The following is a 60,948-nucleotide window of genomic DNA, read 5'->3' as shown; positions in this document are numbered from 1 at the left end:
TTTCAAAAAATCCATAAACTTTCCTCACATTAAGTGAAACAATAGCAGCTCAAGGTTCTTAGGATTGACACCTAAGAAGAAATAAAAGCTGTGACTATAATTTATAGTATTTGGAGAAAAACACTTGTTTTGTGCTCAGAACATAAATAATGAAGAACAAACATGTAAAACTGGATGTCCATTCGATTTTTAGATTTAAACTACAAGGAAAGTTAAGCACAGGCAGCATTTTGGACATTATTTTATTGTTTAGAAACTTCTAACAGAGCTATCATTAGGTACCTTGGACAGGAGACGCCTGGGAGAACCCAATTTGGAAAACAGGCACAGGCAGGCCTGTCTGCTCTTGGAGCAAGTTTCATACAACATCGGAACAGAAGAACCAGCCGGCCTCAAGGTGGGAGGCAGCGTGTGTCCCAGGTCCAGCCCAGTGCTCCCCCAGCTCCACCCACTGTGGATCTGGACAAACACAGAAAACTGCACAGGTGTAGATTCAAAGTGTGACCCCAAATGACAACTTTCTTTGGCAGTGCCCTGACAGGAAAGGCACCAGGATAGAATCTGTAGAAAATCAAATCAATGAAGATCAGCACTTTTATCCGAAATTAACCTCCTAGACTAGCTGACCTTACGTGTGCATTTTTTTAAAAAGCAAACCAAGTGTATACGGCTTGGTTTGCTCCTTAAAAATTATGTAAATGTTGCAAAGATTTTAGGGGTTATTTATAATCTGAAGAGATTTATAAAAACACTATTGGACTTGTTAAAACTACAAATACTAACCCCTCCTCCCCCCATGAAAAAAGCAATTGTTAGAAAAATATAAAAAATATACTAGCTTCCACCGTTTGACCTTTCCTCTCACATAGAATGTATTGAGTGACCATTATCCTTCATAAGCTACAAACAAGAAATCTCACACCTCTGGGACACATCCTGGCTTACACACCATGCAACAAGTGCAAGTGCAATTTTTTTAAACTTTTTTTTAAGGAGAAGAAAAGTTCCAAAGCGTTCCCTTTCGTAATTTGAAATTGAGGCTACTTTCTTCTTAGGGACTGTAATGCTAGTGAGTGATGCAAGTTTGAAGTTTTCTCCTGCATCCCCCTGCACGGACCTAGCATGGACATTATAGCATCGAAGGCTACTTGCAAACCTCACTTTTCTAGCCTCTTCTGAGTTCTCTCTCCAGCTCCGTCAATTCCACTTTGGGACTTACTGGGCCCCCAGACTCCTGAGCTGCTTTGGCTTTCCTAACCACTCCTGGGCAAGGCAGATGGTAAGCGGGGAGGATTCTCGATGAAGGAGAAGAAGGTACCAAGCCTGCTGTTGCCCGCAGCTGCTTTCCTGGGGTCTGAGTCAGGCCCCTCCCGGGTTTGCTAATGCCAGGGAAGTGGTATACCTGGTGGGTGACACCCCCTGGTCTGAGAGGCAGGTGATGCTATAGGGCAGTTACAGACTCTAGGAGGGGAGCCAGCAGCCAACGTGGAAAGAGGCAGACACTCTGTATTAAGTTAAAACACGACGATAAACTTCCCATCAGATCACATGTACTCCTCCACAACAGCTGAGCTACCAGGCACTATAACCAATTAAGAGCTAGGGAATGAACCAAATTCAACAATTCAACAGATGCCACGTCCTTGAGGCCAGCCCTGATGAGGACATTTTCAGCCTTTCACTGTCCTGCCTGCCGCCAGCAGGGGGCGATGTATGTAAAGGCTCAAGCCCCTGGGAGCAAACCACCAGCAGGACAGATCCGTGTAACTGGGACATTGCTGGGCCTGCATCCTGTGTCCCTGAAGTCCAGAGACACCTCTCAGACATGGGTCCCAGCCTAAGCATGTCAGGGGAACCCGACATACCCAAGCCGAGTCCTCAGCACCTCCCGCACAGCTCTGACTTGAGCCTGGCTCAGACCCTCTCACTCCCTGCAGGACCCTGATCTTGGCCTAATCCCCCAGTGCCTGCCACAGTCTAACCTGGCGGGCTGTCCATCCTGTGTGCAGCTGCCCTCACCCTATCTGAGGTGTTGCCTGCCTTCAGCCCAGAAAGGAAGACCCTTTCCAAGGCTCCAATGGACATCCAGGCTCCACTGTTTGACACTGCTGAGGGTTTTATTTCATCACGCTGGTGAGTTTGGGGTTTCCAGTCCTTGCCATGGTAAAGTTATACATGACATGTCCCGCACCTGCTTGTTTCTCCAGAGCCAAAGCATCTCACCCAACACACCCTAGTTGTGTGAAAACTCCAAGTGAACTTACTGAAAGCAACACCGTCAACAGATTCAGAGAGCCCCGGCCGTGTCTGCTAAGTGAGTCCCTCTACTTTGGTTGCATCAAAACACAGGGCCTCTGAGATGTTGCATCTTCACATTTGCGCAGAGAAGTGCTCCCAACATCAAGGCACAGAGAAAGAAGTCTCCTGGGGCAGAATGACGATGAATGCGACCAGCGACCTCTGGGAGGCCTGAGGCAGAGTCACCAGGGAAGGGGGGACGAGTCCAGGCTGACCCAGGTGCCATGAGAAGGAAGGCCCAAGGACGGCTTCCCCCTGGGGTGGCGGGGCCCTCAGGCGTACTCCTCCAGGAACTTTATGTGGAAGTCCTTCACTTTCTGTAGGACTGTCTTCAGTTTTTCCACTGGAGGGAGAATGGTCATTCTGTCAGGAAAGAAAACAGCATCAGATGGGACAAAAGCTGCCCTGGCAAGTGTGGATCCATCCTGCTGGAAAAAGGGAGAGGAAAAGAACCCGCAGCGTGTTCTGGCACTGACAGAGGAGAAGTCGAGCAGGTGTAGGTAAGCTGCGTTAGGAAGGACAGACTGGTCTTGTCCTCTGCCATAGCTCTAGCCCCTGGCCAGCACCTGGCACTTGTTAAACCACTTCTTGACTGCACCATGAATCATTGAGGCAAGCCTGACTAAGTGGGGGAAGCCAACCGCACAGTGTGTCTGTGGGACGCTGTCCATGACATTGGCCTAAGTAAGACTTGGGTTTCTGGGACTTGCTAAGCTCATGACATTTCTTTTTTTAGTGTCTGCTGCAGGAGACAGCTGAGCACACCAGGCAAGGGGAAGATGCTGTTCTCAACAGAAACAGCCTTGCTGGGGAAACCCTTGCAGAGTGCTTCAGCCTGTTCAGCTCTGGGAGTCGGTGCTTTCCCATCTGCACGGGGGGCTCAGTCGAAGCCAAAGAAAAGGCTCTGGAAAAGAGTGTCAAGGTAAGTGGAGTTAGTTCACTGTTTCAGATGCAGCATCTCAGCAGGCTCTGGAGCACATGGCCCACAGTGTGGCCCAGCATCGCTCAAGCACCTACTATGCACCAGGCAGTGTGGAGTCACTTGAGTGCTGAGTGCCGCTATCACAGAGCTCAAAGGGGACAGGGAAATAAGGAAGAAAGCACACCGGGAATATGTCAGATGGGCAAGGTGGGGAGAGACAGAGTGGTCAAGGAAGACCTCTCAGAGGAGGTGGCCTCTGAACCCTCCCTGGGCAGAGCGCAGCAGGTGGGTGGGGTGGGGGTTGTCACAGCAGGGAGGGCAGAGGCACCACATCTCGGTCTCTGGAGCCAGCCTTGTAAAAAGTCCAAGATTCCCAGGACAGACCCAAGGCCAGCCCCGGCACAGAGGAAGCCGTACCTGAAGTGGTAAGTGTCTTTTCTCTGTCCAAAGCCGCTGCCGGGCACAACACAGATGCCAGTCTCCTCAAGGAGTTTCAGGCAGTAGAACATATCCGGGGCCAATTTACGGGCCTACAGGAGCAGGACAGAACTAGGATTCATTCCTTCACAAACACGCCAATAGAAACTCAAAAGCCAAATGCAACCTGAATGGCAGGTTGTCTCTCCTGAGGCGAACACTGGAGCACTGCTGGGAGCTGGTACAGGAGCAAGGTTCCGGAAGATACTTTGGGAGAGCCATGGGCCGAGGTGCTTCTGTGTTTGGCCATTTGCTGTGTGCTACCCCAGGTCAATGAGCAAGTCTAGTGGCTCCTATATGCCAAGCCACCAGCGCCCATCATGGGCCCTGATGTTTGTGCCCACTGGGGCTCTCGGGGCACACTGGAGATGGTGCTTCTCGCACACTGCATAACAATCCTAGGGGAGCCTGGTCAATATCAGCCTTCAGGCTCCAACATCAGGGCTTCTAATTCAGTCGTCTGGGGCCCAGAGTGTGAGCGTTTAACAAGTGTGCAGGGACACTGGGGCTGCTGGGAGGCAGCATTTTCAGAAACACTCCTGTGGCCCCTACTCCTCAAAAGGGGTCTGCAGCACCACCTCAGGCCTTCTTAGAAATGCAGACTCTTGGCCTTCCACTTATAGAGCCAGAACTGGCTTCTAAAGAGCCCCCCAGGTGATTCACGTTTGAGAAACATGGCTCCAGGACATAGAAATGGGTGGCACTTCCCAGCATCTGTTGCATTTCAAATGCACCAGGTCAGGAGCAACAACCCCCTTCAGCACTAACAGAGCCCAGATCAGCCACTGCCCATCATGCCTGCCCACCCCCAGAGCACACTGCTGGGCTGACCCTGAGACGCCCTCTGCCTTTATACCACTTGGCTGAGGAGTCCCCAAAACTCAGACCCATTAGAGGTCAGACTCTGGGGCCAGCACCTCTGCTCCCCAAGGTAAGAAGCAGCTGCCCCCACAGGACCCAGGGAGAGCTGGCCCTGCCGGGCACCGAGCCCAGAGCTCCCCCAGACCTGAGCCCAGCCCAGCAACCCCAGACCTGAGCCCAGCCCGGTCCAGACCTGAGCTGCTTCTACGGCTTTGACGGGGATGAAGATCCGAGGAAAGGCATACATGGCTCCCTGCAGGGGGTTGCAGTGAATTCCTGGAACCTGGTTAAACAGGTGTTCTGTCAGCTTTGCTTTCTTGGCCAGGTTACCCAGGACAGACTCCTTCTCCTGACGAGAGACGGAGAAAGCACAGAGTTAGCATCTCTGCACAACCAGGAGTGATTTCGTCACTGGAAACTGTTCTTCAGACAGCCAAGGTAACTAGGACAACTTGTTGAAAGAAGCTTGAACGGGCAGGAGGAGGTGGTGTAATGCATGTGCTCCTGCAGGAACTTCTTCCCCAGATACCAGCCCAGGAGACAGTCACAAGCCCGGGGCCATGGGGCACTTGAGTACATGGGGTGTTCCAGGCCACGGGGTAGCCCATGCCACAGTTCTCCTCTCACCCAGGACATCATTCCTGAAAACAAGGAAAACTGGTCCCCTGTCCCTAACTTCTGAATGGACCAGGCCATGGGGTTTACACTCCGTTCATTCAGGCTTCTTATGGAGCACTCTGGAATATGCTTGTACTCTTTCTTCTGGTGACAGGACCCACATCTTCACTGTGGGGGACCCCTTTCCCCTCTCATTCTGGGTGGTGGGTGTACAGCACATTTTGGGGGATCCCCTTTTCCCTCTCAGTCCAGGTGGTGGGCATAGAGCACATTTGGGGGACCCCCTTCCCGTTCTCAGTCCCTGTGGCAAGCACAGGGTGCATGACCCAGGCAAAACCAATGACAGCTAGTGGCTGGTTGAGAGCTGGACACGTGTCCAAAGCTGAAATGCATCAGTCCTGGACTTCTGCAGGTAATGCTGGGGAAAGGGGATACAAAGATGTGAACCTTGAACGGCTGGGAGCTTCAACTAGTCAGAGTTGGGTTTTTGTCACTTGCATCCAAAGGGCCCTGAACGTATCACATCGAACTGCGAGGACCCCTGGGGTGGCAAGAGGCAGGCTAGGACCTGGAAGTGTGCCATCCATTCCCCCTTCTCTTAGGTTAGTAACAAATTCCCTCCGAGGTATTATCAGAAGTGCCGGGTGGGAATGGCCCGTCCCTCTAGGTGCTCACCCAATTGCAACATCACATCGAGGAAAAGTTAGTGGTCCTCCAATTCAAAACACAGCCCAGCAATGCAGCTACATCCACGACTTGGTGCATTGGGGTGGAACCACGTGCCCCCTCCAGACCAACGCCAGAGAGGCAGGTGTCTGGCCATCTGGACAGGGCCCGGTGAGCAGCCATCGAAGCCATTCACCTGGTGGCCCTGACTGCAGCAGGAACCGCTGGGACACGGCCAACTCACCCTGATGAACTGCTCAAAGGACTCCTCTCCTGGTACTGGGGGGTTGACAACGATGTCCATGGCGGCCTGCCCAGACACCGGCGGACACAGACGTACGGAGAGCAGCTTCACCAGCTGGCCCTTGATTTCAGGGTGCAGGTTGATCACCTCCATGTAGCCTCCTCTGTAGCCACACCTGGGGTTAAAGAGGGGGAGAGGACCCACCAGTTACAGAGAGACCTCAGCTAAGTGCAATCCGGCCAGCCAGAGTCTTCAGTAACCATCCTCACCCCCAGTTCGGAAGGGCCAGGTGTGGCCCAGTTCTGGCAATGCAAGGTGAGCAGAAGCGATACGTACAAATTCCATATCATTTCCTTATAAGGAAACAGCATGTCCTCTCCTTCCTCTTTTCCTTTTCCCACTTTGCAAGAAATGGAGGCAATTGGAGGAGCAGCCCTAACACTACAGATGGATGCCACGTTGAGATGGCAGAGCCGTCCACAGCCCCAGTTCCTGAATGGCGTTGTGAAGCAGGCCACCTGGACGGCCACTGACCCTTAGACTGCTATGTCAAGGAGAGATACACTTCCAGCCTGTTCGAGCCACTGTAATTTTGGGCCTCTTCATTATAGCAGCTTAGCCTGAAGGCTGACTGACACACATGATTCAGGCCTGGCCAACGAAAGCACTACATTGCCCTGCACAGGCCCAAGGACCTATGCTGGAAGAATTTTTACTGCCTGAAAGCAAAGCCAACCCAATAGACTGCTGAGCTAAGAAAGAATGAGAGAAAGCAAGAAAGCAGAGACCAGGTCCTATTGACATTTTTAAGCCCCTTGATTCAACCATACACCTGGAATTTTTATCGATGCAGATTAAAAAAAAATGCCTGTCATGTAAGCCAGGTCAAGTTGTGTTACAACCAAAAGAATCCTGGTTCATACAGAGTCAAACCACATGAAAAGAAGCTGAGATTGTGTAACAAGTATTTAAAAATCTGCTTTCAGAACCAAATCTGCTCCATTGGCCACACTTTCTTGAGCTCTGCCTCCTTCTCTGGACTCTGCTAAGGTTCAGACTAACCAACAACTGCAGAAACACAGGCAACCCGGGGCAGAAACCCAGCCTTGCCTCCTTTTGCACAACCCACCCACAGCCCAGGGCCTTTACATGGTGAGACACTCAACAAAATGCTTTGGGAATCACACTGCTGGATGGACAGATTCCCAATTCATCCCTCACGCAGAATTTCCAAGGCAGGAAGATAAATTCTGGCACTTCAAAAAGGTTTCCCATAACAAAACTTGAAAGAACGAACATTTTTGCTGATCAGCAGAAAATCAAATTAGGCAGAGCAGTGTCATCCCAGGGAATCAGGATGAGAACAGAACACAGGATACCAACATCCAGGGGGCTGAATGACAAAAAAAAAAAAACAAAAACAAAAAAAAACAAAAAAAACAGTAACAGGGATGGACAGATGGACAGGTGTGTGATAAACACACCTGGGACTACCAGGAGCATCCAGTTCGCCTCTGACCACAGCGGGGGCGGCAGCCTTGGGCCCGCAAGGCGGCCGCTATGGACGCAAGATGGTGATGGAGACCATAGCTGTGGACCCCAGTCCGCCCTTCCTGCAGGCTTCCCCACTACTGGCGGGAGCGGGCTCCTGGCCCGACCAGTGGCGAAGAGGATACCCCAGAGGAGCGGTCACCTCTGCACAGACCCGAGTGGGCGCACGCAGCCCGTTGTCACCAGGTTGGTGGGGCCGGGCGGTAGTGCTTTGGCAGCACCCGCCTGCAGATACCAGTAACGAAAATGTTCAAAAATTGTGGCGATGAATGCACAACTATACGGTGGTACTGTGAACTGATTATACACTTTAGATGACTATATGGTTTTAATATTGATATTATGTGAACATCACATGCCTTGGAAAAGTTTGCATACAGTTGGAATTATCTGTTCCTAGAAGGTCTAAAAACATTCACCTGTGAAACCATCTGGACTTGTCCATCATTTGGGGAGATTCAATGGAAACAAAAGACAATTCTGAATTGTTTAAAAATCTGGAAGAGGATATAGCCTGGAGACCCTGCAAATGCCAAACTGAAGAAAGAGAAGAAATAATCAGGTAGGAATTTTCCATCCCAGACCAGCCAGTCATCTTCCCTGCCCCCCTCACTCGGTCTCCACTTGGAAAGGCCCAGAAACAGTAGACTGGAACCCTCCCACCAGGGACACAGATTTTAAAGTCTCACAGCAGTGAAAAATACCCTCACTATTTGAGACCCAGTGGCAGGGGAGGACATTTCAAGGCCCAGATCTGTGAGGGAAAAAGACACTGAGAAAATGTGGACAAAGAAGCATTTCCAGCGCTGGGTCTAAAAACCCTTCCCCCAATATTGAGGGACGCAGCAGCCAGCGGCTGTTTCCTTGCTGAGCAGACAGCCAGAGTGCTGGGTCACAGCGGGGGTACTTTGCCACATGTAGAGCCCCACATTGAGCCAGATTTTGGCCAACAAAATGAGGGCATAGGAATTCTGTAGTTTCTGGCCAGCTGGATCATACAAAGCCTGTGCTCAGAGGCAAAGCAGCCTCTGAGGACAATTAAGTTGCCAAACTGTACATATTCTCGACAATGTGGAAAGTGAAAGGAAAGAAAATACTTTCTAAAAAAGGCTTCATACCCTTTGATAAAAGCATGGAAGATGGTCTAGTTGCCCTGTATGGAAACCCAGCCCTGTTTTGGCTGAGAAATTGGGAAGATCGAACTGTTAAAGCAGGACCCCAAAACAAACCCAGGTATTGCTATCCAGTGGAAAATAGAGCACCACTGGAAGCTAGCAGATTTGTATTTCCATACAGGCTGAACTGACTGGGGGGCAGAGCCAATCTGACAACTGGCCAGGGAGGGAAAAAAGAAAAGAGAGAGGTCAAAGTCAACCAACATGTAAACTTTAGGCAAAAGAGGGGAAACAACCTCCAGAATAAACCAATCAAGAAAATCGGATGCCTAGACACCAGCAAAAAATCACGAGCCACATCAAGAAATAGGAAGATATGGCCCAGTCATTGGAAGAAACTAACATTTCAACCGAGATTCAGGAGTTGAAACAACTAATTATAGATGTTCAAAATGTTTTAAATGAAATCAGTGAGGTGAGAGAATGTGATAAAAAAGATGAAGGGATGATCATAAGAAAGAATTCAAAAGCTGTAAAAAACAAATGGCAAAATTCATGGGAATGAAAGACACAATACAAGACATCAAAAACACAATGGAGACATAAACCAGCAGACTTGGAGAGGCAGAAGAAAAGATCAGTGAGAAGGAGGACAGGACATCTGAAATTCTGCGCACAAAGGAACATGGGAAAAGAATGGAAAAATATGTGCAGGGTCTCAGGAAACAGAAGTACAACATGAAGCACATGAATATACATGCTATAGGCGTCCCAGATGGAGAAGGGAAAAGCAGCAGAAGGAATAATACAGGAAATAATCAATGAAAGATTCCCAACTGTTAAGAAACATGTAAAATTACAGGTCCAAGAAGCACAGCATACCCCAAACAAAACTGATCCAAACAGACCTAACCTACTCCAAGACACTAATCATGATTTTCAAATGTCAAGGACAAAGAGAATCCTGAAAGCAGCAACTGAAAAGCAATCTATCACATACAAGGGAAGCTTGATATGACTGCACATCTCACAGCAGAAACCATGGAGGTGAGAAGGCAGTGGTATGACATATTTAAGATACTGAAAGAAAAACGGCCAACCAAGAATCCTATATCCAGCAAAACTATCCTTCAGAAATGAGGGAGAGTTTAAAATATTTACAGATACACAGACACTGAGTTTGTGAACAGGAGACCTCCTCTACAGAAAATAAAGGGAGTGCTACAGACAGATAGGAAAAGACAGGAGACAGAGATTTAGAGGAGTGCAGAAATGAAGATATCAGGAGATAGAAAGAGGGTAGAGACCAGGCATTTTATGTTGAAGGAGTATAGAATGTTCTAGAGGATTGATTATTTAGATCTAGAAATGGATAGCAATACTGGGTAATGGTAGCACAATATTGTAAGTACACTGCAAAATGTTGACTGTGAATGTAGTTGAAAGAGAAGGTTAGGGCTCTGCATGACACCAGAAAGAAGATAAAAGACTGGGACTGTATAACTTAGTGAAACCTAGAGTGATCAATGAGTGTGATTAAATGTACAAATGTAAGAATGTTTTTGCACGAGGGAGCGGCAAGAAGGCATGAAGTTGTGAGGTATGTGATGAAGTGAATGGACCCTGAGGACAGTGGGTTGAGTGAAATAAGCCAGAAATGAAACAGAAAACATAATGCCTCACTAATATGGACTGATAATAATGTGTAAACTTGAGAATTGAATCTGGGAGCATGGGTTATAAGGGGAAGGCTTATATAAAGGTTCCTATGTTGTAAGCTCTTATATCACTCACATTTATTCATGAGTTATAACAGTTATTTCTAAATTTTGAGATTCTGAGCTATTTGTATGTGACATGGTCAGTCCCTGGAGTTTCGGGTGTCTGTGTGGCACCTGGGACTCAGAGCCAGAGTTCAGCAGCTGTAAATGTCAGCATTGCCCAACAAATCAACTGTTAAAGAAGCTGAAAAGGAGATCATAATTTGATTGGAGATATGAATGAAATAGACTTGGTTGAGATTGGGGTAGATCAGACTGAAGGACAGAGGATGATAGCTACCGTGTTTTAAAACTTCAGCTTCTTTGTGAGACCAAAGGAAGACATGGTTGTATGGTGCAAAATCTTATATTTGCAGTAGCACACTATATATTTTAACTTGTATGATCAGTTTACTCAAGTGTCATAATTATATGGAACTTTTATTTGGGAGTGAGACCTTGTTGATTTGTACAGGTTAGCATGAAGCACTGATACAACCCAGACTAATTTGGGCAGAGAATAAATAGTATTTGCAAAGCCCCCCTTGAGGAACTGTGGAAAAATTTGGAAATATTAAACTTCCCCAGCTGGGAATTCCTGATATTCTCACAAGTGTTTGGGTCTACCTTGATCTTCGGGCTTGCCTTTATAAGGCTTGGTACTGCAAAGGAGAGGCTAAGCCTACTGATAATTGTGCCTAAGAGTCACCCCCAGAGGGCCTCTTTTGTTGCTCAGATGTGGCCCTCTCTCTCTAAGCCAATTTGGCAGGTAAACTCACTGTCCTCCCCCCTACTTGGAACATGATTCTCAGGGGTATGAATCTTCCTGGAAATGTGGAACATGACTCTCAGGGATGAGCCTAGAACCTGCATTGTGTGACTGACAAAGCCTTCTGGACCAAAAGGGAGAGGAGAATTGAAACAAAATAAAATTTCAATGGCTGAGAGATTTCAAATCGAGTCAAGAGGTCATTCTGCAAATGACTCTTATGCACTATATATCCATTTTTGGTATTTAGTTTATTAGAATAGTTAGAAGGAAGTATCTGCCTCTAGCTAAGCCAACTTGGCAGGTGAAATCACTGCCCTCCCCCCTACATGGGATCAGACACCCAGGGGAGTGAATCTCCCTGGCAATGTGGAATATGACTCCCAGTGAGGAATGTAGACCCGGTATCGTGGGATGGAGAACATCTTCTTGATCAAAAGGGGGATGTGAATGGAAATGAAATAAACTTCAGTGGCAGAGAGAGTCCAAAAGGAGCCAAGAGGTCACTCTGGTGGGCACTCTTAAGCACAATTTAGACAACCCTTTTTAGGTTCTAATGAATTGGGGTAGCTGGTGGTGGATACCTGAAACTATCAAACTACAACCCAGAACCCATGAATCTTGCAGACAATTGTATAAAAATGTAGCTTATGAGGGGTGACAATGGGATTGGGAAAGCCATAAGGACCACACTCCCCTTTGTCTAGTCTATGGATGGATGAGTAGAAAAATAGGGGAAGGAAACAAACAAACAGACAAAGGCACCCAGTGATCTTTTTTACTTTAATTGCTCTTTTTCACTTTAATTATAATTCTTGTTATTTTTGTGTGTGTGGTAATGAAGGTATCAGGGATTGATTTTGGTGATGAATGCACAACTATGTAATGGTACTGTGAACAATCGAATGTATGATTTGTTTTGTATGACTGTGTGGTATGTGAATATATCTCAATAAAATGAATATTAAAAAAAAAAAAAAAAGAAGGAAGTATCTGGAATCCAGTATCCTTGATTCTTGAAGGTCCTTGTATCACTATCTAGCTCATACGGTGTTACTGTGTGATTGTGAAAACCTTATGGCTCACAATCCCTTTACACAGTGTATGGGCAAATCAGTAAAAAATGGGAACAAAAAGTAAATGAATAATATGGAGGAGGGGTGTATAGGATGTTTTGGGTGTTCTTTTTACTTTTATTTTTATTCTTATTTTTATTTTTTGGAGTAAAAAAAGTTGAATTATTGTGGTGATGAATGCACAGTATATGATACTGTAAACAATTGCTTTACACATTGGATGACTGTATGATCTGCAAATATATTTCAAGTAAAAAATTTAAAAAAAACTAAATGTGGGGAGGAATATAGGATGTTTTGAGTATTCTCTTTACTTTTATTTTTATTCTTATTTTCATTTTTATTTTTTGGTGTAATGAAAATATTCAGAAATTGATTTTGTTGCATGCACAAGTATATGATGAAATTGTGAACAATTGTACACTTTGGATGACTGTATGTTATGTGAATATGTTTCAATAAAATTACATTAAAAAAACAAAAACAAAAAACATACTTGGGTTTGAAAAATGAGAAATGAGTTAATAGAGAATGTGTTTGTTTAGAAAAAAAAACTACAAAGCATGTGACAGTCTAGCAAGGAGCCAGCCTGCTACTGGGGGAGTCCAGAGAGACACCTGTCCACATCAAATAAAACCCAGAGCAGTTTGGCAACTATCCCAAGGGAGCAGGCTTCCTTGACTTGGCCAGAATATTTTGTTAAGCTTCACAGTTACACTGGCCTTCAGCCTGACAAGCGTGAACCCTCCCCATCCTGATGCTCACAGAAAAGGCAGGTGTAGATGTTAGGACCTCCCACCTCTTGCTTGAATATCCAGCACATAACAGGACCCCTTGAACCTCTTCTCCATCTATGCTCACTCCCTGTGAGTCACCGAGGCTTAGGATTCTACCTACCAACTCGTACATCTCCCAAAGTTAGGTCTCCAGCTGGATGTCACTTACACATCCCTCTCAGTCTGGATATAGGCATTGCAAGTAAACACATCCAAAACCAAACTCCCGATCTTGCCCCCCACACCTGTTTTACCCATGGCCTTCCTCATCTCAGTTCTGATGGCAACTCTATCCTTCCAGTTGATCCAACACAACACTTGGGATTCATCCTGACTCCCCTCATACCCATATCCATACCATCAGTAATTCCCGTCAGCTCCACTTTTACATATATCCAGGATCCAACTTCTCCTCACCTCCACCCAGGTCCATGATACCACTATCTCGCCGGGAGTAGCAAGATCTGCCTCCTGACTGGAGTCCCTGCTCTTGCCTACCAAACAGAAACCAGAGGGAGATATCAAAACACAAGTCAGAGGAGGCCACTTCTCTGCTCAAAACCCTCCAGTGGTTCCCATCCCACCGTGAGTAAAGGTAAAAACTAACCTGGCTGGCCCCAGGTGACCAAACTTCCAAAGACTTCTATGGTGTCAACTGCTGTCACTTTCCTCCTTGCTCATTCCTTTCCAGCCATAGAGGTCCCCTTGCTGCATTCCAAGCATGCCAGGTGTGTCTCCACCTCAGGGCCTTTGCATGTGTTGTTGTCTCTGCCTGGAAGGCCCCTCTCCAGATATCTGCATAGCTCCCTCCCGGCATGCCTTCCGGTCTTAGCTCAAGTCACTTTCTCAGTAAGGTTGCATTATTTATGCTGTGGTCTCACCCCTGCCTCCTGGCACTCCTGATTACTTTCCCTGATTATTTTACTCCAACTGACTCATGATCTTACTTTTTTGTCTACTGCCTCTCTCTTCACTAGAACGTAAGTTCTATGAGAGCAGGGGTTGCTATTGCTTTCTTCTCTGTTGCATTCTCAGTGCCAAAACCAGTACTGGGTTTGCAGTAGGTGCTCAATAAATATTAGCTGGATGAACAAAAGCAGATGAAGCTGACTCGTTGGTCCCCAGGGTCACCAGTGCTAAGGCAGCCTTGCACACAGAGCTACGCCCGTTGACCTGATGGCATTGGTCTGTCCTTTCAACCCACCTTCCCTGCACCCTCAGAAATCAGTCAGTGTGAGAGCAACAGTGACAGGGCTGGCAGGAAACACAGTGCTGGAAGCTGCTGTGAGGGCCTGTTTTTATTTTCATCATTTGTCCATAATGGTTTCTTTCAAGCATGGCCTTATTTTATTTGAGCCCCAGCATGAGCCCTGTTCTCATACTACCCAGATTCCCTGCTTGAGGAAGTGTGGCCTGTCCTCTCCTCCTTTGTAGATCAGCAGAGCAGTAGTCTGATGTCCAAATGGGCTGACAGTGGGGCAGGGGAGCAGGCAGCAAGGAGACCCTGGCATAGGGGGAAGGAGGGGAAGGAAATGGAAGGAGAGGGAAGCCAACGTACTCGCCCATGTAGCCCTTGGAGGTGGAGTGGAAGGAGGCCAGCTCCACGTTGCTCGAATACTCAGGCCCCATCTCGTAAAGCACCTTCTTAAAGGAGTGGAATCTGCAGTCCGGAGAATACACATTGTCCTGGTAAACCTGCAGGGGAGGACACATGAGGTCCGTCACTGCAAGACCCTTCCCAGGGGCCTGGGCCCACTCGGGCTGCTGCAGGAGTGTGGCCGAGATGTACCAGGCTGCAGGAGAAGGAGGGCACAGGTGCTCAGTGCTAACCCACAGCCAGGCCGTGGGCAGGAGGCCCAGCCCCAAACAGACCAGCCAGCCCCAGCCTCTGATGCCACATCCAGGGATGAGCCAGACCGTGCCTGGTGGTACCTTCCAGGACAAGCAAGGAGGAAAGGACTCGGGTTGGATTCTGAGCTTGATAGTCCCAGGAGCCCACCTGATTTCTCCCACACTCACCCCCACCCATCTCCAGGCTTCCTCTCCACCTTGTCTGACCAAGAATGATATCAAAGAATTATCTTCCCAGGCAAATTTTCTTCCCAGAGTGCAATGTTTATTTCCTTAATAATATTATAACAATTAGCAGTTATTGTGCCTGTTCCCTGACCTCAGTATTTGAAGGGCTAACTGTTCGCTCAGCCCTTTTCTGTTTCCCTTACTGCACGTACTAGGTATGGAATTATTTTGTTTTTCTGTCCACTTCTGTCAGTCTCCCCCACTAGACTTGAAACATGCAAAGAAGCAGCCATCATGGCTTTTTTCTTCCTCTGTCCCAGAGTCTAGCACTCACAGCAGACACACTCGCCACTCTGCCCTGTGAGATGACTTTCCCAACCTCATTTTGGAGATCCGGGGAGCCCAGGCTCGCTGGGTCCTGCAGTTTGGGGGGGAGCCCGGCCAGCTCCATCTCCAACAAGCCAGGCAGAGCTTGTCCTTCTTCCTCCCAGCGGGGAGGCTTTGCTGCCCCTTCTCTCCTTTACAAGTGAAGACTCGAGGCCCATCTGCTACTAATTATGGCAACTGTTTGGTGGATAACTGTGTGTGGGGGTGGAGGAGGGACTAAGCAGCGAAGAGATGAAGCAAGTGTGCTAAAAGTTACAACTAACCAGAAACGATGCAGGAATGAAGATGAAGTGAAAACAGGGTTTGGCAGATCCTCAATGTCTTCCTTGTAAAGAAGGAAAAGGGTGGGCAGGCCTTGGCACCAGTCTGGGGTACAAGAAGCAGCAGCTCATCAGCCTTCAGGGTCTCATGGGTGACATGGGGGTTAAGAGCCCCTCCCCAAGGCGGCTGTGAGAATTAACTGAGACGGTGGGGAGGGAAGCGCCAGTGACCTGAGGAGTGGGCAGCACTCATTTCTGCCTCCCCTGCACCCCTTTCCCTTCCTAGGTAAGAGCCCCTCAGTTTGTCAGTGAACACCCCATCCCTGTTCTCCTTGGAGGTTTGGAGGACAGGGCAAGACCCTGCCCCTTGCTCTAGGCCTCGCCACAATTTGCTTACAGGCACAGCGACAGGTACAGGAAAGGGTGTGTGGCCCATGCTGCACCAGTGAGGCTCAACTCTGGGATTTTAGCTGGAAACATCAGGAGGAGAAACCCTCTTTCTAGGCTGGAAATTCCAGACTGAGAAGGGATCAGGGCTGTGTGTGAGGCCACCACGAGGGGATGGAAAGAAGAGAGAATCTCGAGGATATGGTTTGAGTCCCTGGATCCAGCCCGACATCTGTGACCCCCCCATCTTTTTATTCTTATTTTAAAGCTTAAAGTGATTTGGATTACATTTCTAAGATTATAACCAAGAGTCCAAACCAAAATGGGGATGATTCAGGTCACAGGCTCAAGGGTTATAATACCAAACATCCTCACCCTTGGCCAGAGTTTCTCCTCCAACACCTAGAAAGTTCTCTCTGGCTAGTGAACACAAATCAGGCCCTTTCCCCCAAGTTTACCCCCACCCCTCTCCGAGGGGACAGTGGGGCTGCTCTCACCTCATCAGCCAGGAGAAAGAGCTTCTCTTCCCAGGCAAAGTGAATCACATCTTCTATGCACTTTCTGCTTTGCACTTGACCTAAAAAATCCCCCAACGAAACCAAAATTTAGGTTGTAATCCTGTGTAAACCGTTCCCAGGTCGGAAGCCCACCCACGATCTCTCTGCTGTCCTGCATTCCCTCAAGACCCCAAGAGAACACCTCCCCGTTCCTGCGAATGACGGTGTGACCTCCAGAGGCCTGGGAAGTTGCCTTGTCCCGTCTAACTCATGCCAGGAATGTGGGGGGAGTCCTGTGTTCACATCCAACTTTTTTCTTATTCCTGTCAGAGGGATGTGTGTGTGAAAGGTTGTCTGTCTGTCTGTGCCGGAGGACAAGAAAGCATGGAAGTCTCATACAGAGCAGGAAAATGAAAGAGAAGGAGCTAAGTCAGTCAGCTTGGCCACGCTTACTTCACTCCAGCAGCCAGCGAAGGAAGGAATCACACTGGCGGGCACGGAACTTGGTGCAAGGTACTGCACTTGCTCCTCAAAGAGTCAGACACGAGCTCCCCAAGGCAGGGGCAAGGTCTCTGCTGCCTCTTCGGCTATCCTCAAAGCCAGCACACAGCAGGTGCTCAATAACTATGGGCAGAATAAACGCTAAATGGAAGAGCTTGGGCACCTGCTTGGTGGGTCTCCTGTCAGCAGCTACAGGGGAGCTGTGCATGGCTAAAGTCGACAAGGACCACGCCGCAGCTTTCAAATGCTCCTCCTCCCACTTTGAGGCCAAGTCAACGCAAACAGCAGAAACATTTACCGCCCTTTTTAGACAAATGAGCGCAAACAGCAAGGCATCAGTCCATCAGTTTATAGGAAATGCCACGGATACAGCTCGGGAAAGGAATATTGGAAGAAGGTAGAAGCCGGGTCCTTTCCTGATATTTCCTGACGCTACTATGAGGGTGAGTCGGTGAATACCTGAGGTGCTCACAATATGCTCTGGAAAAGCAACCTACAAGTCAGGCCTGCTGACTTCTTAAAAATGCTACAGTGCTTTACCATATACACATGTATGGCTATAGCTCAGTGTGTGTATGCATATATATATATAGGCACATATGTACAAAGACATTTATATAGAGAGATGCAGAATACTGTGTAGAATATGCTACTTTTTTGTTAAAAAATAAAAGTACCTATATTCCTGTCTATACAAGAATATCAAGACTATCTCTGGAAAAAAAAGATCTTGAAAGAGCACGGTGTAATTCAGCAAGGATCTCGACCTCAAACATCTAATAAGCAAGGAACTATTTCCTTTCCTAAGGGCACCAATGTGGCACCAATGTTCCTCCGGCTGAGCAAGCACTTGTGTCTCTGGGGAGTCGGCCGCATTTCATGTGAGGCAAACTCAGGGTCTGGGATTCCAGGAGGGCGAGACAGCGCCCGGTTTCCACTAGGAACCAGCCACTGTTCTCACACAGACAGGAGCCGGCAATGCAGAGGGCACAGCCTGACTTTAAAGCTCCCTGGTCTTGCCCTCCCATGCTTGCCATCACACAAACTGGACCCTGTTGGAATTCACACAAAGACCTGAGCACCAAGAATATGCCAAAGCACGTGCACCAAGTGCTAACGGAACACAAAGCGGACTGAGCAAGGACCGGGGCCTCAAACACCCTTCAGCTGATAGAGGAAATGAGAGCCAGATGTATGCAAATTATTCCACTCTGGGGATGACGTAAACTGGAGGACAAAGAGCTTATTTCTCTCCAGGGCTGGGGACACAGCAGCACGCGGTACATCCCTACTGAGTGAACGAATGAACAAACATGTAAACTGTGGGGAGGAGAAGGGAAAAGTCCTCCGTGGCTTTAGAGTCAGGGCACAGCTGTGCCAGCTGGGGAGCCATGAGAAGGCCTTGCAGAAGAGGGGGCTTTGTCCCCAGCCCTGAAGGCTGGAGAGGGTTTCCCCCAGGGCCAAGCAGCGGCTGGGCAAAGGGATTTCTCATAAACGGATGGTAGCATCTGTTACTTGTGCCTGCCCAACATCCTTCCCTTCTAGATTGTTCCATGGGGAACCCCCCTCTCTTTGCACTCCAGCAGGTGGTAAGCAACACGGGCCTGGCCAGAGTCCCAGTGGTTGGTTCAGGGATGGGCAAGTGACCAACTTGGGTCAATAAGAGGCTGGCCTGGAACTTCTGATGAAACAGAGAGGCTGTCTGCTGGGATGGCTCAGCGGGTGGGCAGTGGCTGAGCTGCTGAAGGCCACTCCAAGGACAGAGCCCTCCTGGAAAGAAATCCAACCCAGAGGAGAGGAGAGCAGGGCTGAAAGGTACAGACGTTTCTAGGAAGACTGACACTGATATGATCAGACTTGACAGTTCAAGAGCCATCACTTAAGCCTTGAGCTGGGTTTCTGTCCTGAAACCAAAACAGCCCAGCTTAACACCCCAATCCGTTTTGACACCTTTTAGCCAAAGTGGTCACAGTGTGTGGTCTGGTCAAGACACGTGGCCATAATAGGTGGGTTTCTATTTCCCATTGTCAATCTATCAACAGCTGACTAATTTTCACAAGTTAAGACCCCATAGAGCAGAACCAGCTTCTGCCCATTCATAAAGGTTCTCTTTATAAAAATTACTTCAATTAATATACACTCACACGGCCCCTTTGTCTACAACAGGAAAATCTCTGGTGCAGCTATTTCTTCCAGAAACCCAGGTAAAAGGATCTACGTATAGATGAACAAGCTGGGACAGTCATACAACAGAGTATTATTCAGCAATAAAAAGAAATGAGCTATCAAGCCTCAAAAAAATGCAAGAAGCCACTCTGAAAAAGCCACACACTGTACAATTCCAACTTCAAAACATTCTGAAAAAGGGAAAACTACACAGACAATAAACTCTCACTGTCAAGCATTTGGGTGGTGGGGAGAGGGAGGGATGAGCGGGTGGAGCCCAGGGCATTTTTAGGGCAGTGAAACTATTCTAAATGATACTGTCATGGTAGACATATGACATCATGCATCTTTTAAAACCCAACAGTACAAAAGAAAGAGGGAACCCTAACGAACACTGTCAACTTTACAGTTACTAATAATGTATTAATATTGGCTCATCAATCCTAACAAATGCACCACACCAATGCACGACGCTAATAGCAGGGGAAACTGTGTTGGTGTGAGGGAGATGTATATGGGAACTCTGGACTTTCTGCCCTATTTTCCTGTAAACCTATAAATGTTCTAAAAAATAGTCTTTAAAAAAATCTTTGTAAACACCTGGCCAAGAAATGACCTCTTCCCTCATGTAAACTAGGAGTAGTGCCTCTTCCCTAAGATGCTGTAGGACATACTCCTTCCGGGTGTGGTTCTGGGTGTGGCTCTGGGACAAGTAGCATCAGCATCACCTGGGAGCTTGGTAGAAATGCAAATTCTCAAAGGCTACCCCAGAATGATTACAGCAGAACATCTGCTGGGGACCGGCAGGCTGTGTTTTTTTGCCACAAGCTCAAGTTTAAGAACCACTTTTCTGGGGCAGCAGGTCTCATCCTCAGCTGCATAGAACACTGATGCCTGAGTCCCATCCCCAAAGATTCTGGGGTGTAGCCTGGATGCTGCAATTTTTGAAAGCTCCCTTTGTGATTCTAATGTACAGCCAGGATTGAGAACCCAGCTCTGTGGCATTTTCCTACTGCACTACATCCAATTTTTATCCCCTTCCCCCAAGGAGTTGGGGTAAATAAAAAACGCCAGCTGCACCCATTTTCTGCATTCAGGAATTCAAGTGGTGCTTTCAGCTGATTGAAGCATCATTTGATGTTCCCGAGAAGCAGGGTCCACAATCAACTCCAACGCATCTTGGACCTGACCCAATTTATCTCAACAAAAGAGGAGAGAGAAGCCCTTGTTCTCTGCATCCAAACGGCATGGGAGGCATCTGAAGCCAGCAGCCCAGAAAGATCAAACAGGCAGGACTGTGTGTCTTTTAAAAGAAAAATATGCAAAATTGGGAGCGCTTTTCAACCTCTGGAAACAGGGTTTTCTCTGGTTTTGTTTAAGTTTTTAATACAGCACTTCCTTTAAGGTACCCAGCAATTCTGGGTCAAAGAAAAACACACACACCCCCCTCAGCATTCTGAAAAACGGTTTAGAAAAACAGCAAGTAGGCGTGAAGGTAAAATGAGGCCTATGAATTGCTGAGGGGATTAATGGTGTCAGTTTACAAACAACCTTGAGATGACTCTGCAAATTCAAGAACAGGAAAAAAACTGGTCCTAATTATAATACATCCTTGCCCAAGAAAACGCCTGCATTTGCTCACCTCCTACGGGGCCTGCAGCACATTGTGTGGCTTTATGTTAGCAAATCCGGAATCGGATTGAGAAACCGAGAACAGACAGGACCTTGCGTTATTTCTTCAGTGAAAGAGTCCATGTGTGCAGGACACCAGCCACCCGCCCCAAGACACTAGCGAGAAGCTGGTGGGAAGCGCAGCGCAGACCTGTGGGGTTCCCGGGGTTGATGATGCAGAGCACCTTGGGATCGCAGTGGCCTTCGGCCTCCCGCACGGCCCGCCGCAGCTCGTTCACGTCCAGGGCCCAGCAGCTCTCCTCATCCAGGTAGTAGTTCACCTGGATGGCGTCGAGCTCCGAGATGACAGCTGAGTAGAGGGGATACTGCGGGATGGGGATCAGCACGCCGGTCCGCGACTTGCCGCCCCCCGACACCAGGATCTTCAGGATGGTCTGCAAGCAGAAGCAACATCTAGAAGGCCGCTGCCACACCCCAGCCCTCGGAGGCCGACAGGCGGGTCGGAAGGGCCCCCAGCCCAGCCTTCCACCAGCCACCCTTCTACCACTGCTTCCCGGTGGCTGAACTCCGGAGCTTCAATTTTCTCTTCTGTAAAATGTGGCCTGCTGTGAGGAACAGACAAAAGACACTGTGTTCCAGTTCTTAGCACTGTGCATGGCACGTGGATAAGCTCAACATTTGGTAGTAATTTTTTTAAGAAGTATTTGGTGGTCTTCTAAAGGATTAGGTCCATCAACTGGCCTTGCCACAGACCCTACCACATGAAACGGATTCAGAATGTCTGAGTTGAGGCCCAGGAATCTGTCTCGTCAGTAAATATCAGGGCCCAAGTTGGAAAGTCCCCCAAACAAGGGATTGTTGAAATGGGATAAAAACCGAATGCCATCTACTGCCACTAGGGGGTGTTTCGACATATTTGCAAAGTTGAGAGGGCTGAGCGTTAGTGGGATTCCAGAGAAGCCAGGCTGCAGGAATCCTGTGGGTTAGTGGTGCGGGTGGTGATAATTCACTGAATTAATAAGCCAAAGTCCTCTGCAGGGTGAGTCCCAACCTCACACACCGGCTTAGGTCCATTCTCTGGCTCAGCTACTTGCTGCGAGAATGTCACCAGATCGAAAAGGGCGACAATTCTTTTCACAGGAGCTTATAGACACCTCCATCCCTCCTCAGAGGCCTCCACCCACACCCGGGCTTCTCTGGGGATCTGAGGGGCCTTGACAGCAGGACACAATGGAAGAGGCCTGGGCTGAGACTGGAGCCCCAGTGTCAGCATTCCAAGTGCCATGGAGGATGACTTAAAAGCAGGCAGATCACAAACTCTCTGGGCCTCAGTTCATGGGCTCCAGTAAGAGTTTAATGCATCCGAATGCTTAAGGCACTGAGCACACATCAAACGCAAGAGCAATTACAGCTCCTGGAGGCCAGGAGACAAAGATAACCCCATTAAAGAAGAAAGGGGTCAGACAGCACACCAGCCCTCGAGTAGGGAGAGTGAAGGAGATGGTGACACCCCGCCCTGAGCTGGGCCATGGGAGTAGCCTGCCAACAGGGGATGGAGGGGCTACGAGTCACTCAACTCAGGATTTCAGACTCCTCCTGCAAGTACCTATTAATACAGACACCCACCGCTGCTCTCACCAAAACGATCGCTCACATTTGCTACGCCTCCTTCCAGCCAAAGTTAAAATTTAAGAACATGAATCTAATTATGTCACCCTCCTGCTTTAAACCCTTCAGTGGCTCCCTCTTGCTCTTAAGAACAACAACCCAAATCCTTAGTGTGGCCTCCAAGGCCTTGCAGGACTTCGCCCCCATCTGCTTCTCCAGCCCCACATTCGTAACCGTCCTTCATTGCCTGTCCGTGACCGCCCTGACTCGACTCCCAAGCACGTGGCCTCCCTCCAGCTCAGTGCCTCTGCACAGGCTGACCTTCTGCACAGAACACACTCCCTCCTCCGCCTTCCCCAGTTTGTTCCTATGTATCCTTCCAATCTCTGCTCAGCCTTCTCCGGAGAAGTCTCCACCCACCCACCCCCAACGCCGCCCCCAGGGCCAGGTCAGAGTCCCCACAGCTCCCTCCTGAAGCCCTGCAGAAGGGAAACTGCAAGTTTCATCTGATATTAATGCTAGTCTGCTCCAGCACTCATGTGGGAGCAGAAGCCAAATGGGTTTGGTTCCCTAATCTCCCAGCACCTGGCACAGCACATGGCAGTACAGGAACACTGACAGTGCCAGACAGATGGGCACACTGAAGTGCCCCATGACTCCTCTTCAGCTGGACTGCTGAGTGCACTTAGGGGGGAAATCGAGGCTGCAGTGTATTCCAGGTTCACAGCGACTAAACGAGGCAAGGACAACAGGCTAGCAGGGCGGGTGGACCAGAGGGCAGCCAACTTCCCCAGGCCTGCCTCCCTGCTAGGCAGCTCAAAGTCTTGGCCCTATCATGCACTAGATGACAACAAGCCACTCTCCCACGTACAGAAATGCCATCGCTAGCTCCAGTGGTCAGGTAGATGTTGTCTGGGTCCGCAGGCACGCCCCCGTCTCTCCTGGTGATGTAGGCGGCCACATCTTCACGGATACAGTTGACGCCCTGGCTAGCACTGTAAGACCCTGTAAGATAGCAAGCAAGACAACAACTAGAAGCAGGAAGTCTGGCTCTGCAGTCAGTGAGGCGTGTGTAAAATTAACTGGGGTGGGGGGAAGGGAAGAGGCTGGCAGGAGGGGGTTCTCCATTGGGGTCCCACACCCACTGCTTTGGGCTCTGGAATTGTGGCAAGCTGTTTAACCACCTCTCTGGGCTTCATCCACCCATTCACCCATCTTCTCATCCATCAGTCTTTCTCCCCATCCATCTGCCCAACTATCTATTCATCCAGCCAGCCATCTGCTCATCCATCGACCCACCCATCCATCCATCTACCCACTCACCCACCCACCCATTCATCCACCCAATATTTACTGAGTTCCTACTACATGTCAAGCACTGCTGTAGGTCCCAGCTTCTAATCAATCAAATGAGGCCAATTCCCATTTTATGCATTCTCCTGGGGATTTATACATGTTCTACAATATAAGTCATTACAGTTGGGACTTCTCTGCTTTTATCACCGTTGTCTGTACATGGTTCCACTGAGCTTGACAGAATGGGTCTCACATGTGGTGCTCCAAAATGGTACTGCCTGCAGGCATGATGAGCCCCCAGAGCCCCGGCCAACACCAGTCACAGATCCCTGGGACTGCTGGGTATACCCCACATGTCAACACATCCTCAGGCTGCCTGCCACCTGGGGTTAAAAGGCCACCATGTAGATGAAGTTCAAAATCAGGCAAAACTAATCTATGATGTGGAAGTCAGAACAGCTGTTACCTCTGGGGTAAGGGGTGTAGACTGGAAGGCAGGAAGGGAAAACAAAGGAGCCTTCTGGGGAGCTGAAAATGTTCAATATCTTGGTCTGGGTGTTGGTTCAACAGGTGTGTACAGATATAAAAACTACTCAAGCTGCATATTAATATTTCATTATTTTATTGTTTTTATGCCACAATGCAAAGTTTTTTAAAATGTCAGGTTGCCATTTATGTTTTTAAAAGGAATTTGGAAATCAGTACTAGCATGTGAACAAAATTTCTCCGGAAGAAGACCTGAAGTGACAAGATGAATTCTCTGGGGAAGTGAACCAGGAGGCAGGGGGTCACAGGTGGGAGGAAGATATTTCACTGTATACCCTTTTATACCTTTTGAATTTTAAACCTCATTAAAAAAAAAAAAAAAACCGCTTCCAAAGCCTTCTGCAAAACCACCGCCAGGAGGAAGGGTGGGGCTCCAGAAAGTTACCAGATTCTTCTTTGGGGCCCTAGCAAGTATCATTCCAAAGTCCTGACACCCAGAGGCAAGGTTAAATGCAATGCACTAAAGGAACATTAGCCCTGGCTCTGTCTCCACCTCTGTACAGCACTGGGCCCATCCCTTCCCCTCTGGCCAGCTGTAAAACGATACTCTACAAGGTCAAGTTGCAAACGATAACATGTTAAATCTGGGTGGTGTGTTCAAGGGCTTTTGTTACATTATTTTGAATGTTCTAATATATTTGAAATATTTTGTAAATTGAAAAAGAGAAGGGGGTGCAAATGTTGGTATTAAAAGAATCCTCCCTCCACTAGATAATTTATTTGATACTTTTGGGCTCCCTTGCTCAGGAACTTTCCACCTTCTTTCAATGTCCTCCCCTCTGCTCCATGGGATCTAGCCATCCCACCCCAGCCAGCCCTCTGCTCCTTCTTGCCTCAACCCCACTCGCTCCCTTCAATTCCCAGGCCTTCACCCATCGGCAAGCTCTCTGCTCTTGGAGACCATGGACCTCCCTTCCAAAGAGGTTCTGAGCTTTATTTGTGCTCCCAGATCTTTTATGCTGCAAACCACACTGATCCTTCAAGGCTCAGCTCTAGTCTGTTACCAGGGGGCCTGCCCTAAAAATTCTGCCCTAGGCACAGACCGTCTCCTGGCCTATAATTTCTCCAGTTGTTTTATACAGATGAAGCCCTGCCTCTCCATGTTGACGGTAATTTCCTTGAGGGCAGAGGCTGTCACCTACTTCTAGAGAACCTAGCCCACAGCTGGGCCCTGCCCCGTCGTGTGCCCGCTTAGACCCATGGCCCCGATGCCGACTGCCCGTCTGCCTCCCATGGCCCACCACCTGGCACCATCGCCACTGCCAACCCCCCAGCCTCATCTCGTGCCACCACACCCTGGCCCCTGGACTCCATCACACTTAGTTCCTAAACCTCAGGGCCTTTGCACATGCTGCTATGCACTTGCAGGTTTCTTCTAACTGAGCTGGAAATCCACTTTCTCCTTAAACTATTCCTCTACATTAGAATCCCTTGTTATAAGCCTCAGCTCCCTGCTTTTTCCTCAAACACTCATCAAAACTGGGGATTATGGATTTGTGTGATTTCTTTTTAACATTTGTTCCCCCCAAATCCAACACTGGGCTTTATGAGAGCAGAAACTCCATCTGCCCTGTTTACAGCCAGCCCTTGGTACCTGGAACAGCGCCTGGGATATACAGTGTGCTCAGCACGGGACAGGCGAGCACAGGCCTCCCGCCTTCCCCAGGGGTGGGCTAGGTTTCGCTCCAATCCTATTTAAGGTCCAAGACCTAACCTGAGAACTTCTCTGTACCCAAAAGAAGCTTTAGAAGGAAGCTTTAGCACCGTGTTAACCTACCATCCAGTTCAAAGGTGGGTACAAAGCACGTCCCAGTTCTAGGATAGGACAAGAGGCTGATTTGGCCTAGGTCACCTTTGCAGGTGAGCTCGGTTCAGGCCACGAAAACTCTGTAGGCCCACCAGGCTCTGTCTACCACTCCCTGGAGGGGCCTCCCATGGACTAGGCAACCTGCCCCGTTTCCCCAGCCCTCACTGATACAGAGCTGCAAAAGCTGACTGATGAGACAGACTGCTGTCTCAGATATCTAAGATCCCCTGCCCCTGCTCGACCCCACTTTCATATCTGACACACAGAAGGCAAACTCTCCCGCCCACTGATCCAGACAACTGGGGCTCCCAGGGCCACGCAGCCACTAAGAAGCGCCTTTGGCCTCTGGGCTGAGCAGGTGGGAGAGGGGTGGGCAGTTCTTTGCCAGCCTGTAGCTTAGGCCTTGGTGCTCAAGGCCACTTGCCCACACATCGTCCATGTAGGCCGGCTGGCAGGAATGCAAGGGACAGCTGGCCCCTTCCAGAGAGGAACCCCACAAAGGACAGTGCCCAGACTCGGACGGAGGGCTGGCAGGGTGACCGCCACCAGGAGGGTCAGCACAGGGCTCTCAATAAAGAGACAGAGCAGAAAAAGGTGCAAGGAGAGGCAGGAAGATGCGAGAGAAGCAAGGGCGGCAAGCCACAATCCCTGTCTCACTCCCAGTGCCACGTTCTGGAACATTACTAGGGCACATGTCCTAAAAAGCTCTAAGAATAACTTGTTTCTTCAGGACAAGGGAAGGGTAGGCGCTGGGCAAAGGAAGAGGGGAAATAAACAGAAAAAGAAAGTGAGATGAGAACAAAGAGCAGGAGCCCAGAGGCTGGAAATCCATCTCAGCAGGGAAGGGGCAGAATCTCAGTTTCACATCTGCAGGGGTCACATTCCTGGCGTTCCCTCCATGGAGCCCTCTGGGGGAGTGTTCTCGGGCAGGTGGACAGCTGGGCATGAGCTCCAGGCAAAGTGGAGCAAAGGCCAGGCGTGAAGAAAGCCATAAAAAGGAGCTGGAGGAGACAGGGTGCTTCCCGTTCTAGACCACCAGCCACAGCCTCCCAGACAGTATAGGGACTTATGTTTGGAGTTGGAGGTCCCAGAGAGGCCAGAACACTGGAGCTGTTTGCTATGCTTCCATTCAGCCTCCTGCTGCTAAGGCTAGTCACTGATGTTACACCTTTTGCTTGGATGCAAAGCCCAGCTGTTGGAGCGAGCTTCCAGGTGTCAAACCAAAATCTAGCGATGTGCACGCACATTTGTGCATAAAGTGCCCTGATCTGCCAAAAGACTGCATTTACACCATTGACTTAGCAAAACAAGGGCTGCCAGAGGCACTTACCCTGTGTGTTGGCCAGCCCATACACGTTCATGCACTCATTCACACTTATCAACCCCGTGCGGGTCCAGGCCCAGGCCCATGCTGGGACACACGTTCACCTCACGCCCACCGGGGCCTGGTAAGTTGGGGCCTCACCCAGGCTGTTCCCGCCACAAGCCTGCAGGATCCGCCGGGCTCGTTTCTTAGCATCTTCTGGGAAGCTGGGGCTGTCCAACAGGTTTGGGTAGGTGCAGAGTGCCATCACCTGGGGGGACAGAGGCGCGGGCTGGGCTCCCAGCACCCCCACCCCAGGAGGGGCACCAAGACATTGGGCAGGAGGCATGGGAAGAGGATGACTTGAGGATCAGAGCTGCAGCAAGCATCTTCAGGAGGGCCTGGGGCAGTGGGAGCTTGGGGAGCAGTGGGGGAGCTGGACCTGGGCTCCCCACAGCCAAAGCGGTGATATAAGAGCCAGGCCTGGGCTCAGGGACAAGGGTAGATAGAGCTGCAGAATAGAGTGAGGCTGCCACTCAGTCCCCAGCCCCCAACTCTTCCCTAAAGGACAGTAAGTTTGCACACCCAGGACCTCAAGAACCTGGGTTTCCAGAGCAGGGGTCAGGTGGATCCCAGCTGGCAGGAGCAGTTCTGCAGGGACCCCTCCTTACAGTCTGAGCTGCCCCAACTCTGGGTCCCTTCCCCTGGACTCCTCGCCAGGATGGAAAACTGGGTCAGTTCCCGCATCTCTGTAACAGAGAAAACCACCCTAATCTCACAAATTGGGAGGATTAAGCAAGGAAATGGGTGTGAGAGTGCTCGGCACACCTCAGCTCACTGGGCAAGTCTGCACCGGCAGCAGTGGGGTCCTGTGCTAGGAGCACTGTGGGGTTAGGATGGATGACTCCCGCTTCTCGGAGCCCCGCCCTCCCTCCTCCCAGGGGAACTTGTGAAGGTCAGAGGAGACGGTGAAGAGCAGAGAAGGTCGTGCTGGGCGGAGAGGCTGTGCCTGCCTTGGCCAGCGGTGGGCTGCATTTGGGAACATGTCTGCCAGCCAGAAGAAGCCGAGGCGGTGGAGCCCGTTCATGCCCAGGTGTCGGTGGGCAACCTCTGCGGGGAGAGGCCCCTCGACACCCCCCTCCCAAAGCCACAGCTTCCAGAATGTGGCACCTCTGACCTCTGACCTCCTCTGCCCCACTTCCCTGCCATGGGCCCAGCCTGGGGACTTTTCCCACGGGCATCAGCTTGGGAGCGCAGGCAACAGCGGCCACGAGACACAGGGTGTGGGGCACAGTGGGCAGTCTTCAGACCCCTGCCAGCCTCAGTCCTCTCCTCCATGACCCTGTGCGCCCTCTCCCTGGGGCTGCCAGCTGGGGCCCCCAGCCCCCTACATGCACCCCCTTAGCGTGGGGGAAGCCCCAAGTGGCAGAGCAGGGGAAAGGAGGCTGGGGAGCTCAGCGCTCAACTTCCCTGCCTGCCCCAGACATGCGAACCTTAACCACAAACAAGAACCATATTATGCCCCCAAACAGATCCCAGTTCTTCTCCACGAAAAAGGCTTCCTCACCTTGGGTGTCCAGCCTTGGCTCAGGCTGTGCTGTGGTGTTCTCCCACCCCCCAGCCTACCAACCCCACAATTTCAGCCTCTGTGGCATCCTTATGGTTGGTACTCGATTGAATCGATGAAGCCCACCTCCCCCTGGAGCCCTCGGGAGCTGGGGTGGAGCAGCCACCGAGCAGCAGCTGACAGTGGCCCCAGCTGGCGAGCAGCAGAGCCAGCACACAAAGCCAGGCGTCCGGCTCGGGAAGTCACGTCTTGACCACCACACACCACCCTCAGCCTCCTGGTCTCTCCATCTCTCCTGGGCCACTGCCAACCCGAGCCTAACTCAGCACCCAGAACCGCAAAGCACGGAGGAATGTCCCTGGGAACCCTGTGACCAGACCAAGTCTAAAGCTGGGTTTACGGAAAAGAACTTGGAGGCTAAGATTTGAACAGCATCTCCCTGAGGGATTCTGGTGCCTGCTGTGTCCCAAGGGGACTGCACAGACAAGGAGGAGAGGCAAAAGGAGCTGGCAGGCCCTACAACCCCATGCTGGTCCCGCCTGGCCTCAACTCCCCGCTCTCCTGGTGGCCCCTGCTCCCGGGGCCTGGCTTACCTGTCGGAGGAAGGTGATTGGCTGCTGGCCCATGGCCTGGGCGTCCCCAATGTTAGCACGGATGACCTCAGTGAAGGGCTTTTTGATACCCTGAGAAGAGAGAAGGCAACAGGTGGTTATTTAGAGACACTGAGATCTTGGCTTCCAGAGGAAAGAGCAGTGCTTCCTCAGGATATTAATAAGCACCCCTATTTTGAGCCTTACCAGGTGACAGGCGCTATGCCAAGCCCTTGACATGCCTGGTCCCATTCAACCTCCAAAGCCACTCCATGCAAAAGAACTATCGTTAATCCCATTTTCAGTTGAGGGAACCAAGGCTCCCAAAGGTTAAGAAACTTGCCAAAGACACAGAATTGAACCCGGTAAGCCAGACTCCAAAGTCCTCTGCTTAACCACTATGTTCCACTGCCTCCCACTTTCTGGAGAGGCTGAAGAACTTTCCCAGGCTGCTGGTGCATCCTGAGGCAGCTGCAGGTCTCTGGCCCGACCACAGGCTCTTAGGCAAAAGTGGCAGGTAGGAGGCAGGAGTCGGCATTAGAACACACCAGATGTCAGAGAGAGAGCCCCACACCTCCCCAGCGCCACCCCCAAGCATGGATCCACCTCAGCAGCTGCGTAAATGGCCAGGGACCCTGAGGACACCAACCCCAGGATCAGCCAGCACTGATTGTTGCTCCCTCGCAACACTGCCTTTGCAGAAAGAATAGAGGCTGATTTTCACATTTTTAGCAAAAAGCATCAGGGATGAAATAACTGACTGAAGAGCAAATCAAGGCCATTGCTTCAGTGACACGGTTAGCCCAGAAAAGAGGTCACAGGAGAGGAGGGACTCAGAGACCCTTGTGATGCCCCTAGGGGGGCAACCGAAGGACACCCCAGCTGCTGCAAAGAGGAACGTGCAGTTTGCCTTCAAGGGCTGTGGGATCTGGAACGGGAGTGGGGGGTGGGGGCGAGCGGCGGCCCTCATAGCTCCCTGGTAAATCCGGAACCAGCCAGTCCAAGAACTTGAATCAACAACAGGTTCAACAACCTCTCAGAAAAGTCGAGAAGATTATCTGAGTAAACGGTGTGAATGTTACAAATCCAGACCAGGGATGAGGCTGTGAAGGTCACAGTGGAGGAAGAAGGGGTGGGGCAAGAGGTGACAGTGCCAAGGGGTGGCCTGGGGGGAGGGCCTGGCCAGCTCCCCATTGCTAACTGCCCTTCCCCAAAGGCACCCCAAATACAAATTCTAAAACTACAACTCTATGGTCTTGATGGGTTTTCCCCCTTTATTTCATGCAATGTGTGAATGAAAGCAACTTTAGAAAACTTTGCCTTTTATTTTCATCATAACATACAACTTAAGTTAAAAACCAGTGGCCCTGAGCGATGAAAACAGTTGCAAAACAAGTCTCCTAGCCCTGGCTTCCAACAAGGTTGACACCCCAAAGTCCCTCCTGTAGAGAAATTCTCCATTTCCTTCTGGAGCAAGGAGGCATGGGGGCACTGGGGAGGGTACCCCAGGAATGGCCCTGGACATTCACAAACAGGTCAGAAGCTGATAAGTCTCTAAAAGCTACGTTTCTAGTGGGGAAGAGGGCCTTTCAGATCCCTTGTGCCCCTTCCAGCAAGTTCTTCAGGCCTGGCCAACATGGAAGCGATCGCGGAGTGACTGAGAAGCAGCCAACATGTCTGGTGAGCCAGGATGGGGGTACAGCCAGGATTGGCCAGGGGCGAAAGCAGGGAGCCTGGAGGAACATGGGCTGTGGGCATGTGGTCCCCGGGCTCACGCCACAGGCGGGAGCCAAGAAAGCTTGGGGTAGAAGCTACCCAGGCTAGTTGTGCAAATGGAAGGGCCAGCCCAACCCCGGGTGCCAACCTGAGCTCCTAGCACCAGAGCCCTGTGCCAGCCTAAATGAAACGCTGCAGCCCCACGCTGAATGCAAGTGACTTCACGGTGTGGGCACAGCCCATTCTCTGATAAGGAATAAATCTGTCATAGACATGAGGGCTAGAAACCAACACACAGCTGTGGGCCCTCCGCCAGCCCACTCCACGCTGAGAATAATGTCTGGAACGGAGCCCTCTCTTTGTACCACTCAACCAATTCAGGGCCTGTCGACAAGGAGCCTGGGAACACTGAGCACCTCTTTTCTTGGGTCTTGGCTCCCCCAACTCCCTGACACTGCTGTGATGGATGAGTTGTGGTGGGAAACTGGCTCCTTCGAATGGGCAAGGGGGTAAAGCGGCCAGCCAGGGACCATCGTAGAGAGGACACGGGCAGACTCCTCAGGTCCACATATGGGCTGGGAAATGCCAAGAGGCCCGGGGCAGACCCCTGCCCACATGCTTCAGTCCAGGCAGGCACACCCAATGGTGACCTTGTCTCAGCCAGACCCCAGGGCCCTGCTGGGTCAGAGGGACTATCAAGCACACAGCATCCTGGTTTCCTCTCACAGCATCCTAGAGCCTACCTGTCTAATCCACCTGCACTAACCTGCCCACCTGTCTAACCCATCGACTAGACAACTAGGTGTGTACCAACTAGACAACCAGGTGTGTACCCAGCCCAGAGCTGCCACCCTGTGCAGCACAGAAAGAAGATCCTGCCCTGGGTGGGGATGGGGGAGCAGGATTGCTCAGGTAGGATCAGGCAGCAGACTCCCAGGCTCTGGGGATGGCATATTTCAGAGAGTGTTAGAGGGGAGAAGAAAAGTAGGCTTACTTCCCACCCCATAAGCCCAGCCTCACCATAAGCCTCAAGAGGTCAATGGATGACCAATGGGCACAAGGCAGTTTCCTCGGGCAAGGACTGGCTCTTGTCATTTGTGTGACATGTGGGTAGAAGACAGGGTGGGAAGGTCACTCCCCAGAAGACCTGCCTCCTTCTCATTCAACAAACGCTTACTGATCACTGATGCCCAGGTGACAGGAGTGAGCAAGGCAGACGAGGCCACCAGCGTGGGGAAACCACCTGGAAGGTGTGAGAGAGGGTCCGCCAGGCCCCAGGACAGCAAAGTGTGTGAAAAGGCCCCAGCCTGAGGCTCATAGTGGGTGGGACTGGGGCAGGCAGGAAGCCCTACAGAAAGCTCTAGAAAGAGGCCCCAGAGACCAACCCCAACTAGACCCGTGCTCCCTGGAGGAGGCAGTTGTGTTTCACTGTTGGGAAACTGAGGCTCAGCTCAGGGGCTGTCCTGGACCATCACGGAAAGACAAGGAAGGCATGGAAGAAAGTGGAGCTGCAACCCTACTAATTACAGCTTCCTCATACACTCAGGTGACAAGGAGAGTAGGTGGGAACCTCAATGGCTGAGCTTCCTAGACTTTCCTAAAAACCCACGGAAGGAAAGCCAGCCCTGACAGGGAACAGAGGCCCCCAAGCTCTGAAAAGATTCACTGGACAGTAGTGGGGTGAAAGCTGAATAAGCTTCAAACTGGGTAATTTAGGAGAGCAAGGCAGAGGCCAGGCTGGAAAGGAAAGCCCCACAGAGCAAGTTCCCAGACCCTGAGAGATTCAGGAGGCAGGACTCAGCCTGTCAAGTTCCAAGCAAGTCTCATGAGCTTGAGAACAAAGACTCTTTATAATTCTAATTGGCTTCTAGAAGTTCAAAACTGGATAACTAACATCTCAAACTAGTCCTAAGGTGAAACAAATAGGCCTCTTCTTGCAGAACAGAGCTCTGAGTGACTTGCCCACAGCGTGTACAGATATAACCAAGAAAGCAGGTCTGTGGGGCTTGGGCAGGTGGCCTGGTGGAGGGGTCTTCCCACTGGAGATCTACAGTACAAATTTCTTTACTTTAAAGCAGTGTCTGAACTCTAAAGAAAACAAACGCCTGTGCCAGGCACATCCAGGGGTTCCGATCTTCATCCTTCGCTAACTACAGCCATGTGCTATACCCTTGCCCTCTGCTGCATCTTTACCTGTGTTTGGAGGCAACATTCACGGCTGTTAACAGTGATAATCACTTTCTCCCCGTCTATTTTTGAACGTCTTACCCGACTGTGTATACTTTTACAACTGGTGAAAGTGAAGCTATTCCCGTCTCCACCTGCATCCACCCCCAAATACAGCAAGGGGGAAGGAAGCAGGTTGAGGAAGAACTGACAGTTCTTTTCAAAACCCTACTAATTACAGCTTACTTTAAGCGCTGCTCCCCATGTGCACCCAAGTACAAGATCTGGAAAGCTAAGAGATGCTGCGCCTTAGAGCTGCTGTCAGGATCAGCAGAGGGGCTGATAGAAGAGGGCATCCCAGCTCACACCCACTAGCCCATCCTCTCCTCCCTCGGGTTCCACTCCTGTCAGAGAAGCAAGGAGAGGGACTTGGCCCACCAGCCACCCCAAAGGCCAACACCAAAGCCACATTCCAGCCAGACAGCCCATGCTGTTTGCAGGGGACCCGGGAAACGATCCCACCAGGCAGCACAAAGGCCTGGCACCACCAGGGGCCATCTGGGGCCCTCCAAGACACCCCAGCCAGACAAGGAAGTATAAAACTCAGGCAGCTGGACACCTCCAAGCACAATTAGGCCACTCCTCTCCTTTTATAGACCGGAGAACAGACGCCCAGATAGGATATGGGATTCACCCAGTCACCCTATGCCCTGAAAACCCTAGCCCATCCCATCTCTAATGAAACTCCTTATAACCTCAGTCCAGTTTTGATCAAAGCAGTTCAAAATAGAAATTAAAAATAAATGAATAAATAAACTGAAGCTGTGCAAAGCCAAGCCAAGCGTCCACCCCCATCTCAAACTGGAATGGGTGGGAAAAGATTGCTGTCTCAGAAGAGGCATTATTTAAGCTAGCGAAGTGAAGAAAGGCGGCTGTCTCCCTGGGAATGGAAGGTTTAAGTGAGACTCTGCTGGCCTAGCCTGGGCTCTAGCTCCAGCATTTAGAGCCATGCCCAGCGCAAAGCAGGTGCTCGATAAAGCGACAGAAATGAGTGAAGAGCACAAGGGGTGAAGCTGAAAGAAACCACCAGAGACTGTGAAACAAAACACCAGAAAGAACTCAGCTAACTCAGGGGCTGAAGGTGGGGCAGCTGTCCCAGACACAGGGGCCTCTGGTCCAAATGACCAAGTCGTCCTACCTGCAATTATCGAGCCACATCCCACTAGAAAACCTTTCCTGGTTCCCCTCTTTCCACCAAAACACACCATAAAACACATCTGGGCCTGGCACACGAGACCCCACCCACCCTTCCCAGCCATCTCCTGCCTCCTCTACCAGTCTCTCCAAATAGGACCATCACCTTTCCCCAGAGGTGCAGAGCATCCTTAATGTCCTGCCTCTGCTCACAGCACTGTGTCCACCTGGAATGCTCTCTCCTTTCCTCTGCCAGCTAAAACAATCCTGCAGTCCTTAAAGAATAGAGAGAAGAGGGCACTCAGACCCAGGGAACAGTAAGGCAGTCATCTCCCTGAAGGCGAAGACAGCTCCAGAACCTCCAGTGTAAAGTGATTAAAGGGACAATTTAATTCCAGCTTTGTTTTTACAGAGACTGTGGCCTAACGGAGAAGCAGCTCCAGCCGGACAGAACTCAACAAGAAGCAGTGTAAAACCACTGTTCTCTGTCCCTGACCTACCTCCAGACAGGGAGATACAGAAATGGAGCCGGGCTTCACAAGGGCCAAGCTTTAAACTTAGCGAGGCAAGGAGCCAGCAGGGAGACATTGGACTGACTTATCCAGCGCATGGTTTTGAGTCAGCAGAACTGGGTGTCCCAACAGATTTCAGCAGTGCCATGAGCTCATCAAACCCCAAAAGTCCCCATGGGAATGGGAGCTAAGGGTGGTGGCCCCACGGTGGCTTCCTCCCATGCTTCCAAAGGACAGTAGGAGACCCCATTGCCCCCGAGAGGTCAGGATCTGGAGCCACTGACAGCAAGATCAAGAAGCCCCCACCCCATCTGGGTGAGAACTATCTGGAGCAATCAGCTGGGGGACTATGTCATCAGCTTCTTACAAATCTTAGAATGTTGACTTTTTGTAGGCAACTCGTCTTGACTCTGCCTCCAGAATTCCACCCCTGCAAGGACTCTAGTCTAATCTATACAGGGACCATTATCTTAAATCCGCCCAAGAAATCATTCCTGGCTGTTTGGTCACTTTACACACAACTATGAACTCAAGCCAGTCAGCTGCCAAAATGAAGAAAGTCCCAGCAACACCTTATCAAGGCCCCAAAGGCACAAGTCTCCCAGACAGAGAACAAGATGTGGCTGGGAGCCCTGGTCAGGCAAGGTTCCCCAGGGGGTCGAAAGAAAGGAATTGTGCAGACTCTCCTCCAACCCCCTCCCCAACCCACTCATTCTTGTCTGGGAATGGTTACTGGCAAGCTTCTGAAACAAACAGCTCTGCTTGGGGCCTCCTTCCTTACCTTCCATGCCCAAGCGGTTTCCCTCCCACAGCCACCACCATCAGCATCCCATTCCAACCCCTCCTCCGTTTTATTTTCTTCAAAGCACTTATTCACTCTCTGAAACTGTTCATTATTTCTTCACTTGTTTGTTTTTCTCCCTCCACCGGATCTGGGCTCCACGCGGCAGTGCCTGGCACCACGGGCCGCTCAATCATACTGGATGAATTCAACTCAACAAGTGAACCGTAATGGAAGATCTTACTTTGTGCCAGGTGCTGGGCACTCGTGGGTAAAGGGACGGGAGGAGTGTCTTCTCCAGTCTTAACCAAGGAACCCATGGGGTATGGGTGTCCGGTGGTCGAACCCAAGCGGGGACAGAGACCCCCCACCCCACCACCACATCCTCCCAGGCCCTCCCGCACGCGGACCCTCGCGCCCGCGCTCACTCGCTGCAGCTCGAGCTCGATCTCGCCGGCCTTGAGCACGATGGGCCCCCGCACCGCGTACTCCACCGCCTTCACCTGCGGGTTCATCGACTCCAGCGTGAGGATGCGCTCGCGCGGGCTCCGCTCGGGCCGCACCTTGAGCACGGCCGAGGCCTCCGCGGCCGCACTGCTCTGGCTGCGGCCCCAGGAGCCCCGGGCCTGGGGGCAGCATCCCCGCCGGACCAGCACCGCCGCCCGCTGCATCGCTCGCCTGCCCAGGGATATCTTGACACACACACACAAAGAAGAACCACACGTCGCGCACAGCCCGAGGAGGGCACCCGCCCACCGCCACCTCAGCCCAGCTCAGCCCAGCTCAGCCCAGGGCTCCTTCAGCTTGCGGTGCCAGCCTGGCTCTGGGGCCGGGTGCCCATCCCCTGGCGCCGGGACACTTCACCGCGCCACTGCAGCGCTCGAGCGCCGCACAGCCGCGCTTCTCAAAGGCGGTGCCCAGGGCATGCAACGTGCCTGCCGCCCCGTAGCCCTCACCGCGGCCAGGCTAGCGCGCGCGCCGGGAGCAATTCCCCCGCTCCTGCTCCGCCGCCCTCAGCCGCATGCTGGGGCCGGGCGACCGCACAGCCCAGCCGCCGCGCTAGCACACCCACCGCCGTCGAGCCCGCCCCGCCCGCGCGCTGCCCGCCGGGCCTGGTAGTTCCCCACGGCCGTTCTTGGCGCAGGCGTGGAGCACCGGCCGAACTACCACTCCCACAGTGCACCGCGCCGGCCCGGGCGGGGGTTGGGCGGGGGCCGGGCGGGGGCCGGTCAGTAGGCGGGAACCGTCCATCTGGCTCAGGCCGGTGCTGGGTTGGCTCTTTGTCCCCACCGGCCGCTTGGGGGTCGTACTTCCAGTCCTTTCTGCGAATTTAGAGCCATCAGGAACTTCTCCTCGGGGGCGCACTCTCCCGCCCCCCAACCTGCGGGGACGCTGTCCGCGAGACGGCGCAGTCCTCGCCGGGAGTGTCATCATCCAGGCGGGACCGCGGCGGCGGTCGCTCAGCCGGGGCTGGTCCGGAGCCGGGGTTAGGAGTCTGGAAATCCCGTTTTAACTCTGCCGCTCTGACCATTCCGTATCGGCAAAATGGGGATATCCTGCAGCCTCTAGGGGTTGTTGCGAGAATTCAGAAACCAGCATATACCTGGCATATACCAGTTGGCCATGGTTTTCCTGACCACACCATTTGAAGCGCTTCCCCATCTCCATCACCCTGTTTTATTTCTTTTCTAGCCTCTGCAATTATCTTGGTTAGATACTTTTTACTGTCTTAAGGACTACCTGCCCCATCTAAATCTTAATCTAAATTAAGATTTAGATTCCATGCAAATCTAATCTTAAGGACTACCTGCCCCCTTCTGACAGGGGCAGTGTGTGTCTCGTTCACCTGATGCACAGCACCTCCAGTAGTGCCAGCACATCGTAGGCACTTGGTGAGGACTGTTGAAGAACGAGTGCTCAGCACAGGGTAGCTATTGTTTTGGGCAAAAGGCTTCATGGCTCACCCAGCGTTAGTGCAGGTTAGGAGGTGCTGTAAGATGGTACAAAGAGTGGGGATCAGAAGTCCTGGGGTCTAATTGAAACACCAAAATCTACAGAGAAGCCCCTGAGGAGTCACTCTCTGGGCCACCATCTGCAAAATGAATAGAATTAAATGACCTCTAAGGTCCCTTCCAGTCATGGAAATTCTGTGACTCTGGGTGTTTTTAGGCAGAAAAATTGCCCAGAGCTCCCTTACTCCAGCATACATACACACATTAGGTTTCTGAAAGCCGGGGGTAGGAGGCACGTAATATATATGGAGGTTTAGGGGAGAAGGCAGCAGAAAATCTGGGTCTGAATATGTTTGCATACAGTCACTTACTGCTTGGCTGACTTTGAGCAAGTTACTTAGGCTTTATGAGTGTTCGTGAGTTTCTCCAGTAAAATGGGGATAACAATATTTACCCTATGGGTCCAAGGAGAAAATTCAGTGAAGTAACTTGGTGTTCTAGTTTGCTATTGCTGCTGGAATGCAAAACACCAGAGAAGGATTGGCTTTTATAAAAGGGGGGTTATTTGGTTACACAGTTACAGTCTTAAGGCCATAAAGTGTCCAAGGTAACACATCAGCAATCGGGTACCTTCACTGGAGGATGGCCAGTGGTGTCCGGAAAACCTCTGTTAGCTGGGAAGGCACGTGGCTGGCATCTGCTCCAAAGTTCTTGTTTTGAAATGGCTTTCTACCAGGACATTCCTCTCTAGGCTGCAGTTCCTCAAAAATGGCACTCTTAGTTGCACTTGGGATATTTGTTCTCTCTCAGCTTCTCCAGAGCAAGAGTCTGCTTTCAATGGCTGTCTTCAAACTGTCTTTCATCTGCAGCTCCCGTGCTTTCTTCAAAGTGTCCCTCTTGGCTGTAGCTCCTCTTCAAAAGGTCACTCACAGCTGCACTGAGTTCCCTCTGCCTGTCAGCTCATTTATATGGCTCCACTTATCAAGGCCCACCCTGAATGGGTGGGGCCATGCTTCCATGGAAATACCTCATCAGAGTTATCACCTACAGTTGGGTGGGGCGCATTTCCATGCAAATCTGATCAGCACCAAAACATCTGTCCCACAAGACTGCATCAAAGAATATGGCTTTTTCTGGGGGACATAATACATTCAAACTGGCACACTTGGTAAAAGCAGAGTTTGGAACCTAGTGCTCTGAATCCCTCTTGTTCATCCTTGTGAAGAGAATGCTATATATTTTCATTAAATGAATTGTTTCCAATAATGGGGGAAAGGAAGTAAGGAGAACAACAGAAGCCATGGCTGTCTACGTGTATTCCTGTCAGCAAACTGCCTTGGCCCACTGAGGGCCCTGAAAAGTTGTTTGGGCTCCTTACCTACTGGTTCTACCCCCAGCACCTGTGTATGCACTACCTATTTCCCAGCCTCTGTCTCAATAGCCACATATTCATTCTCCAGGTGAAAGATCCTCCCATAGTGCTTCTCTGAGGACTCCACTCTCGTCAATGCTATGTCCTCACCTACGTGCCTAGCAAGGGAGATGGACAAACACACCCCTTCAAAATATACTCAAACCTTGACCTGCACGTAGTGTAAACATAATCCCTTGCTATCTACCCACGGGTTGTTGCAGCATATCTGTCCTGCTGTCCCCACCCCTGATCAGCAGGGAACTAGGAGGGAGGGTTTAGAAAGGTGAGTGCATATCCATTTGCGCAACTGGGAAGGACAACACCCAGGACACAGCTGTGTGAGCTTTCACGTCATCATCATACAAAACAAGGTGTTAGTGTCCCAAATATGTTCTTTACCAGCCTGTCTGAATTGATTGCAAAGCAAAGCTCCCTTGCTTTATTGTGACCTACACTTACAATTTGCAAAGCACTTTCTTGCCCACCACTGCATGTGAAACTCACAGACAGCAGTGGAGTAGAAGGAGCAGGCATTATGATTCCCAGTTTACAGATGAGGCTCGGAGAGGTTAAGTGACTTTTTCAGGTGACACAGGTAATAGGTGTCGAGTGGGAATTGTGACTCCTAGTTCAGTGCTTCAGCTGCGTACAAGGGGACCAGGCTTATGTAGCTTTCTGGGTTGATAACTGAGCTGCCCACTGCAAAGTGTACTGAGCCCTCAGAAGGCTTTCAGATGGTAGTTGTGGTGAGGATGATGGTGGTAATAGTCAGAAATTGACCTTTATTTTGCCTCAAAACCAGATTGGGGTTTTTATTAAAGATAAAATCTAATTAAAATGATCATGACTGCCCTCCCAATTAACTAGATGGAGCTTCAAATACATATGCTGCTCCAGTCTGTCTGCACAGTTGGGAGTGTGTTTGCAGACAGGTACCCATCTACACTCCTTAATTCAACAGGTTTTACTGGGCACTTACCATGTGCCTGGCACTGAGCTCAGCCCTGGGACCACCATGAGCCAAACAGAGACCATCCCTGCCTGCAGAGATCTTATGGTTTTTTAGGGAAGGCATACATCTATCAGATAATCACACATGGAAACATGTAATTATAACCTGTGATATCTGCTGGGGAGACAAAGGTTGGGGTTTTATGAAAGCTGTTAACAGAAGTCTGGGCAAAGGCTTCCCAGAGGAAGTGGCCCACAAGCTGTGCTGAAGCCTAGAAGGGATGATAAGGGACAGCAGTACTGGTGGGTGTTGCAGACATGGAGATGTGCTCTCCTGCTTCAAGAGAGAACTTGCTGTCCAAGCCAGGAGATGTGGTCAACAGGCAGACTCCACCTGCCAGTGCCTCAGGATCTGCTCCAGCTGCAGAAAGCTTCCCTGACAGAGATTGAGGTCATGGCCTGTGTTAGAAAAAGCCAGAGAGCTCAGAGTAGCCCCAGAGAAGCTGAGAGACAAGGACACACCCACAGAAGCTGAGAGAGCCAGAGAAGCCAGAAGCTGAGAGAAGCCAGGAGAGAAGGACCAGCAGACATCACCATGTGTCTTCCCATGTGACAGAGGAGCCTGTAGCCAGCCTTCAGAGAAGTTATCCTGGTGATGCTTTAATTTGGACATTTTCACAGCCTTAGAACTGTAAATTTGTAAGCTAATAAATCCCCGTTGTAAAAGCCAACCCTTTTCTGGTATTTTGCATTCCTGCAGCTTTAGCAAACCAAAACACAGCCTTTCTGGAGTCGACTGAGCAAGAAGGGATCTAAGTATCCAGCCATTTAGGGATGCTGGACGTACTGAAGCAGTATTTGCTCTGGAGCTTCCCACTGGGCTGACTGAGGCTTTGTACAGCCTGCACCACATGTTTTTTTCCGTGCCTGATCCTGTTTCTTCCCACTCTTACACAAATTGATCCCTAATATTCATCTTGCACTCCAAACTCTGTCTCAGCATCTGCTTCTGGGGAGCCCACCACATACCCATCATGTGACAGTGGTGAGGGTAGCAGAATCCCAGGCCAAGGATTGCTGAAGACCTGGAGGTTCGAGGAAATGCAAGAAGGCTGGGGTGACTGAGGGGCAGACGGCTAGGGAAGGGCGGGTCTGGAAGACAGGGCTCAGAGATGTGAGCCTCTCTAGGGCAGGCAGGCCAGGTCCTGGAGGTGAGCATTTTGATCTTCATCCTAAGAACAGTTAGAAGCCTCTGGAAGGATTAAAGAGGTGGCATGATCAGGTTTATGTTTTACACTCTTACTACTGCAGGGACAGTGGATTGAAAGGGAGCAAAGGAGGGTGCAGGAGGATGAACTGTGGCACTGACAAGGTTTGGTGTTGGCCTTGAGTAGGGTATGGGCGATGAAAAGTGGGCGGGCTCCTCTGCATCCCCAGCACCTAGCATGTTACCTGGTGCACAGAGGTTCTCAAGACATTTTTGTTCAATGAATGAATGAATGAATGGGGAAATGGATCCTCTAAGGCCTGTGCTCTGAAGGTGTTTGCAGACCAGCAGGGAGAAGGGCTGCATGTGTTAATTTGGTAAGGGCAGCTCCAAGAGTGCAGACAGCCAGTCCTGGGAGTCAGGTGAGGGCCAATCTGCTCAGCAGGGAATATGAGGGACCTTCATAAATAATCACAGGGCAGACAGAAATGGAGAAGCTCTCCTAGGAAGGGCAGATGGGCACTGTGGGGCTGCAGAGAGAGGGGAGTGAACTCCCAGCATGTCAAGTCAGACTTGGGCTGGGTGCTTGGGTGACTCTGTCAAAGGTAACTCTTGTCCCTTGCCCCTGAAGACACTTGGAAAGGCAGGTAGAGATTACTGGTCTCAGTAACCAAATGCTTTGGTTCACAGCACAGAGCAGTGATTCTAAAGTAGTTATCCAAAGATTGCCTGAGTGTTTAAAGTGGAGATTGCAGATTTAAAATGCATTGCTTTAAAAACCTAGATTCTAGGGCCTTGCTTCAGACTTGGTTCTGAAACTCCTCCAAGGGTGAGGTGGCCCAGGAAATTGCCCTCTACGAGGTACCTCCTGCTGTTTGGGGTATACACTAAAATTTGAGAATCACAGGTAACAGGACAAGGCTGGGACTATCATGGTGGGTAAAGCCCTGTTCAGAAGAGTCCTGATTTCTGGTTCTAAATTTATCATTAATCTGCAGTGAAACCTTGAACTAGTGCTATCCACTTTTTGGACTTTTGCCGCCTCATCTGCAGAATTAGTTGCATTTCTACCTGATTTCTGGGTATTTGCTCTTCTGAGTAACTTGAAGATATTACCACCTGCTAATCACTCTAGAAGTTAATTTTAACCCAATTTCACCAGATCCAGCCCAGAAGGTGACTCAGAGTGTTCCAGTTAGTGAGCCTGGTGGGGTGGAGAGGATGATAAGAACATTGCACGCTGGGGTGGTACCCCCATCCTTCCAGGTCAGGTGCCTGGTTTCCAGACTCCCTGGTAAGATAGTGGAGTGCTAATGCACTGCCCTATGCCCTCCCACCTCATTCTGCCATTCCGATGAAAGGGGGCCTTGGGGGGACTTCCCAGCTTGCCAAATCATGATTGGACTCAGGGGCTCAGGTGAGTCTTTCAGAGGTAACTCCTAGTCCCTTGTGTCCAGGCACAGTGTGGCTCTGGCAGACACTCAGCTTTAGGGTCAGCCAGACTGATGCCCCCGCTCAAGCTGCAGGCCCTCTCACTGAGCCTCAGTTTCCTTACCTGTCAGTGACGGTGATCCAAAAGGATAAACACTCCAATGTTAGCAGTGATCATCTTGAGGGGTGGTATTATTGGTGGCTAATATTTCGTTTTGCTTAATGTATTTTCAAAGTTTTAAAAAATAATTAACAAGGATTTCTTGAGGAAGGCAAGACAATTTAAAACAGGAAACTACATAAATCTTAGAATGCCTGTGGCCTTGTTTCAGAGATGGCTACTGAGACATTTTGGCGGTGTAAGGAGACATTTGCCAGGATCTCCTTCCCCCTCTCTCTGTTTGTCTCTCCCACATTTCAGTCAACTGCTGTCCCTGCCCCTCATATTTTTCTTTTCTTTTTTTTTGCTCTCTCTCTTCATTTGTTTTTCTTTATTAGAGAAGTAGTGGGTTTACAGAACAATCATGCATAAAATACAGGATTCCCATACACCACCCCACCATCAACATCTTGCCTCATGTTTTTCTTTCATCATTTTTTTAAAGTCAGGCTTGAGTTTTGGAGAAAGGTCAGGATGGTTTCATTGTGATCCCGAAAGCTCTGCATCTCTTTGAAACAAATCATTGTCTCTCTAACAAGCAAATATTAGTTGAGGTGCACTAACAGCCAGGACACGTGTTTCAGTAAGCTTTCAACATGACGTGCAAAGTAGGTTAAAGATAAACTTGTGATGCAAAGCTAAGTGAAAAACAGGCAACTGGTGCACTCAACATCTAGGTAATTTATGGAGATTGAGGCTGAATAAAGAAAATTCACAAAAGCAGCATTTACAATTCAGTATTGCATTGATATAACATTTTAAAGCAGAGGAGGCCCATTCTGGTCTTCACTGCAGACTAAGTTAAAACTCCAGGTGGTGTTGGAAAATGAGGGGAGGAGGGGAGGGAGGGGGAGAGGAGGGACAGATAAAGAACTGTTGTATAAGCTTCCTGAACAAATAAGATCTCTTTCAGAGCATGTTTGTTGTTCTACATTCCGTGGTTTCTTGCTTCCTGGTTCTTCAGGGATATCAGACTGTTTGACTTTTACTTCTGCCACGGAGGACATGTGGGAATGATTTCTATTAGTCCAAAAGGCTAAGAGAAGTCTCAACAGCAAACTCAGTGACTGTCTGTTAGAGAGCCTAATTGTGCTAGGGCTGCTATAAAAAATCACACCGACTCTGTAGCTTAAATAGCAGATATTTATTATTGTCTCACAGCTTTGCAGGCTAGAAGTCCAAAATCAAGGTGTTGGCAGGATCATGATTTCTCTGAAGATTGTAGCGTTCTGGTGGTGGCTTATCAGCAATCCATAACTCCATCTCTGCTTCCGTCGCATGTCTGTCTCTCTCCCTGTCCGTCTCCCCTCACTGTGCCCAGATTTCCTCTGCTTATAAGGACGCCAATCATATATTGGGTTGAGGCCCACCCTTTCACTTTGGCCTCACCTTGGTAGCATCTTCAAAAACCCTACCTACAGGTGGGTTCACACCACAGGACCGGGGGTGGGACTTGAAAATGTCTTTGTGGCAGACATGATTCAATCCATAACAGTGCCGTAAAACACAGACAAAAATATTAAATTCAAATCCGTATTTCCAGATGGTTTGCTTTCCAAGTTTTCCCGTGCATTTTCTTCATGACGCCTCAGAGTCTTTCTCCTTAGGGAGTTTGCAAAATAGTTTTGGGACCTAGGAACTTAGGAGGAAAAGAAATATATGCACTTCTGTAAGCTAACATGCTTTATAGTCCTCATTTATTCTTTTTATTTTATTTTGTGAATTCTAGTACTTCTTCATTCTTCAGTCCCCTTTTTTTTCAAAAAAGGAAATTTGTCTCCTGTTTTATGAGGAGAGAAACAGATCCAAATAGGATATTTGCCCAAGAGCATTATCTGTGATTTGAGCTTACCACCAGAGTGGCCCAGCATAAAGCTTCCTTTATTAATAATAATGTTATTTAAAATTATAGCTAATTATTTATTGAGCATTTTTAATGTGAGCATTTTAAGTGCTTTACTGCATCATCTCAGAACAACCCTATGATAGTCTTACTGCTATAATCCCCATGATACAGATTGGAAAACTGAGGCTCAGAGAGGTTGGTTTACTTACCAAAATCATATAGCTAGTGAGTGGCAGAGCTGAGACTTGAACTTGGGTCTGTCTGATTCCAAGTTCCATGATCTTAAGCACCATGACCTCCCTGATGGTTCGTAGTCAAGCATCTCTTTACTAGTGCATGGTCATAGTAAATTCTCCACCAGGAAGTTAACAGGTAGAGAAGTGGGGAACTCAGGGTTCGTCCAAGGATGCTGGTGTCCACCTCCCCCATGCCAAGAGAAGGTCAGAATGTCAGCGCCGGAAGGACTCTTGCAGTCATCCAGCCCCAGCCCTCACTGTGAGAACAGGCCCATGAGCCATTATTGCTGTCCACCTGTAAGCCCAGTGACAAAAATGCAATGTTGGTTTTTCCCACCCCAGGAATAAGACCAGCCCCACATACTGAAAACAGTTTTACAGTTTGCTACATGATTTTCCTTTGTTTCTCTCACTCAATTTTCCAACCATCCTGAGAAGTGAGTGCTGTTAACCTTTGGGACAGATGAGGAAAATGGAACTGGTGAGCTCAGGGGATTTATTCAGGGTCCACAGGTTTCCCAGTGTCTGTCAGAGCTTCTAACTGGAAGCCAGTTGTGGTCGGTTGTAATTCTGCTCCTGGCTGAAGTCACATGTTCAGTGAGGAGTCACCGGCTCTGCTTCTGTGGACAAAGGGCACGTGATAAGGGGAAAGGGGTAGGGAACGATGCCGGAGAGTCCTGGGAGATCTCAGAGAAGTCGAGACCTCAACCAAGGGCTGGTGCCGTGAGGGTTCTTGACTCACTGTAAAGAATTCAACGACTAGTTGTTGTGTATAGCCAAAAAGTTTAATAAGCTTGATGGTGCTGGAGAGCCTCGGGAGCTCTAGGCTGGATGCTGGAGCCCGGCGGTTCTTGACTAGATTCTGGAGCCCTGGGAGTTCTTGATGCCAGAGAAATAGAGACCTCGACCAGGGGCTGACTCCGTGAAGGTTAGCAGTAAAGTTCAATATGTACAGACAAAAAGTTTAATGCATAGCAAAAGTACACGCTCATAGGGGTGAGTGGCTGTCATTCTCCCAGGAGCCCTCTAAGGTCGGGATCCTTGCACTTTAAGGACTTGGAGGGGCCCTTCTCCCTCTGGTTATGCTACTAAGGGATGGACGAGCTGCACTTTTCATTGGTTCTTTTCAGCGCCGACCTGAGTGAGGACTAGTTGTGCCAGGGCTAGGTGTCCCCATGCCAAAAGGAACTTCTTGTTATGGGTCTTAGGGTCACTCCCCTGTCCCTCCTTCCCTATTGTTCAGTTTGCTAATGCTCCAGAACGCAAAATTCCAGAAATAGATTGGCTTTTATAAAGGGAGTTTATTTGGTTACAAAGTTACAGTCTTAAGGCCATAAAAGTGTCCAAGCTAAGGCATCAATAATAAGGTATCTTCACTGAAGGATGGTCAATGGCATCCGGAAAACCTGTTAGCTCAGAAGGCAGTAACTGGCGTCTGCTTGCTCCCAGGTTGCGTTTCAAAATGGCGTTCTCCTAAATGTGTCTGCATCAGCTCCTTGGGGCAAACTCTGGGCTAGTATCTCCAAAGCATCAGCAAAAGTCTGCTTTCAACGGCCATCTCCAAAATGTCTCTCTTAGCTGCAGTTGCTCTGAGGTTCTTCTGTCTGAGCCCTTATAGGGCTCAGGTAAACTAATCAAGACCCACGCTGAATGGGTGGGGCCGCACCTCCATGGATATAATCTAATCAGAAGGTATTACCACAGTTGGGTGGGTCACATCTCCATGGAGACAACTTAATCCAAAGAGTCCAACCTAATGAATACTATTACTTCAGCCCCACAAGATTACATGAAAGAACATGGCATTTTGGGGGACATAATACATCCAAACTGGCACACCTGTCTAACCTGCCTCAGGAGGATGGATCTCAGGACAGGATAAAGGACAGATCTCTCAGGACAGTTTCTGACTGGAAGTGATGGACAGGGGCTGTTGGACTCAGGCTCCTTCCTTACAAATGCGAACAAAAGTGTCAGCTCGCAAGCCAAGGGCTCCGTTCATACAGAACTGTGAGTATTTCTGTACTTAAGGAATCACCCTGGCCTTCCAGCTGGCTACTGGTTCCTCACCCAGAGGCCCCCCTGCTTTCCCTTCTCCCCTCAGTCTTGGGCACTCAGCTTGATGGGTTGTACCCGATTAGACACTTTCACCACCAGTGCAGAGCTTTCTTTTCTTAGGATACGGAGGACAGAAGCTGTTCAAGGGTTTGAGAGAAACGAACCAGACAAAAATAAAACATGTGAGAAAAAGGCAAATCTTACAAAGACCTGAAAATCTCGGGCCAGTCTAGAGTGCTCAGATTCCTGCGACGGTCAGGGCTCCTCAGAAGCCAAGGAAGGCTCAAGCCAACTCCATGGTTTAGGAGTCAGTGTTTTATTAAGGGGGAAAAAGGCCAAAGCAGGGTACAACAATTATGGTTTATTTTTATTTATGTATGTATTTAGTAAACTTTTTAATATGAAAAATTTCAAACTCACAGAAAAGTAGGACACCCATGTACTCACCTCCTAGAATCAACAACTGTTAACCTATTTGCCACATTTGTTTCATCTCTATATAAAGTATTTTATCTAATCAAAGATACCATTGATTATAAGAAATTCCATTGTTTTAAGTAAAACTAAAAAAAAGGAAACTGCCATTTAATTGTTAGATACCATCAATTTCTAACTTAGACTCAAGTTCAGGAATATTAAAATGTAAAAAAAGAGTGTGTCAAAAGAGCACATAGTGGTGAGGTGCACAACTAGGTAAATGGACCTTGAGGACAGGATGTTGCGTGAAATAAGCCAGAAATGTTAAGACAGACATTATAATGCCTCAGTAACATGGACCAACTATAATGGGCAAACTGAGAATTGAATATGAGAGCATAGGCTATCATGGGAAGACTTGTTGTAATGGTTCCTAGATTGTAAGCCTTTACAGCAGTTACCTCGATTCCTGAGGTATAATGATTATTTTCTAGATTCTGAGATACTGAGCTCTTTGTACATAACCTGGTCAGTCCCTGGAACTTAAGGTATCCATGTGACACCTGAAACTCAGAGCTAGACTTCAGTAGCTATGAGTGTCAATGTTACCCCATTAAGCAAATGTTAAAGAAGCTGAAAAAGAGAACAGACTTCAATTAGATACGTAAGCAAAATGGCCTTGGTTAGGATGAAGGTAAATTGGACTAAAGGGTAGAAGATGATATTGACTTTATTTTAAAATTTCAACTTCTGTGTGAGACCAAAGATAGAGATGTTTATTTGGTGTAAAATCTTTATTTTCTGTAGCATGTTGTATAATTTAATTTGTATGGTCAGTTTACTCAAACACTATAATTACATGGAACCTTGAATAGGGGGTGAGATCTGGTTTGTTTGTACAGGTTGGAGTGAACCCCTAATACATCCCAGAGTAATTTAGGCAGAGCATAAGGAAGTATTTGAGAAGCCTCCTTGAGGGACTGGGGAAAAATGTGGAAATATTAAATTTACCCACCTGGGAAATTCCTTATATTCTTGCAAACATTGGGGACTACCAATTTAGTAGGCTAAGACCTCCATCTTGGGGCTTGCCCTTATGAAGCTTGTTACTGCAAGGGAGAGTCTAAGCCTACTTACAATTTTGCCTAAGAGTCATCCCCAGAGGGCATCTTTTGTTGTTCAGATGTGGCCTCTCTCCCTAAGCCAACTCTTCAGGTAAACTCATGCCCTGCCCCCTATGTGGGACATGACTCCCAGGGGTGTAAATTTCCCTGGCAATGTGGGACATGACTTCTACATCGTGGGATGGAGAAAGCCTTCTTGACCAAAAGGAGGAAGAGAAAGGAAACAAAATAAAGTTTCAGTGGCTGAGAGATTTCAAATGGAGTCAAGAGGTCATTCTGAAGGTTATTCGTATGCATTATATAGATGTCCCTTTTTAGTTTTTAGAATATTAGAATAGCTAGAAACTGTTGAACTGCAACCCAGTAGCCTTGTTTCTTGAAGATGAGTGTATAAGTATATAGCTTATACAGTGTAACTGTGTGATTGTAGAAAACCTTGTGGCTCACACTCCCTTTATCCAGTGTATGGAGAGATGAGTAGAAAAATGGGGACAGAAAAGTAAATGAATAATAGGTGGAGATGGGGGAGATAAGTTGTTTTGGATGTTCTTTTTTTACTTTTATTTCTATTCTTATTTTTATTTTTATTATTTTTTTTGGAGTAATGAAAATGTTCAAAAATTGAATGTGGTGATGAATGCACAACTATATGATGGTACTGTGAACCACTGATTGTACACTTTGGATGATTGTATGTGTTTTAGTTTGCTAATGCTGTGGAATGCAAAACACCAGAGATGGATTGGCTTTTATAAAAAGGGGGTTTATTTGCCTATACAGTTACAGTCTTAAGGCCACAAAGTGTCCAAGGTAACACATCAGTAATCGGATACCTTCACTGGAGGATGGCCAATGGTGTCCGGAAAACCTCTGTTAGCTGGGAAGGCATGTGGCTGGCGTCTACTCCAAAGTTCTGGTTTCAAAATGGCTTTCCCCCAGGATGTTCCTCTCTAGCAAGCTTGCTCCTCTTCAGAACGTCACTCACAGCTGCACTCCCTTCAGTCTCTTTGAGTCAGCATGTTTTATATGGCTCCACTGATCCAGGCCCACCCTGAATGGGTGGGGTCACACCTCCATGGGAGTAACCCACCAAAGTCACCACCCACAGCTGGGTGGGGCACATTCCAAGCAAATCTAACCAGCACCAAAATGTCTGTCCCACAAGACCACAAAGATAATGGCATTTGGGGGACACAATACATTCAAACCGGCACAGTATGATATGTGACTATATCTCAATAAAAATGTAAGGAAAAAAAAGAGTACATACTGTATGATTCCATTTATATGAAGGTCTAGATCAGGCGAAACAAAACTGTGGTGAAAGAAATCAGAACTGTGTTTCCCCAGTGGAGAGTGGAAGAGGGGATTGACTGGGAAAAGGCACAAGGAAATTTTCCAGGGGAAATATTCTGTATTGTGATAGGGTAACGGCATTTGTCAAAACTCATCTAACGAATACTCTTAAGATCTTTACATAATATATAATGCATTATACCTCAGTAAAAAATAACAAAATGTGACTCAGAACCAAATGAGACTTTTTGTTAGAGCATTTTAAAGGAAATTACTGTACATTCTTCCACACGCATCTTAAAAAACAAGGACATTTTACTACATAACTTTAATACCATTATATTGTGCTTAAGAATTAATAAGGTACCTATTATCATTAAATACCTAGTTATTTTAGTTCCTAGCTGCTAAAACAAACACCATACAATGGGTTGGCTTAACAACAGGAATTTTCGGCTCACAGTTTCAGAGGCTAGAAGGCCTGCCTCCTCCTGGGGTTGGTGTTTTTTGTCTAGCCGGCAGTCTTTGGGGGTCCTTGGCTTTTCCATCACATGGAATGCACTGGCGGCAACTTCTTCTTTCTCCTCCAGATTCCCTTGACTTCTAGCTTCTGGCTGCTCACCATGGCTTCTCTTTCTCTTTGGCCTTTTTACAAGGCCTCCAGTAATAGGATTAAAATCCATTCTGATTTAGTTGTGCCAACACCTTAAGTGAAGTAACTGATTCAAAAGGTCCTGTTTATAATGGGTTCACACCCACAGGAATGGATTAAGATAAAGAGCATGTTTTTCTAGGGTACATAACTTCAAGCCACCACACTAGTCCATATTCAAATTTCCCTAAATGTAATTGTTGAATTTTATATTTTTTGGTTTTAAAAGTTTTTATTATAAAATGAAACACAGATACAGAAAACTGTACCAAACAGACATATAGCCTAGTGAATTACTGTAAGATAAACGCACTTATAATCATCACTGAGGACAAGAGATAGAACTTTCCATCCAACTCAGAATCCATACACATGCCTTCTCTAAATCACTGCCCTGCATACAATCCCTCCAAGTGACCACAATTCTGAGGCAGATTCCTTGAGTTCTTGCATGTTGGTAACAGTTTCTCTGTTTCTATGTCCCTTAGACTTAGTTCAGTTGGATACAAAACCCTTATTTCACACTTTCTTTCCTTGAATATCTTAAATATGTTACTCATTTTCTTCCAGCATAAAGCATTACTGTTGAAAACTATAATGAAAATACAATTTTTTAATATTATAATTCACTTGGCTTTTTTTTTCCCAGATGGCTTAGGAATTTTATTACTTTTCTTTAAAGTCTGGGGATTTTACTTGAATATATCTTGGTTATGATCATCCTGGGTCAATATTTTCAGGTATGAGGTGTGCCTTTTGAGTATATAGTTTCAAATATTTTTATTTCAAAAAAGTTTTCTTGAATTATAGCTTTTAGTATTTTCTCTGTTCCCTGGATTTGTTTTTTGTTTTTTTGTTGTTGTTGTTTTGTTGTTTTTTTGTTTTTTTGTTTTTTTTTTTTTGGTTCAGTGACTCCTATTATAATATGTTGGGTCTTCTTTGCCTGGCTTCACTATTTGTCACTTTCTCTTGAATCTTTTTATTTTTTTCTTTATTTCTCTTCTGTTTTAAAACTTTTCTTTTTTCACATTCTATTTCTCATAAGGCATTATCTACAGTATTTATTCAATCTTGTGTTCCTTCTGGTTTTGTCTTCACTTACGAGATAGCTTTTTTCTTTGTTTCTTTTTTCCCTGAGTCTAGTCATCTAATTACTGTGTTTGAGTTATGTTGTTCTTTGATATCTTGTATCTTTTAAAAATGTCTTTCGGTTAGTTTTGATATGCTAGTTTACAGTTTTTATCTATTTTGAAAGCCTGACTTTCTGGTAGGTGTTCACGGTCTGTAGAGATGTTTTCTTGCTCCTATTTTCTTTTGCTTTCATTCCTATTTCTGTTGCTCATTTTAACATGAAATTAGTTTTCCTGAAAGTTTAGAAGGAGGCCTGGTTCAGGGCAACTTTTCTAACTTTAGAGCTGTCTTTTTTTCTATTCTTTGTGTTTACATGCTCACATAAAGAGAATTAAAATATATATGGTAGCTTGTTTCTTGGGCTCCACTATTTAATTCGGATGTTTTCTTTGCTTTGTCTCTATTACCCCTTCCTGCTCAGTTTGGATTCTAGAACCAGAAGTTTCTCCTCAAAGTTGGGCTTTGTGCAGAAGGGAGCTTGGTTGATTAGCTTTAAGAGTTCATGGTGCCTAGACTGCATTAGACCCTTCAGATCTTATCAGTGAGCTTTTGCACTTTTCTGCTATGGGAGCAGAAAAAACCCCTGCCACTTCAGATGCTTTGTGCAAATTGACCCTATGAACTTTCATCAGATGCCTTGTTTCTTTCCTCTGCTTTCTTCTGCATAAATGTGGATGCCATGCAGATCTTATAGTGTTGGTAGTTTGTCCATGCAGATCTTATAGTGTTGGTAGTTTGTCCGTACCCTCTTATATTTTGAAGTTCATGAGAACACCTTGTCCTCTGGCTTTGTCATAGATGTTGTCCATGGGTTTTTGTTTTTACCATCTAGTTGTCCTGTCTGCTTTTTGAAGGGATTCAGGGAAATTCAAAACATGTCACTGTTAGGTCTTTCCAGAACCATGGGGAGGGGAAAAAGAACTAGAAGAGCCCAGAAAACAAATTATATTTAATAAATTAATAATTTTAACAAATTAATGTTTTTAACCTACCAATAACACAACTGTATGTATGACTTCATTGGGAGATAGTGTCAAAAGTCTAAATTTGAGCCCAGAATTTAATGACTATCTCATAACTACTCCCCACTCCCCACCCCCAATCTCTAACCCTTAATGTCATCCTCTGGGTTGACTTTAGTCTCCAGCAAGCTCTCCCTGAAGAGACTATAAATGGCTTCAGCAATGTCAGGCTCACATCCTATCAGTGAATCAACTGCACAGAAAATGAGCTCCTCTGGCTCCACCTACAGTCCCGAGGCCAAGCCAGAGCAGGACTGTGTGCTCAGCCCTACCTAAATCACATTTGGGCATGAATAGGAGAAGGTAGTTCCCAAAGAAAAAGAATCATATTATCAAAAGAAGGCAAAATACAAGCATTTCATAGAAGGCTTCATTTGAGGGTGTCCGCTACTTAAAAAGAAAAGTATGAAGACACTCATCTTAGTGCGATTATGTGACTTGTCCTTTAACCTCATCTTTTTTTAAAGTTAATTTTTAATTACAAGGGTCACAAATACATTCCTTTGTAAGATAGTTACACTTCTCACCAACCTACATTCCCCAGCTATTTTTTTTTATTAAATTCAGTTTTATTGAAATACATTCACACACCATACAATCATCCATGGTATACAATCCACTGTCCATAGTATGATACCGTAGTTATGTGTTCATCACCACAATCTATCTCTGAACATTTTCCTTACATCAGAAAGAACCAGAACAAGAATAAAAAATAAAAGTGAAAAAAGAACACCCAAATCATCTCCCTATCCCACCCCATTTGTCCTTTAGTTTTTATCCCCATTTTTCTACTCATCCATACACTAGATAAAGGGGGCGTTATCCACAAGGTCTTCACAATCACACTGTCACTCCTTGTAATCTACATTATTATATAATTGTCTTCAGGAGTCCAGACTGCTGGGTTGGAGTTTGGTAGTTTCAGGTATTTACTTCTAGCTATTCCAATACATTAAAACCTAAGAGGTGTTATCTATATAGTGCATAAGAATGTCCACCAGAGTGACCTCTCGACTCCATTTGAAATCTCTCAGCCACTGAAACCAGTTTGTCTCACTTTGCATCCCCCTTTTGGTCAAGAAGATACCCCAGCTATTTTTTTTAATGCCTGGCTGACTTTGCCCATCTTCAACAGACTTCTGGGCCATGACCCCTGTCTTACTGAGGTAATATTTAAAGTCATGCTCACATTAACTAGAGTTAAATGTAATTATGAAAGTGACTCCATCAACAGCAATTTTGGGGGATTGTCTGTGCTGTTTCTGTCCTCTATTTGTACAAAAATGTAGAAGGTGAGAAATGGTTGAGAATTGTGGTAACATACTCCTGGCTGTTTCTCTGTTCTCTACCAGCAGCAAGGCCTTGAGACCCAAATCATTGTCAGCCTTCATTCCCCAGAACCTTGTCTTTAACTGGCAAGCTTACTGATCCATCACAGCATTGGTGACTTATGGACTCTCTAGCTTGCCTTTCACTTGTGTTTACTGAGATTGTTTTTGATGAGGATGCATTATGATTTTTTTTTAATTTTTATTGACATTGCTCAGATACCATACAATTATCCAAAGACCCAAAGTTGCCTATGGTACCCTCATACAGCTGTGCATCCATCACCACACTTAATTTTTGTTCAAGTTTTAGAAACTTTTCATTACTCCAGACAAGAAATAAAGTGAAAGATGAAAAAAGACAAAAGAAAAAAAAAAAAAAAAAAGGAAAGGAAACTCGAATCCTCCCATATCCCTAAACAACCCCCCTCAATTGTTGACTCGTAGTGTTGGTATAGTACATTTGTTACTGTTTATGAAAGAACATTGAAATACTACTAACTGTAGTATATAGTTTGCAGTAGGTATGTATTTCTTCCTTATACGCCCATCTATTATTAACTTCTAATTGTATTGTCATACATTTGTTCTGGTTCATGGAAGAGATTTCTAATATTTATATAGTTAATCAAGGACATTGCCCACCATAGGATTCAGTTTTATACATTCCCATCTTTTGACCTCCAACTTTCCTTCTGGTGACATATATGACTCTGAGCTTCCCCTTTCCACCTCATTCACATGCCATTTGGCACTGTTAGTTATTCTCACATCTTGCTACTGACACCTCTGTTCATTTCCAAATATTTAAGTTCATCCTAGTTGAACATTTTGCTCATACTAAGCAACCACTCCCCATTCTTAAGCCTCATCCTATATCTTGGTACCTTATATTTCATGTCTATGAGTTTACATATTATACTTAGTTCTTATCAGTGAGACCCTGCAATATTTGTCCTTATGTGTCTGGCTTATTTCACTCAGTATATTGCCCTTGAGGTTTTGTCATCAACCCATTTTTTTTTTTAAGATGGTTTTGTTCACACACCATACATTCCATCCTAAGTAAACAATCAGTGGTTCTCTGTGTGGTCACATATTTATGTGTTCACCATCTTCACCACTGTCTATATAAGGGCATCTATATTTTTTCCACAAGGCAGGAGGGAGAGTCAAAGAAGGTAGAGAGGCAAAAGAAAGAGAAAAAAAAATGACAGCTAGGAAGCAGCAAAAGGAAAAATAACCTTAAATCAGAGTTGAGTAAAGAGTCAGACACTACAACCAAAGTCAAGTGTCTAACATGTCTCCCCTATCCCCCCCTCTTATCTGTATTTACCTTGGTATATCACCTTTGTTACATTAAAGGAAGCATAATACAATAATTCTGTTAGTTACAGTCTCTAGTTTACATTGATTGCATCCCTCCCCCAATGCCTCCCCATTTTTAACACCTTGCAAGGTTGACATTTGCTTGTTCTCCCTCGTAAAAAAACATATTTGTGCATTTTATCACAATTGTTGAACACTCTAGATTTCACCAAGTTACACAGTCCCAGTCTTTATCTTTCTTCCTTTCTTCTGGTGTCTCACATGCTCCCAACCTTCCTCTCTCAACCGTATTCATAGTTATCTTTGTTCAGTGTACTTACATTGCTGTGCTACTATCTCCCAAAATTGTGTTCCAAACCACACCCTCCTGTCCTCTCCTATCACTCTGCAGTGCTCCCTTTAGTATTTCCTGTAGGGCGGGTGTCTTGTCACAAAGTCTCTCATTGTCTGTTTGTCAGAAAATATTTTGAGCTCTCCCTCATATTTGAAGGACAGCTTTGCTGGATGTAGGATTCTTGGTTGGTGGTTTTTCTCTTTCAGTATCTTAAATATATCACACCACTTCCTTCTTGCCTTCATGGTTTCTGCTGAGAGATCTGCACATATTCTTATTAAGCTTCCTTTGTATGTGATGGATTGCTTTTCTCTTGCTGCTTTCAGGATTCTCTCTTTGCCTTTGACATTTGATAATCTGATTGTTAAGTGTCTTGGCGTAGGCCTATCAGATCTCTTCTGTTTGGAGTATGCTGTGATTCTTGGATCTGTAATTTTATGTCTTTCATAAGAGATAGGAAATTTTCATTGATTATTTACTCTATTATTGCTTGTGCCCCTTTTCCCTTTTCTTCTTCAGGGACACCAATGATACATACATTCTTGTACTTTGTTTTATCCTTAAGTTCCCAGAGACGTTGCTCATATTTTTTCATTCTTTTCTCCACCTGCTCCTTTGCGTGTAGGCTTTCAGGTGTTTTGTTCTTCAGTTCCTGAGTGTTTTCTTCTGCCTCTTGAGATCTGCTGTTGTATGTTTCCATTGAGTCTTTCATCTTTTATGTTGTGGCTTTCATTTCCATGGATTCTGCCAGTTGTTTTTTTGAACTTTTGATTTCTGCTTTATGTATGCCCAGTGTTTTCTTTACAGCCTCTATCTCTTTTGCCAAATCTTCTCTAAACTTTTTGAATTGATTTAGCATTAGTTGTTTAAATTCCTGTATCTCAGTTGAAGTGTACGTTTGTCTCTTTGACTGGGCCATAGCTTTGTTTTTCTTCGTGTAGTTTGTAGTTTTCTGTTATCTAGGCATCTGACCTCCTAGGCCACCCCAATCAGGTTTCCCCAGACAAGAACAAGCTCAGGTCACAGAAGGAGGAAATATTCAGTATCTGGTTTCCCTGATGGTTTTTCTTAGAGGATTGACACACCCTGTGCTTTTCTGCCCGGCAGGTGCACCTGTCAGCCTGTCACCAGCTGGTGTAAGGGGGTGTGGCCTGTGGCTCTCCTCCCCCAGGCTTTGGGGTCTGGTTCCAAATGTAAGGCAGGTAGTAGAAGAGCTGGGCCCCTCCCTTTCCTCTTGGGAGCTATGCCCCCTCCAGAGATGTCATCTGCATATTATGTTCTTTGTTTCTCTGGCTTTGCTGGTCAAAGTGCTGCCATTTTAAAATGGCTGAGACTTTCTTTACTGCAAAGCTCTGCGGGCTGAAAATGGCTGAGGCTTTCTCCACAGAGAGAGAAAGGGACAGAAAGCTCCCAGATTCACCCATCAGCCAGAGATAGCACCCGATCCTCTGGGCTCCCCGTCCTGAGACAGATACGTCCCCCCGACTCTCCCAAGGTCAGCTGTCACCAAAAGCCTCTGTCTGCTTATTGGGGATTTGCTGTCTGTATTGAGCAGTTAACATTAAAACCCCAGTTGGGGCTGGGCTGAGAGAGTGCTGCTCTCCAGCACCGCGAGGCTTCTGTGAGGGAGGGGCTCTCGGCTCTCAGCTCTCAGCACGGGTCCGCAGTTTTACTTACAGATTTTATGCTGCAATCTCAGGCATTCCTCCCAATTCAGGTTGGTGGATGATGAGTGGTCAGTCACGTTTGTCTCCCCACAGTTATTCCAGGTTATTTACTAGTTTTTGGTCATATATGAATTGTTCTAGGGGGGACTAACCATCTTCCACTCCTCTCTATGCCATTATCTTAGCTCCTCCAGGATGCATTATGATTTAGGTGGTAGAAAACGCTACTCATTTTGGCTCTAAGAAAGACATTTTTTGGCCTATGTATCCGAACAGTGCAGAGGTAGCTTCAGGAGTCGTGGAATTCAGGGCTCTAATTGGGTCTGGTAGTGCTGCCTGGACCTGCTGAGCCCAGCACCATGTGCTCTTGGCAATGCCTACAGGGAGTCTTGTGCTGTGGTGCTCAGGACAAAGTCCATCTCTTTACCCTGTTTCTCTGTACATTGACTTGCCCTTGGGCAGCCTCCCCTCGTGGCAGTAAAACGGCTGCAGCAGCTCCTCACCCTACTTACTCCCATCACCAAAAGCAGGGGAGAAGAGAAGACTTCCCAGAAGCCCCAGAAAAGTTCCATCATGGCTCACTGACTCTGACTGGTTCAAAGGCCCAGCCCTGAACCTGTTGCTGAGGTCAGGGAAGGGCTGATATGCAGACTGGCTTGCACCTGCTCAAGTGCTTCACCTCTGTCTTTGGTAGTGGAGAAGCAGTTTCTTCAGAACCTCTTGGATAAAGAGGAAGGGAGGGGATCAGGCATGGTTAACCAAGGGAAGCAGTGACAAGGGATAGCCTGGCATGGCTTCTATGGCAGCCCCTCTTAAGGGGCAGCATATCTTGGTGGCCAAGAGTGCAGATTCTGGAGCCCAAACACCTTGGTTTTTACCATTTCAGGGCTGTGTGACCTTGGGCATGTGAACAACCCTCTCTGAGCCTCAGCTTCCTCATCTGTAAAATGGAAGATAATAGTACCCCACCCCCATCCCCCACTTCCAATAAGATCACTGTGACATACAATTGATTTAATATGAGTAAAGTCCTTGGAACTGTGACCAGCATGGAGATCTTGATAAGTCTTTGCCATTATTGGGCTTTAGTGATCCAGAGGGGAGAGTAGGGGAGAGTAGTAAGTATCTAACAAAGGGCGGGGGCTGTCTGGCCTGAGGTTGTGAAAAGGTGACTGAAAGTGGCCCCTTCCATCAGTTTATCCCAGGTAATCTGGAAAGAGGTGTGTTCAGATTCTGCCTCTTTGCATGCCTCACCTTGGGGCTGATCTGGGCCGCTGCCTTGCTGAAGGCCATTAAGGACAATCCATTGTGAGGTTCCATTCGCAAAGCCCTTGTTTGAGAGCTTTAGACTGATTCACAATTTCTCTGCCAACCAGGGGAGCAGCAACGCCTTCAATTTGTGACCCAACACACTGATTTATGATCCATTTATAGCTTTCTCCTCCACTTAACGCAGCCGTTCCACAGACTCAGGTTGCAACTAGAGGGAAAATCAGGGATTGTGATTGAACTTTCTTTATATTTAAGTGTAACCTGTCCTTTTGAATAGTATTTTCTTCGTAAATCCCAAACACGGTAATTAAGAGCAGCCTGAAAAACAAGAGGCTGGTGTTCCAAATGGTCTCTAGTATTGAGGTATCCTTTCTACACCCCCAAATGCTGAAATCCCTGTGCCTTGTGTCCTGCTCTGGCATCTTCTTTGCCTCAACGTCCTATTCCCACCCCTTTCTTAGTAAAAATCTCAGATCCTGGCAGCCAATGGCATGTGAAGCAGGGCAATTTTTATTCTACACAGGCATGGTTATATAAATCCTCCTGTTTTAAAGTAATTTATTTTGCCCTTTATTTCTTTTGCATGCCTGAAGGAGTCTGCTTGGATTCATAATGGACCATATCCTTGGCTGGCTTCTGTCTTTGAAGCAAAAAATAGAGACTCCACTTACTTTCACCAGGCACCCACACACTTGAGGACCTACTATCTCCACATCCCTTTTAGCCAGTTCTTTGCCCCCAAAACATTTTAGCTTTGACCCCACATCATTTAGTTTCTATTTTTAAAAAGGTATTGGTTTAGCTAAAGGACCTAGTTCCTCTGTGGGTTACTTCCCTCTTCTGGAGAGTTAATGTCCATGAGACTGAGGCCACCAAGTCCCCCAGAATATATCAGGCTATGTTACATTTCCTTGTTTTCTGACATGCTTCACCTTGCTAATGCCTTCTCATTCTTCTAAAGTTAGGACAAGATCATCATTGTTCTGGGAAACTTCCTGGAGCCTTCTGGCTTAGATTTTCCTCTCCCAGGCTCCCTTGAGTCCACCATTTTTGGAGAAAGCATTGCAGCTGGACTGTGATCATTGACCAATTGGCTGTCTCTCTCAGTAAGAGTAGAAGCTGGGCAGGGACCTCATCTCATTGGACTTACTATCCCCACCATCTAAAAGAAAATTTTCAAATGAATGCGTGAATGAACAGATATCTACTGAGTGTCCTACTATGAACCAGACACTGCTAGCCCTGGGGACATCAAGACCCGATCCTTGTCCTTCTGAAGCTTAGAGTCTGGTGGACAGATGCACTTGAGGTTAGTAAACCCCCAGATCAGTATGTAATCACAGATTGATCAGTGACTTGAATGAAAAGAACAGGACATTAGGAGACTGGGTGATAGGAGCACCCAGGGTCAGATAAGCAGGACTTTTACTTGGTAATGCCAGGGTAGGGGGGACTGGAGGTGCTTCCAGGTAGAAGGTTCTGTGGGGTGCTGAATGGGTAAATAGCTGGGTGGGTGGGCAACTGAGTGGGAGGGGAAAGGAAACTCACTTCATAGTCATCGTAGGCATCTACTGACTTGGCTTCCCCTGTGTTCCTTTTTCAGGTGAAAGTACCTTGATTTTTTTCTTGAAGATCAATGCCTCCCTCATTCTCAACCTGATCTAATCCTACTTCCAGTGATGGGCATGTGACCTAGGTATAGCCAAGCCAGGTACGTTATCTCCCAGGCCTTTTCCATGTGCTAAGTTTAGGGATGAGCTGGACCCGAGTTGAGCCTGGGATTCTTGCAGAACCATGAAGAAAGACATAATGGAGTTTTTTGAGCACCTGGATCCAGCCATGCCTGAAACTCATGTGAATATGGTTGTCTCTGAATCAATAGACCTATGTCTCTTAAGGCTATTGGCCAAACGACTCCCCCATTCCTTTATTAGATTTAAGCTAGTTAGCACTGGGCTTCAGTTGCTTGCACATAAAAGTGTCTTTATTAATACAGTGACATTAACTAATGTCACTCAATTGCAAGTCCAACGGGGAGTGGGTGTGGGCC

The 60,948-nt window shown here is 47.9% G+C and overlaps 1 protein-coding gene across 2 annotated transcripts; it reads right to left on the bottom strand.

Moving 5' to 3' along the window:
- Window positions 1-223: 223 nt before the first annotated feature.
- GPT2 (glutamic--pyruvic transaminase 2) lies at window positions 224-37,108 on the bottom strand. 2 transcript variants are annotated; one of them, XM_037815866.1, is made up of 12 exons: window positions 37,025-37,108; window positions 36,497-36,760; window positions 29,703-29,792; window positions 27,705-27,813; window positions 23,462-23,595; window positions 21,173-21,416; window positions 16,684-16,763; window positions 14,692-14,828; window positions 6,087-6,261; window positions 4,752-4,907; window positions 3,638-3,750; window positions 224-2,661 (listed from the first exon to the last, which is right to left on the bottom strand). In XM_037815866.1, exons 2-12 carry the CDS (start codon window positions 36,737-36,739, stop codon window positions 2,571-2,573), a joined length of 1,572 nt encoding a protein of 523 aa, XP_037671794.1. In that variant the 5' UTR covers window positions 36,740-36,760; window positions 37,025-37,108; the 3' UTR covers window positions 224-2,570. The 2 variants fall into 2 exon arrangements, with proteins under 2 accessions (XP_037671794.1, XP_037671793.1); XM_037815865.1 differs by having other exon boundaries at window positions 36,497-37,079.
- Between the last annotated feature and the right edge of the window lie 23,840 nt (window positions 37,109-60,948).

Source organism: Choloepus didactylus, chromosome 22, assembly GCF_015220235.1.
Source record: "Choloepus didactylus isolate mChoDid1 chromosome 22, mChoDid1.pri, whole genome shotgun sequence".
NCBI lineage: Eukaryota > Metazoa > Chordata > Mammalia > Pilosa > Megalonychidae > Choloepus > Choloepus didactylus.
This window is presented reverse-complemented; position numbering and strand designations above follow the sequence as displayed.

Coding starts and splice junctions, on each gene's coding strand:
- GPT2 (XM_037815866.1), bottom strand. CDS start 36,739: ATGCAGCGGGCGGCGGTGCTGGTCCGGCGGGGATGCTGCCCCCAGGCC. Junction 4,908..6,086: donor CCTTTGAGCAGTTCATCAGG/GTGAGTTGGCCG, acceptor GTCTCTCGTCAG/GAGAAGGAGTCTGTCCTGGG. Junction 3,751..4,751: donor AAGCCGTAGAAGCAGCTCAG/GTCTGGACCGGG, acceptor CTGCTCCTGTAG/GCCCGTAAATTGGCCCCGGA.